Source organism: Triturus cristatus, chromosome 4_2 (genome assembly GCF_964204655.1).
Source record: "Triturus cristatus chromosome 4_2, aTriCri1.1, whole genome shotgun sequence".
NCBI lineage: Eukaryota > Metazoa > Chordata > Amphibia > Caudata > Salamandridae > Triturus > Triturus cristatus.
Window position 1 is genome coordinate 449,459,188 of NC_140586.1, and position 72,089 is coordinate 449,531,276.

The following is a 72,089-nucleotide window of genomic DNA, read 5'->3' on the forward strand; positions in this document are numbered from 1 at the left end:
TAAGCAAAAAAGCATAATAAAGCGGATTCGATAGGAGAACCGTTTATTACACGTGTATTTCACACAACAGAGCTCCTAGAAGATGTTGCAAAGAATGGAAAATTCCCCGGTATGTATTTCACACAAATATTGGCAATGAAAGCTTGGCATTACCCCTCGCCTAGAAAAAAAAAATCAGACCGTATTTTCTTGTACAGCATGGTGCTAACATTCTAAAATGTTAAATGTGTTAATTCAATAATTATATTGTGAAAAATACACAATGAAAATATTACTTACCTTGACCAAATAGCTCAGCCACGCATAAGAAATAATATCAAATCTAAAATTAATATACCACTTTCTGTTTTGCAACTTTTGGTCACGGTGCATGCCTGAGATATTTGAGAATTGAGCCATATGTTACGATAAAGTTATATGTACAGCATACATTTATTTGTTTGAAGACTTCTCTGAATCAAGGTTTCATGGAGTTGATTTTCATTTTAGTTCAACCTTCCACCTAGTCAAGGGAAAATCACTATGCTATTCAACATGGCGGCCCTCCCATGATAAACCACTGAGTTTTCGGACTTCCCTGAGGTAGGAACATTAGGACAATTTAGAAAAAGATCAAGTGGACATCAGTGTCACATAATGTGATTCTAGAAAAGGTATCCTGTGAGTCCCATAAAAGTTGCTGCCCAGTTCTGTTCATTTTTTCTTGGTACTGTTCTCAGAATTATACCCAATGTGTCACTTTGGGTTGACACAACCTAATTCTGGTCATCCCATGCACAATTTCTACAAAACAAAGTTTCCTCTTGGTAAGTATCTTTCTGCTAAGAACATTGGGGCAACATAATACTGCTAAAGATTTTTTATAGCCATGGACATAAATAGTATTCTTTTGTAGGCCTCTCTTTTTAGGTGTCAGCTACAGGCAGCTTCAGATGTCTGTTTTCAAGACCTATTTTCTTGGAGAGGTCTTTGGCTCAGCCAATTTATCGTGCTCAATTTCCTGAAATTAGAAGGACAGAAAGCTGAAACAGCCTTTCTGAGCCATCCTAAAGGTCTGAATTCAGGATTCTTGCCATGAGGTTCTCAGGATTCATGAAGGACACACTTTGCAGAAATTAATGTTCTCTGGGCATAAGATGCTTCTTCTAATTAAAAAGAGGCTATATCTTTCTCAGGTAGGTGTAAATAAGTCTCATCCACCTTCAAATTGGAGTACTGTAAAAGTTAAAGCTTTGTCATTGTGGTAGAGATTGTGCACAGGAAAAATGCAGGGATACGGCCAATGATTCTTCAGGTGAGGTCCCAAGCACCCACTGAGACAGTCTAAGTGTATTTGCCACAAGCTGCTCAATTGGTATCAAACTAATAATTCTTCATTAATCCATGCAGCAGAAATCTTTTAAGTAAATAGTAGGATCGCCTGTACAAGACATTTTAGCTTTTAAACATTTCCAGGCTCAGAAGGCAGGCTAAACACATCAATTCAAGCACCACAGCTGCCCAGAGACTCCACTAGGCCTGCATTTCAGTCCAGGTGGTTAGGGTTTTGTCTCCCCTAATATTATCATCAAATAAAGACTAAACATAAGACAAGATATGTGTTTTACCTACGTGAAGCAGAAATCAGTGTCCTCTATTGAGACTTAAATTGTGCAATAGTAGATCTTGCATGGTGTTATCAAAATGCTATACTCTAGAGATCAAGCTAGAATGACATGGCTGGGTACCAATGAGCTAATCTATAGATGTTGTAATGTTTTTTATAGTCATATTTTATTTTGGAATCATGTTATCAAAATGCAGCATGACCTATTTTTTGGCTAAGGAATTATAAATGGTCCTACAATGTCCAAACCAAGTAGGTTGATGTTTATCTTCCAGATTTGTTTCTCTCCTTGGACAAAAAATTCACATTTGAATTTGAAGATATGCCAATCCTCATTCCGAAGTAACTGGTGTTCTTGAAGTCAGTATGTCAAGCAACCTCCCCTGAAAACAAATGGCATGTGTTAGTGACCATTTAAGATGCTGATCCCAGATAGTTCAGTTTGTGTATGAATGCAGAATCCTATTTTCATTATTTACTTTTGAGAATTATTGTGGTTTTTTTTCAGTGTATTATCAGTTTCTGAAAAACAATAGTTATTAAAGTTCACACGTTTTGATTCCCTAAAAATGTGGTGAAGATGTGGCTGTTCCTGTATTTACAAATCATAATGAAGACTATTTTACAAACAGATTTTGCATTTGATGTCCATTTAGCATCATCATCAAATTCCAGAAACTTAGGGGGTCATTATGATGGTGGAAGGACCACCTCCACCGGGCCGGCGGTGTCAGTCCTTCCACCATCACCAAACGTATTACCCACCGCCAAATTAGGATGGCTGTGGGTACTGCGGCAGACACAAAGTCTGTCCGCTGCTTCACCGCCAAAGGCAATCACACTGATTGTCTGGCGGACGGTGACGGTCTCCTAAAATGGTGGGGGTGCCTAGCAGGCACCGTCCACTAAATCAGGATGTGGGTATTTAAAAGGCCTGTCTATGATGGTGATGCCGCCATGGAAAGGCTGGCGGGGATTGGGTTTGGGGGCCCGTTGCGAGCTGCACTGGGGGGTACCCATAGCACCCCCCTGCATTTCCATGCACCAAGTGGCAGGCACCGTGTGGTGCCTGCCATGTAGTGCAGGGAAATGCAGTGCAAGCACTTTTAACATTGCGTATGGTGCTGCAGCCAGCAGCACTGCCCGTAATGTTAATAGCCCTGGATGCGCCCGCCAGAATGGTGGACGCATCCTAATTGCAGTGGTTGGACCGCCGCATGTCTGGCGGGCGGTCCCAAACACCACTACGATGGCGGGCCCACCTAGTCTGCCCGCCATCGTAATCAGCCCCTTAATTCCAGAGAAATGATTTTATTCAACATTATACCAGAGAGAGCAATAATTATATGAAAAACAAGATTGAGTACCATGGTGAGAGAACCATAGTGATGCAAATTATAACCACAATTACCATTTAGTCAACAACTCTAATGTTATTTTACAGATGGGCACCATTATGCAAAGAAAGCCCAAATGCTGTTAAGAATGGCCAAGAAATGTCATTGACTGATCACTATCAAGGTATATTAGATACTTACAGATATTTGTAACTAAAAACACACCATGGAAGTACCCATGAATCACACCTGTAACTAACATAATTCACAATCTTATACACAGATACTGAAGAACACCCTCCCCACCAGCGGGTGCACAAACATACACATACACTAACTCACTCAACTTTCTTAGGACTATTTCTCTTTAATGGCAGTCCCAATCTGATACTAGAATATACATGGCTGAGTACCAATAAACTAATCCACAGATGTTTTTGTGGTTTTTATGGTCATATTTTATTTTGGATTAAATTTGGCATGATCTGATTTTGGGCAAAGAAATATCATTGGTCATACGCTGTCCAAATCAAGATGGTTGATATTTATCTTTCAGGTTTGTTTCTCTCCTTCAAAAATAAACTCACATTTGATTTAAAAGATATTCAAATCCTCATTTCAAAGTAACTGGTTTTCTTGAAGTAAGTATGCCAAACAACATTCCCTGAAAACAAATGGCATGTGTTAGTGCCTGTTAGATATGGAGGTCTCTAGTTGGCAGAGGTAGGTACCTTTGTTCAAATAGGGACCCTTGCTTCTAGTCAGGATAAGGGGGATATACTTCTAAAATAACCCTTCTCACTCCCTTGGTAGCTTGGCACGAGCAGACAGGCTTATCTCAGAGGCAGTGCATAAAGCATTTGTGAACACATACAGTAATACAGTGAAAACACTACAAATGGACACCACACCAGTTTAGAAAAATAAGTAATCTTTATCTAAACCAAACAAGACCAAAAAGACAAAAATCCACTATACAGTAATAAAAATATGACTTTCCAAACGTACAAACAGTTCAGTTCAAAGCAAATTGCAGATGCAACACAAAGTACCTTGGATACGTTGCGCACACAAACAAAAAGGGTCGCAGGGAAGGTGATGCATCTGTTATTTTACACTCAGGGAAGGTGATTTGTCTGTTCCTTGCTCTGGAGAAGGTGAAGTGCCGGTTCCTTACTGCTGCGCATGGAAAGTGATGCGTCGGTTCCTTACCGGAGAGGAGGTGATGCGTTGGTTTCTTACTGCGTGGAGAGGTGATGCAACAGTTTCTTACTGCCTCCCCTAACCATGCAGCAGGCCTGGCGCTTCAATGCTATGCGACGATCTGGGATGGTGCGTGGGTTCTTGCAGCTGCATAGCAGGGCTTGCCGTCCGAATTAGTGCGGCAATATCAGACTTCGGAGATCGGTGCACTCGATGAAGTGTGCAGCGATTTCTCGAGCCAGGGGGAGGTTTCGTCAGCGATGCATCGGAAACAGGTAACGGATGCTTCACGCTTCTCGTTGTTGCATTTGCTTTCCAGCTCCCATCAGCCAGAACAACTTCCAGAGGACCCAGAACAGCTATAGGCACCTCTTGGCAGGTCAGAACTCCAAGTAAGAACATTCAGGGGAGCTGGGGGTAAAGTCTTTGTGTTCCTGAGACTTCAGAACAGGAGGCAGGCTCTTCTTCAAGTCCTTGGAGTTCTTTCTCAAGCAGGGGACACAGCAAACAGCAAAGTCCTTTTCCCTTTCCTTGGCAGAAAGTAGCCACTGCAGGCCAACCACAGACAGAAAACTGCACAGGGGCAGTATTCTTCCTCAGTTTCTCCAGCTATTCTCCTTGGCAAATGTTCCTCTTGATTCCTAGAAGTGATCTAAAAGTCTGGGGTCTAGGGCCCTCTTTTTATACAGTAAAATATGTTGTTCTCTGTGGCAGAGAAGCTCTATGCTCAGTCAAAACCAGTTCTGTTGTCTCTGGTGCAGCTTCCTGCAAGGAGGTGGAGACAACATTTTGGAAGGCAGACCAGGCCCATTCAGGTGAAAGGAAATCTCCTCTCCCTATTCTAAATGCAATGCCTATTCAGCCCAGCCCTGATTCATTCTGACTCTTCGAAGCTACTGTGCATCCCCAGCCGCTGTCACTCAAAAAGCCAGACAATCAATACACATCCTAGCAGAGGCACACTGGCTAAGCAAGAAAATACCTACTTTCTAAAAGTGGTATTTTGAAACACAAAATATAAAAAATCACCCTCACTAAAAGATGCATTTTAACATTCTCAGTTACATACCCAGGCCCCCAGACCTCGTGTGAACGCCAAACCATGGCACTCTGACCAATCAGAATGCTGCATTGCAGCGTTGTAATAGGCTCGGGGGAACCTGGGTGCTCTTTTCCTTTCCGGAGACAACAGTGGGGAGAGTAGCGAGACACCGAGAGACGTGATGAGGAGCTATGTTTTTTTTTAACTTCAGTCACTCCCCCACCTCTCTCCACCACCCTCCCCCCAATCTGTGTCAGCTGCCACTGTTCATTACTAGCTGTCACCACTGATACATTTCTGTCTTTTTCTTCTTCCTTTACGAACACCTGTATGGGAGCAAAGTGTAATCTTCTAGAACATTTTTTATGTATTCTTTGCTGTTTTGTTTTTTATGTTTACTTCCAGCTTTTTTCTGTGGAGCTTTGACGGACTTGGCTTTTGAAGCTTTCATGGCCTCTTTACTAGAAATACGGTGCCCTTGTTCCCTGTCTCTGAGGAGAGAGGCACTAAGGCAGTTGGCTCTGAGAAAGAAGAGCAAATAGGTTTTTTCAGGAAGAAGGTCTCTCTAATATTATTGCTATTCTCCATCCCTATTTCACACCATGGTGCCCTGCTTGGGTTCCAAAGTCCCTGCAGGAGGACTTGAGCAACATATGATGGTTCTAAAAATTCAGAAACTGTGGCTTCAAAATGTTGACCTTGTCCTCTGATTCTTTACGAATCAAAAATTTAAGAATCACTTAAGAGAATCCAAGATGTGGTCAGAGTTATTTGCAGATTTTTCCATTAAGTATAGGATAGAAGACAAGATTATTTCCAAACATTGTAAGGACTTAGAATACTGAAAATAGTCCCTTGGTAAAGTACAGGATGTATGTAAATCAAGTTCATGTGTCACTGATGTTTTGAAGGCATCTGGACAGGATTCGGTCGGAATCTCATTGACTACAATGGGAGCCTGTGTTCCGAACGCGAGCAGAGGCTCCCGTTGACAAAAGGAGTGATTGGGGATAATCGTGCACCCTGTGGCAGTCACCCCTTGGTGTCTGCCACATTGTTCATTGTCTGAAAGAGGGGACCCATGGGTACCCCCACAGGCCTGATTCAGAAGGCCCCGGGTGAAGGGAAGCCTGCTACAAGCCCCCAAAGACCAAATCCGGTGGCCTTTTCGGTCCGGGCAAACCAAATTGGAAAGGCTGTCTGAATCGTTCATCATAATTGCTCGCTCGGAAACGAGTCCATAGAGCTGTAAGAATCGGCTCCAGAAAGGGTCCATCTCTCGAATGGCTTTTGGAAGCAATTTGGTCAGCGCTTAGTATTTCCAGGCATAGTACTTGGTCGTTCGGAATTGGGAACAAGTCGGTTGGAAACAAGGGCTCCGGATTGGTTTACGTAAAGCCAAATCCGATTCGGAGCCCTTTTAACCAAAATCAGAATTGACCCCTAAGTGTGGTGCTAAAGATGTTCATCATGTGTTTTTGCGAGTTAGAGGGGGTAATAGTCAGGACTTCAGAGCTTTGGGCTAATGCTGGCCTATTTATAGATTCAATATCGACATCCAGCAGTGTAAAATCAGCAGGAAGTGTATCCAACTCTTTTTATTCTCCCACAGGCACCTGGAGATTCTCTGAAGATGTGACCAGAGCGAGAGGTCCTTATTGATGGACAGTTTTAATTTTGAGACTGCAGCAGACTCAAGTAAACAGTCTGTATCTTAGAGTTGCACTGGGTTTCACAACTTTTTTTGCTACCTCCAGTAGTGTTACAATAGGTAATGACTGATGTATGGTGAGGACTATATTTGTAAACATTGCAATGGCTGCTGAGATAGCAGACTTCAGTCCCTGGAGACTCTGCCTAAGGTCCTACTGGTTCATGTCCACTTGAATACAGGAATTCACATTATTCAGGATAAACATCTGAAAAGGTGCCAAAGCATGTTTACTTCTAAAGCTGCGCCAGGCCGTGCACCTTTTATGCAACAGGTCCTCCCTTGTAATGTTGCTGTCAGTAACACTGCTCCAAACTGAGCAATTATAGGTGCCAGGCAAAGCTTATCGATCTGTGACTTAGATGCCCACAAGAGACTTCCAATTGTATATTTAAAAAAATCAAAGAGACAAACATCTTAAAGTACAATCTGTATTTTACAGACTGTTTTCCTTCTGGTCACACTCACCTTTCGGTCCCATCTGTGAATAGGTGTTTGGATGTTGCGGTGATAACATGTGAGGTGTGCTAGTTTGCACATTACCCCAGTCTCTGAAATATGTTCACTAAAACTGGAAACAACATCAGTTCCAATCCCATCTAGCGACCTTCACAGTAACAGCAGCTTCACTGCAGGGGTCATGGGACACACACACCAGAAGCATTACAAGAGTGCATGGGTCACTGTTCTGCAGCCTCCCAACTCACCTCAGTGTGTTAGGTGAAGGCTAGATGTTCCAGAAAAGAACGGCTATCCAAGGTGCCCATAAAGGCTACACTCTGGCAGAACAATGAAATAGACGATACAATTGCAGAATTAGTTGTCCTCTATTGCCATTTAGTAGCAATATGTCGGTGGTCTCAACCAAAAGAAATCGACAGCTGATTACCAGTGGGAATTGGTTGAAACGGATATCAGAATTCCTATATACGAATACATTTGGAAATTGAAAAGTGGCGTTCCCTGTATACCACATCCATGTTCAATAATATGTTCTTCCACAGCCTAGATGTTTCATTAAACCTTTAATCAATTACTGAATGAACACTACTAAACACACTGAAATAATCACACCCTGATTACACATTTGGAGGATTAGCACAAAAAACATGCAAAATATGAAAGTTGTTTTATTTTTCGCAATCACCCCAGAAACAATAGTGTAGAGACATTTATTTTAGGAGGGATTCAGCTGGACAGAACACCATCTCTAGCACAAAATAACAATTAAAATATTGCTGATAATGGAGAAAAATTGTACACAAACTTCTGCTACATAATCCAAGTCCATATATAAACACACAGGGGCATCTGTACAAGCCCCTATCGCCACAGGAACGTCACTTTTTGTGATGTTTCAGTGGCAATCAATCAATCAATCAAGACATTTGTAGAGCGCACTACCTACCCGTAGGGTCTCAAGGCGCTTTGGGGGGGGGGGGGGGGGTGCCGCTACTGCTCGAACAGCCAGGTCTTGAGCTTCTTCCTGAAGGAGAGGTGGTCTTGGGTCAGGCGCAGGTCGGCCGGGAGGGAGTTCCAGGTCTTGGCGGCCAGGTAGGAGAAGGACCTTCCTCCTGTGGTGGCTCTACGGATGCGTGGGACGGCGGCGAGGGCGTGGCTGGCAGATCGGAGGTGGCGTTTGGGAGCGTAGAAGTTGATGCGGTCGTTGAGGTAGCTCGGGCCTTGATCGTGGAGAGCTTTGTGAGCGTGGGTAAGGAGGCGGAAGGTGATTCTCTTGTTGACCGGGAGCCAGTGCAGGTCTCTTAGGTGTCCGGAGATGTGGCTGTGTCGTGGGACGTCGAGGATGAGTCTGGCTGAGGCGTTCTGGATGCGCTGGAGTCTCTTCTGGGTCTTGGCGGGGGTTCCGGCGTAGAGTGCGTTGCCGTAGTCCAGTCGGCTGGTGACGAGGGCCTGGGTGACGGTCTTCCTGGTCTCCGTGGGGATCCACCAGAAGATCTTCCGAAGCATGCGCAGGATGTTGAAGCACGACGCGGAGACGGCGTTGACTTGCCTGGTCATGGAGAGGGAGGAGTCCAGGATGAAGCCCAGGTTGCGTGCGTGGTTCGTCGGTTTGGGTGCGGTGCCCAGGGCTGGGGGCCACCAGGAGTCGTCCCAGGCGGAGGGCGAGGAGCCCAGGATGAGGACCTCCGTCTTATCTGAGTTCAGTTTCAGGCGGCTCGTCGTCATCCATTCGGCTACCTCTTTCATCCCTTCGTGCAGGTTGGCTCTGGCGGCGGCGGGGTCGTTGGTCAGGGAGAGGATCAGCTGGGTGTCGTCGGCGTAGGAGATTATGTTGAGGTTGTGTTGGCGTGCGATGGCCGCGAGGGGGCTCATGTAGACGTTGAAGAGAGTAGGGCTCAGCGAGGATCCTTGAGGGACGCCGCAGATGACTTCGGTGGCCTCTGATTTGTACGGTGGTAGGCGGACTCTCTGTGTTCTTCCGTCGAGGAAGGAGACGATCCATTCCAGTGCCTTCTCCTGGATTCCGACATTGCTGAGTCGCTGCACTAGGGTGCGGTGGCAGACCATGTCGAAAGCCGCGGAGAGGTCTAGGAGGATGAGGGCCGCTGTTTCTCCATTGTCCATCAGGGCTCGGATGTCGTCGGTGGCTGCGATGAGGGCGGTCTCGGTGCTGTGGTTGGCACGGAATCCGGACTGCGATGGGTCGAGGGATCCATTCGTCTCGAGGAAGGCGGCCAGCTGTTTGTTGACGGTCTTCTCGATGACTTTGGCTGGGAACGGGAGTAGAGAGATGGGGCGGTAATTCTTGAGTTCGGTGGGGTCTGCTGTAGGTTTCTTGAGTAGAGCGTTGAGTTCGGCGTGCTTCCAGCTCTCGGGGAAGGTGGCGGTGTCGAATGAGGTGTTGATGATGTCCCGCAGGTGGGGTGCGATGACAGCGTCGGCTTTGTTGAAGACGTGGTGAGGGCAGGGGTCGGTCGGAGATCCGGAGTGGACGGAGTTCATCATGCGGACGGTGTCTTCGGTGTTGACCGCGGTCCAGGCGCGGAGGGTGGTGGTGGGTGGCGTTACTGCGGTCGTGGGGTGCGTCGGTTGAGTGCTGAAGCTGTTGTGTATGTCCGCGATCTTGTTGTGGAAGTAGGAGGCGAGGGAGTTGCAGAGGTCTTGCGATGGGGTGATGTCGTTGTTTCCGGCATTGGGGTTGGAGAGCTCTTTCACGATGTTGAAGAGTTCCTTGCAGTTGTGTGCGTTGTTGTCCAGTCGGTTCTTGAAAGCCATTTTCTTGGCGGTGCGGATCAGTTGGTGGTGTTTCCGGGTGGCGAGCTTGAGGGTGGTCCTGTTGTCCGGCGTGGGTTCCTTTCTCCAGGTTTTCTCGAGGGCTCGGCAGTTCTTCTTGGAGCTCTTGAGTTCGTCGGTGAACCATGGGGCTCTCTTGCTGCTGGGTCTGCTGGGCGGGATCCTCAGAGGGGCGAGTTCGTCTGCGCAGTTGCTGATCCACTTCGTGAGGTTGTCGGCGGCCTGGCTGGGGTTCGCTGAGCTGGCGGGAGGGTGCTGGCTCAGGGTGGCGGCGAGCTGGTCGGCTGTGATCTTGTTCCAGCATCTTCGGGCAACCTGTTGCTGGTGGTGGTGGATCGTCGTTCTTCTGAAGGTGAAGTGGATGCATCTGTGGTCCGTCCAGTGGAGTTCTGCGGCGTGGCTGAAGGTGATGTCTTTGCTGGATGAGAAGATGGCGTCGAGTGTGTGTCCGGCGAGGTGGGTGGGGGTGGACACCAGCTGCTTGAGTCCAAGGTTGGCGAGGTTGTCGAGCAGGGTGCTGGTGTTGCAGTCGTTGTTGTTTTCCAGGTGGAAGTTGAAGTCCCCCAGGAGGATGTAGTCAGCGGAGGGGAGGGCGTGCGGGCTGACGAAGTCGGCGATGTCCTCGCTGAATTGAGTGCGTGGTCCCGGCGGTCGGTAGATCAGGGTGCCTCTGAGGGTGGTCTTCGGGTCGGTGTGGATCTGGAAATGCAGGTGTTCGGCGGAGGGTGAGGTGTTGTCGGTGCTGGTCGTGATGCGGATGGTGTTCTTGTGGATGATGGCGATGCCTCCTCCCACCTGGTTGGCGTTGCGGTCCCTCCGGGTGATCTTGTAGCCGTCTGGGATGGCGATGGCGATGTCGGGCGCTGAGGAGGCGTTCATCCAGGTCTCCGTGAGGAAGGCAACGTCAGGGGCTGTGGCGTCTAGGAGGTTCCAGAGTTCGATGGCGTGTCTGTGGACGGAGCGGGTGTTGAGCAGGATGCACTTGAGGTGGTTGCTGTTGGTGTACGGCTTGGCGGGTGCTGGTGTCGGGCAGGTCCGGATGCAGGTGAACCTGCAGGTGTTGCAGCTGAAGGGTCCGTGGACGCGTCGTGGGGTGGCTCTGCAGCATCCCGGGACTCGGCCGGTGTTGAGTGCGATGAGGGTGGCGGCGGTGTACGTCAGGCGGGTCGGGCGGGGTCCTCGTGGGCCAGGGGTCCTGGCACTGGGCGCGGTCCAGGCGCGGACGGGCGTAGACGGGCTTGCCTTTGGCGCGCCTTCGGCGCACAATCGGCGCGCCCGCTGCGCGTGACCGCTGCGCGTTCGCACGGTCGCCATATATGGCGAAGTGCGCGGCAATAGGGGCCTTGCCTTATGTACAAGGCAGCGTTAAGCCACTCAACGTGTCTTAACGCTGCCTTGTACATAAGGCACCACTTCACGCTATGTTTAGCGTGAAAGGGGCGTGCAGTGGGTGTTGCGGTGGCGTTCCACCGCAACATACATTGTATTCGACGCTGCCCAGTATGCACAAGGGTGGCGTACATAGGAGTCAGTGCCAAAATTAAGACCAGGAAAACCCTGGTCTTAATTTGGCGAAACGGGGAGAAATGTATTATTTCTCCACGTTTTTGCTTTCCCCTTTGTGAGCTGCCTTGTGCAGCACACATAGAAAAAGCAAAATGCCATAGTTTGTTTATGTACAGGAAGGTGTCCCTTCCTATACATAAAAAAGCTTTTTAAAAAAATGCCATTATGTAACTTTCATGTGTGCTGCATGAAGCAGCACACATGAAAGTTACAAAATGGCATTTTAGTATTGTTTATATGCAGGAAGGGACATCTTCCTACACATAACTAATCCACCCCTGCACACAGACAACCTTGCACTCTAGTTCAAGGGTGCCTACGTTGGTGCTAAGTTGATAAACTTAGCAGCAGCATCCCAGGGGGAAACAAATAGGCTGCACCACATTCTTGTAAATATGGTGCAGCCTTGCGTTTCCGAAGTGGCAGAGCGTGTCATTAAGCCCAGGAGGCTAATGACACGCTCCGCCACTTTATTGTACATATCCCTCATAGTGCTGACACACGCAGTATATGTGTGGTGTACATGTGTTTATTAATGTATATCCTCCAAGGCTGGACATGTCCGTTAACAAGTTACATGTGTGATAAAGTCGTTCCATGGGTGTTGCGTGGGAACACCCACAGCAACATCCATGGAACGCCTCTTCCAGGCAAAGTGCTGCGTGCGAAGGAGCCATATTTACAAGGAGAGGAAAAGTCACGCAGGGTGGCTTTTCATCTCCTTGTAAATATGGAAAAGTGAAATGCACCTCTAGCACGTCACAAAAAGTGACGCTCTGGTGGCACAGGGGGCTTGTAAATCTGCCCCAGTGACTTTTTGTATGATTGGCTTTCCAGAATGGGAGAGTCCGTCTTCTAAATTTGTCATTGCAGAGTAGGGGGCTTATTACAAGGCCCTTGCGACACCGGTGCGTCACTTTTTCCCATATTAAAAGTGACACACTGGCGGTGCAAGGGGCTTGTAAATAAGGCCCTAGGTATTTATTTCTGAGGTAGATAAATTGAGGCGGCGTGGGGTTATAGAGTGATGTGCCTTTTGGGCAATGCGTTCTCGTAGCTATATATTTCTTGCCTGAAGCAGTGAGAGCTAAGTGTGATTGGGACTGGAGAGATATGATCAAACTGTCCTGAAGCACTGGTCAGCCTGGCTGCCCTGAGCAATGCAGCATGAGAGCTGGTAGGTGGAGTTTTAACAGTTGCTACTAGTAGGGAGCTTCCATGGTCAAGCCTGGATAGCACAAGGGTTTGCTCCTCTGGGGCTCCTTACCAACAGCAGCGCAGATTAAGATGATCACGTGGTCCAAAGCCCCAATGATGATATCGTTTGTGCTATTTTTGTTTTGCGTATTTATATAGCGCGAACTCGACCCGAAGGTATTGGGGCGCTTTACATGAGCACCGTATTTACATTACACATTCAGGCACGGGGAGATTAAGTGATTTGCCCAGAATCACAGGCTGTGGACGCGACCTCGAGGCTCGAACTCTGGTTTCCAGCACCAAAGTCGGCAGTTTAAGCCGACGGACAACATCCTCTCCCCTGTGGGCCCCAACGCTCGCTCTCGTCCTGCTCCATCAGTGCACAGGCGTTCCCGCCAGGCTGGGCAGTTCAGGATCCAGCGGGATGTCCTGTACATGACTGAAGATGGACACTGTGCTTAATTTCCATACCTCATTAGCTGACGTGCATCCATACTGAGCATGGAAGAGGTTCCCACTTATGTGCTGAAGTTTTTGATTGACAGATGTTTTGAAATTCGCTGTAAATAATGGTTTGCAGCTGCTTTTAGTATCTGAACTAGAGAATATTGCCAGCCTGCAAAGATTCGTAGCTGTTTCTAGTCTTTGGGCAATGATTGGTTATAGGCGAAAAGCCCGCTATAATGGTCGCGTCTTTCCGGTCAGCGTTTGGCTGGCTGCGTCGAGTCTGCTGTTTATTTTTTATTTATTTTTTTATAAACGGTTGGTGATTCCTCTGTGGCCTTAATATGCAAAGAGGCCCATTTGCAAATCGTTGTGATGGCTCAGAGCGGAGCTCTAGGAAAGCCCGGGCATTACAGAAACCTGCATTAGTCCGGCAGGAGCTTTGGCTCTGCGTTTGCTAAGGCGCGCTCATCGCCGATATTTCCATGGTGCTTATCTCCTGCTTCCTATTTCTCCACTTTACTTTTATTGCCTTTTAGCAATAACGTTTCCCAATATCACAGACAGAAGGAATATGGGATATGTGCATTTTATTTGGATCAAAGCCCAGAACGTTTTATTGTTATAGATCCTACTAAAAGCTCTGCAGGACCCAGGACTCACTCGAACACAATACTTGTATTTGCAGACGCAGGAGCAAAAGCAACTCGCACCAAGGATGACTTATTGTTGCCCTTTTTGTGGTACACTCCTGGGTATGGACAGTCAGGGCTGGTCCTAGAACTTCTGGGGCCCGGCGAGAGGGAAGATGTGAAGCCCCCTGTAATATGCATGAGACATCACAAGAAGTGACATCATAGAAAGTGACATCGCAGGACTATTGATCTTATTTGGCATCACTGAAGAGACCTAGTGTGGATATCAGTAACATGAACAAAAAGATAAATATATAAATGAAATAAGTCCATATGTTTTAAAACTGTATTAAAAGGATTACAATTGTCACATTGGTTGGAAAAGCTAGGTGCAGGTCTCACAAAAATGGATATTTTTTACTCCATGTTAACTGATTGTTTCCTGTTGAGGTAATGAGGGGCAGGATCATTCAAAATATAAAATTAAACAAGAAAAAACCCCTCACATCATGGATATTGTTGCAAATTTCAAAAGGCTCTGTTAGTTTTCTATGCCATTATTGTGCGACCTTAGGATGACATTGATACTTAATAATTTAACTTAACCTAAACCCTTTCACCAGTATCCCACAGGCACATGCTAAGACCCGTAGGAGAATCTTTTTTGTGTGTGGTTCTTTACTCGCCAGCATTATGTGAAGTGTAAAAACACAACACATATAATACAAAAATATAAGACACCATTGCAAACAAATAAAGATTGTACTTAAATAAAAAAAGACTTAGAACAACCAAGACCACTACTAAATCATACATTGACTTGAAGGTATGCAGCAGGTTCAAGGGGTTTTCAAATCAACCTTTTTGATTTGGTGTTAGAACTATAGGAAGTGGAAGTGGCTGGTTTTAGCGCTGGTGGAGTCCTGTGTGACAATGTTTATTGGTGCCCCCCAATGACTCCCTCTGTTACAAATTCCCTCACTGCCATCCTTTAACAGTGCCCCTTAAGTCTCCATAACCACATTCTCGCTCAGATGCATTTAATTTGATTTAAAAGCGCCACTGATACTAGTGTAGGGCCTCAGAGCACTTTATACCACACCCATTACACAGAGACAATCAATCATGCGTGTGTAAATCACTTGATAGGAAATGTTACATAAGACAAGACTACAATGTGTAGGAGTCACATGACAACCATACTAGTAGGCAGTATAGTTTAATAGTGATTGGTCTGGAGAAACACAACCTCAGAATTTAGAATGTAATACCATGGTTGGTGGTTCCCTTTAATAACCAGAAATGATTTCTATCTAAAAGAACCCATTTTGCAACATTAAGATAATCAAAGATGGGGGGAAAAAAACATAATGCTTTATTTTATACCTTGCAGTTTGCATGCAGCTCTAAAATGACTGTTAAAAGCTTACTGTTCTATGTTAGGATTGTGACTTATACACTGCAAGTAACAAAAGGATCTCACTGACAGAATTAGTAACCTACTGACCTATTATACATTATGTGCACTTTGTGATCTGCATAGTACATGTCCTTTGCAGCAGGTACATTAACCCTTTGTGCTACGTTTTCATGAGTTAAAACTTCCACTTCACAAAACTCAATCTCTCTCTAGGAAGAACATTGATCACTGGAGTTATCATGGCATTTTTATTGTTGCCGAAAATTGCTGGAGGCCAGGAAGGAGACAGCAGGTGCTTTTAAAAACATAATATTCTTGCAAACATAATACCTTAAGTCGATTTCAGCACTCGGTGCGATCTCACCGGTCGTACCGCCCTAGAGCCGGCCCTTCTCAAAGGTCCTGGGACCTCAGTGACAGAGTCACTGTTGCTCTAAGGTTTGCTGCTTTGTAGGTCTGCCCACAAGACTGGAGGTGAACTTCCGTAGGGATTGTAGTGGACAGGCCTTCAAGGTTAACCCACAGTTGCAAGCACTAGGGTCCACCTGCTGGAGCTGAGGCACCAGGGCTTCTAAAGTCTTGTGGCTCCTTCTAAGGCCTAGCACGGGAATGTGCTCCATCGAGAGAGTGGTCTGGTGAACTCGTCATGAGGCTGAACCTGGTTCCCCAGTACCATATTCGTCATCTCTGATGATAGTGCCGCATCCTACTGAGAGAAACTCGCACTGCCTTCAACTACTACGCAATTGTGCCCCGCTATAAACACCTGGATGCGACTCAGTTCAAATTACGCACTAGAAAGGTGTAATATGCTGCCCCAAAAAAAAAAAGGTAACAACATCCTGGAAAAAGCAAACATTCCAGGGAATGCAAGATTAAGTAGCACATGTGAAATGCTAGAAGGAACAACATGGTTACTTTAACGCTTTTGCACTTATTATTCAGGAATCAGTAAGTGCTTTTGACATGACTACAGAGCTAAGAAGGGACCAGTTTCAATGTCCATTACTTATATCCTTACAAAACATGAGCTGTATGGTTGAAAAAGACCACATCGGTGAACACAGAGCCACTGTATGCATTTTATTTTCCAATCCACCCATCAACCATGTATTGCAGTGCATCAAGGAATGGTACACTTCCCCACCCGGGGAAAACAATGTTGTTAAAAGAAATACGAGTAGACAAAAGTAGCGCTTCACTGGCAAACTCTGTAAAGTGGCGCTAATGTGTTTTAGTTGTGAATAAAATCAATCTGGCCACTTTGTGACCCACTCTTACTTTATTTAGTTATTTTTCACATTTTGAATCATTTATTTCTCTGCGTCCCGAGGCTGCACTTTGGAATGGAAAAATGGGCAAAAAAGAAATTTCCAATAAAAGTGTTTTTCTTTTTTGGATACATTTCACAGAGGAAGAAATAAAGGAAAGTCAAGGAAAGAGGGAGTAGTGGCTGCAAGGCCCAGGGAAGGGTGCCCCCACATCTGCTACTTGCAGCTTGCTCCAGTGCTTCGACGAGGTCCAGGGAAGGGGGCCTCCTCCCCTGGGCCTCGAAGCAGTAATGTGGCCTTTAGCAAAACACTGCCCTACCACCGGCAGTTCTATGTATGTTTTAAATGCACATTCACATAAAAAAATCTTTGCTATGGGTTATGCAAAGTTTAACAAAAGCCAGTTGATCTGGCTGCTCCCTGCACCCCTCACCCACTTCTCCTTACCTGTGTCCAGCTGGTCCTGGAAACAAAGGGGCCTTCTGTCACCTAGTAACAAAATGCAGAAAGGGCACCTAGGATGGACGGTACTTAACAGAGGCGCTGCCCCGCCCCTGTCTGTGCCGGCCCTATTCTGTTTGTTCCTTCCCCCACCCCTGCATCCCCAGGAATGCCACCACGCCCTGACCAGCAAGGTCAAGGCATCTCACATTTGTAATGCGATTGTATGAAACAGGGGGCCCTGGAGGAGCAGGTGGGCTAACTGTGGCCTTTCACAGTGAGGCGGGGCCCCCTGATTTTTAGCCGAGCGCGAGGCCCTGGGCAGCTGCTCACACTGCCCATGACTAGCGTCGGCCCTGTCTACAGTACACTAGAGATATTCAACAACACAAGAGCAGGCACTGAGGTAAACCACTTTCCGCATCTTCCAAGATGGCCGAAATGACAACTTGTCACGTCAAAGTTCATGAGTGGAGTCAAGACAGGGAAGTGACCATCAGGTAGCAGAAAAGGGCAAGTCAGCTATGTCCTTTTCAAATCTCCAAAGAAACATGAAACTGTTTTTGGGGAATTTGTTTTGAGTTTTTTGGGTGAACAGTATCAATCTATTTATAGGAACAACACAAAACACTCTAACTTATTCACCAATTCATTAGCAATCATAGGGGCTTATTAACAAGCGCCTTGCACCACTTTTCTGTCATTTTTAACATGGTAAAAGTGACGTACGGGTAGCGCTAGGGGCTTGTAAATATGCCCCATAGTGTTTGGGAGATTCTCTACTGAAATTTGCATTACCATAGAAGGGCAGCAATGACCACTGTTTAACAAAAGAAGCTTTTGCAAAGACAATGAGATTGACTGCTTTATGGCATGCAGTGCGGCCTTGTGAATGTCCCCAAAGTCAAATCAATTTTTCTAAAGTGCAGGCAAAATAAACTGAAAAATAGTTGCTGCAGAAACAAAGGATGGCTTAATTTTTCCAGAGCATCTGATTTTATCTTTGTCAATGTTTGCTCTTCAGTGCTGCCTAGCCACTCAACTCCCATTTGAAGATGCAAAATAGTCCATTATTTTTTAAAGTGCAAGCGGAAGTACACACTCAAACATCCAGTAGAACATCGTTGAAAATTGAAATACTCCTACGGATTAATCCAAGATGTGATTGAGAATGTTTGTAGCTAATAGGTTAATGCTCTGAAGCAAAAAAAAAAAAAAACAGATGAAGGAGCACTACTAAAAACCCCAACGTAATTTAAGGCTAAAATATGTTCACCATGAATGGTACAAGCATCATACATATCAAACATAACAAGCGATGAAATACTGATTACAGGGCATGACCTACACTGTATAATTTAACTGTTTAATTAATTAGAGAAAACAGAGTTTAGGGAAAGTCCTACAGTTCTTATAAAACAGAGTCATTTGTTTAATATTGGGATAACAGGTCGTTTGCATTAGTTAAAATGGAACTTAATTTAATCTTCCATAGTGATTGATTAATAACTGTTCCTATCAATATTATTAACTAGCTGTCACTAGATGTCTGTAAAATCTGTTCAGTTGCAAACAATTTAGGTTAGGGCCAAGCTGTGCTTGTTTGGATGACATCTCTGTCAGTGCCCACGCACATGGCCTCTAGAGTGTGAGTCTTCTACCCTAAACCCCAATTTCAATAGTCGGCAGAGACAGCCTGAATTCAGCTGCTGTGCAGTGAATAAAAGGCTCTTCTTGGGCTCTAACCAATGCTTACGGCTCAGCTGGCAATTAGGGTTAACTAATTTGCAATTTCACTGGCAAAACTCAGCAAAGCTCTGAGCAATTTGGAAGGAACGGCTTCCCTTTGAGGAGAAAGCAACCACAGAGATCAATAATCAGTCATGCATAGCGTTAGCCAGTTGTGTGTTTGGCACAGGCAGTATGTACCAAGGACCTGATTAAAAAAAAGTACTGGTCTTCCACCTTTTGATTTCTATAGATTTTCACATTTTGATGGACTCACAGATATCACCAGGAGTATAGCTTAGAAATGTTGTGTGTGGAATATTTGCAGTTCTATCTCTGCTCTCTTTTAATACATCTTGTAGACGTCAATCCAGCCCACATTGCTAATTATCAGGAAGTGTGCAATTATGCAGTCAACCATTTTCTTTTTTTCTGTATTGAAAACATTTTCTCATGTGGCAAAACGGCTTCCCACAATTGGGGATGTGTGTGATTAACCCTTTACTTTTACCACACAGAGGCACTTTATTGACGGCGATGCCCGGGCATTCCATTCCCCACAATCCCTAAGCAGCCTGAGATGCTACCATCACTGAATCCGCGCCAGGAGGCGCATTTAAGGCAGCTCGGGCTACCGCAGCGTGGGAGCCCTTACTTTTATTGCACAGAGGCAGTTTATTGACAGTGACGCCCGGGGACTACATTACCCACAATCCCTATGCGACCTGAGACACCACCGTCCCTGGGTCCATGCCAGGAGGCGCATTCAAGGCAGCTCGGACTCCCGTGGCACGAGAGCCCTTTACTTTTACTGCACAGAGGCACTTTATTGACGGCGAAGCCCCTTAGACTCTATTCCCCACAATCCCTAAGCAGCCTGAGCCGCCACCATCACTGGGTCCGCGCCAGGAGGCGCATTTGAAGCAGCTCGTGCTCCCGTGGCATGGGAGCCCTTTACTTTTACCACACAGAGGCACTTTATTGACGGTGACGCCCGGGGACTCCATTCCCCACAATCCCTAAGTGACCTGAGACACCACCGTCACTGAGTCCGTGCAAGGAGGCGCATTTAAGGCAGCTTGGGCTACCGCGGCGTGGGAGCCCTAAATTTTACCCCACAAAGGCACTTTATTGACGGCAACACCCGGGGACTCCATTCCCCACAATCCCTAAGTGGCCGGAGCCACCACTGTCACTGGGTCCGCGCCAGGAATCACATTTAAGGCAGCTCGGTGGGAGCCCTTTACTTTTACCGCACAGAGGCACTTTATTGACGGTGACGCCCGGGGACTCCATTCCCCACAATCCCTAAGCGACCTGAGACACCACCGTCACTGAGTCCGTGCCAGGAGGTGCATTTAAGGCAGCTTGGGTTACCGCGGCGTGGGAGCCCTAAATTTTACCCCACAAAGGCACTTCATTGATGGTGGCACCTGGGGACTCCATTCCTCACAATCCCTAACCAGCCCAAGCCTCCACCGTCACTGGGTCCATGCCAGGAGGCGCATTTAAGGCAGCTTGGGCTCCCACAGCATGGAACATGTGTGGGCGTGCGTGGGATGTGCACGGGCGGATCCGTGCCGTGCCTGAATGAAGCCCAGTCCAAGGGCAGGCCCGACTGGGCCCATTCGCGACCCCATGAGGCTGGGCCCTGTCTCTTGAATTTGGTGATACAGCCTCGTCCCCTGGTTGGCTACTTGTTACTACAGGTAAGAGGATGGGAAATTAACTATGCCACCGGCTAAGGACCATACACTAACTTCTACCATCACTAGCTTCCTCCCTACTGCCATGGGGGCCATTAGTAGCGAGATTAAATGTGTGGAGGAGAGACCGGGGGCTTCAAAGCAGGCTCTACACACAAGCTCACTGGCAGAATCAGTCAGTCCATCACAGAGTCAGCAACCCAGGGTTTCTAACTGGCTGAATAGTAAAGATTTATTCAGGAACATCAATAATGTTGAACAAGTATCATGGGTGGGCACACAACCTAAAATGGATCTAGGTGATTGTGTTGTTGTTAACTTTAAAAACAGGTCATTGATTCACTCCCTTATGGATAGGCTCTTTTGGAGTATCAAAGCAGTCTGCATCTTGTCTACTAGATGGTGGCTGTCACTTTTATCATAATCCATGTGGTAACATCTTTAATTTGCTGCTTTACATTTTTTCTCTTTTTCTTACAATAGACCTCATTCAACCATTAGGCCCAGATCATGTCTCTTTTATGGGCAGAGGTCAAGACAATCTCATTGACTTCATTGCCCTTTCTGAATATTTTAAACCCAACTCTGTGGCTTTTTCTATCCTCCGGGTTTGCTTCAGTGACCACTTTCCACTGGCCATTTATTTGGAGACCCAAACTGGCTATTTTTCTGGGAAAACTAATTTACATCCTATAACTCATAATACAAATAAAGGCCCCATGCACAAGTGGTCTACTGTTGATCCAGATTCCGTCCCTCAACGGATTCTGATCACCAATATGAGACAAATTTTGAAGGGTCTGGAATGTAGTATAAATCCCCCATCCATGTTAAAGGCTTTTGCCGTAATAACTGAGACTATTAATGCTGTTTTACGATGTGACAATAGACCAAGAACCCGGAAGCAACGTAAATGGTTCAACAGTGACTGTTCACAATCTCATAATAATCTTGTAAAGGCACTGAAAACAAAACGCGGGATAATTTAGTGGTAAAACATCTCCGAAATAAATATAAACGGACTTTAGAAAAACACAAACTGGACATAAGAAAAGAGTCCTGGGAACAACTGCATGAAGCATGTCAAAATAAAGACTCTTCTGGAAAACTGTTAACCCTCATTTTTTCCATAGTTCCCACAACAGTATAATTGATGTCACAATTATGCCTGATGTGTGGGTACAACACTTTTCCAGTCTTTATAGTGCTAATAGTAAGTACTGTCCCATCTTAAATTCTGGGACCTCAGAGCTGGCTTACCCTGCACTCGATGAAGTGTGAGAAACAATTGATTTTTTCAACAAAATTTGAAGTTTGCAGTGGATTCTGGGTAAGGAAATATTGGGGGACCCACACAAGCCATACCTTGTTTTCAGAAATGTGTGGGTTTGGTAGGTTTCCCTAGATGGCCGCCAAACCCGGGGCCAAAAACCCAGGTGACCCCCTTGTTTGTTTTGTGATCGGTCATTTTGATGTCTCCTCAAAACATTTTGGGCCCTTGCCTGTTACGGGTACTTGACCCACCCACACAAGTGAGGTACCATTTTTATAGGGAGACCTGGGGGAATGCTGTGTAGAAGGAGATTTGTCGATCCACGCAGATTCCAGAACTTTCCCACACAGAATTTGAGAAAAAAGTGATTTTTTCAGCTAAATTTGAGGTTTGCAGGGGATTCTGGGTAGGGAAATGTTGGGGTACTCACGCAAGCCATACCATGCTAGACTCCCCCAGGTGTCTAGCTTTCAGAAATGTGTGGGTATGGTAGGTTTCTCTAGATAGCCGCCAAGCCTGGGGCCAACAAGTCAAGGGACCCATTTGTACAAATCAAAAACCTTTTAAGGGGTACACTGATTCACCTGGTCCTTAAACCAACAAAGAAGAGATTGGCACAGAAGCTGGAATAGTAAAACACAAGTTTATTAACCTCACATGAGGGAGACTGACCTCACATGAGGGAGACTGCGTCAATACGGTACCCTCAGGCCACTGTAATGAGACAGTCTAAGGAGTGCAGAGAACATGGGTCTTATATATACATTTGTTGCATAGTCAGCATGAGACCAAGGGGAGGTACCGGCACATACAAGAATAGTTATTGACTAATATGGGTATACAAAAATTGCTTGCTCAACAAAGTGGGAGGGGAGACATTTCTCCTTACATCAGTAAAAACAGCCTGACAGTTATATACTAAGAGCAGGTGCATTCTGGCAGCTACAGGTCTTTCTGAGCATGTGCAAGGCTCTGGCTCAGTGCTGAAGGAGTTAACTATATCACATCACACAAGCAGAATACAAGGGCAGTCAACCGTGAAGAGGAAGAAAGCACATGGCAAGCACATGGCTAACTCAAATGGCTGCCAAAAACAAAATGGCTTCAGCTGATGCTAACAGCTATTGCAGCTAGTTTCCACTGATGACCGTTTTAGCATTAGCTGAAGACATCCGTTATGAATTAATAGAAGCATGGAAGTTATCTTGCACATCTATCCTCATAATCCATTAATATTCTGATCCATTGCTAGGTAGGCCTTTACATTCTAAACATTTAATTGAACAATTATATATAAGGTATAAGCAGGAGAAAATAATGACTATTATTACAAACAGAACTATCAATATTTTCCAACCCCAAGCAGAAAGCAAATCCCCAAACCATCTAGTCCAATTCTATGCAAAAAACATTTTCAATAGACCTTTCCAGTGTTCCTTTTATGAGGGCTAGAGTATCAATTAATATATTCAGGAAGTGGGCAAAGAAGAATTTATCAACTGTTCAACAAAACGTTTCTCTTGCAGAATAAACATTCCTAATGCAAATATTAAAGCAATTAGACATTTTGTTACAAAAACAATCTTCACTCCAGGGGACCAGGAGGACCACACGGGGCCATGGGATTCGGGAGAAGGAGCCGCAAAGGGCTGCTCCTCCTCAAAATGGGACGACCAAATGGGTACATTGCTAACAAAATGTCCTTTTGGAATTGAAGCCGCTGTACAACCAGCCAGAGGGGAGTCTTCTCCCTGTGTCTGTCTGAGCCTCACAGGCAGGCTCCTATTGTTAATCCAACAGTGGAGCTGCACTACTTGCACCTCAAGAAAACATTCACGGCCCAGTTTTAAAGGAAAAGTTTCTTCTTTCAGGAAAGGGCAATCACCCTCCTGGGCAAATGCCCTCAACGATCCTGTCCAGTGTCTCAGGCAGTGCACCAGTTTTCTTCACTTTAATATAACAGGCACCAAAGCACAGCACCTGTACCCTGAACTCAAGTACTTCCCTAACTCCTGTGTTGCTCCGCTGACACACTGCTCTTTTGTTGGGGTCACAGATTGTACCCAGTATGCCCAGGTATCTCTTGATCAACAAACAGAGGTCCAGACTTGCATTCACTTGGAGATAGGACTCAAAGGCTTGATGCTGGGATATCTGAAGCAACCCTTGTTTCAAAGGGGGTCACCTCAAGCAAAAGCCTCCTTGCCGTCCTTGTCGGTCTGTGAGTCTCTCAGTTGGGCATCAAAACCTGAATTCAGAATTTCTCCATTCAGATTTGTGACCCTGTCTTTGCCCAAGACAGTGGCAGGGGTATACGCTTTACGTCCCAGTGCTTCCGGCCTTCTACCTTCACTGTGGTCCTAGTTGCCACCAATGCCGGTGCTGGATCCCTTCACCTTGGCTTCAAGCTGGACTGGCGCTGACTCCTCAGGCTGGATCTGATGTCTGAGCCCCTCTGGCAATGGTTGTAAGGCAGCAAATATCTATTAGTGGACAGAACAAAAAATCTTTAGACAAGGCATGCAAATAATCTATCAACAGAGAGGATAGTCTCAGAATACTTTCTTAGTCTTGGAGCGCCCAATACATTAGCAAGGCACCCAAGAACCACTTCATCTATCTGAGAGTAAAAAACACCCTGGACCTATTAGCGAGTATAAGAGGAACTTTTTGGTGAACTGACAAGAGTAAAATGTTACACTATTTGAAGCAGCCAAGGAAGTCTGTGTTCATTTACTAAATTCTGAGTAAAAAAAGAAAAACAATACAGATATATTGTAAATCCTTACATTTGTGTATTCCTATATTATTCATCTGCAGGACCTCAAGAAAAAGGAAATTTTATAACAAGCATTCTTTTGTGCTTCTAGTCTTAACAAGCTTGTGTTTCATAAGTCATAACCTTTCACTACTTGTACAGGACTCCAGACACTTCTAAAATTATTTTTCTTACGTAAAAACACCTACATTTTATGCTTAGGACCATGCTCTCATGTTATAGGTGAAAATCTAAAACTGCTATTTAACAGGGATTCGTATTACATAAATAACAAAAAAAAACTTCAACATAGTGAGTACATACATTTCTCCAGAACATGTTGTAGCAAACTCCTATAAAACAATATTATGCTTCACAAATGTTTGCTGAGGATCACATGGGTGTCTTTCCTGACATTATGAACCTCCTGCATTCTACTTTTCACGATCTGGACTATGCAATATCATTTTCAAAGAAAAAAAAAAACATTCACCAGTTCTAATAAGGGCTGTCAGCTTATTTACACAGACTAGTAATGTCTTTGTAAAACTGTATGTAGCATGAGAATAACATAAACAATTATGGTGTTATCACCTGAGAATTTTAGAACATAAAATACCCACATATGGTTCCCCTTTAAAGGTCAAATAAGGGAACGGCAACCTAGACAACTCATCCTTTCATAATTTCATCAGACATGGCATATTTATTTATTCATTTTTTTAATGCTAACCATTTTTTCAAAACAGTTTTATTAAATAGCTAATTAAATGTCTCATGGCCATTCCTAGACAGCTTGGACAAGCTCAAGAGAGAGTGAGAAAAAGAGAGAGAGAGCACATAAATCAAGAAAAATTAGAATGTGTTACTTAATTTTGCTTACCCTTAATTTGCCCAGGAGCTAATCTCCCTAATCTCCTCCCCATGCGACAGTAGGTAACCTGAAACAGGTAACCTTCTGTCGACACTGTCTACCCCTATTTTTGGCAGATGGGCACAAACAAACTTGTAGGAGGTAAATAGCACATTGAGCTAGCTGGAAAACATTAATAACCAACTACCAATTCCTTTAGCAATTGTGCTAGTGTAACATGAGGGCGTATTAATGCAAACTAAATCCCATTGCCTCCTTATCTCAGCTCTTGCACAGTAATCTTTAAACTAAAAGCATTAGTGCTATATACATGGCAGAGCTACTCTCTGCATATGGCCTACAGACGCTGCTATCCCTCGATAATGTTATTCAATAGAATAAACCCCACCTGCATATCTCCTACACTTGCATTATTGCACAAGAAAACAGTGATATCCCCATGTTTTCCTAACAGAATATGCAATATTTCCTTTCGCCAATGTTACCTAAAACAGATCTGTGGTGTCCAATCTTGTTCCAGGAAGGCTTAATCAGGGCCAGAAGTATATTGAGACAACTAAGTAAATTCTTCTATTTCTTAAATGTAGTTACAAGCTTACATAGTGTAATGAGAAATCACATACTGTCACAGTGGCTCCCTGCGTGGAAATTTCACGTTCAGTAGGGCTGGTCAGTTCTAAATGCAGACCTTGGCCTCTGACCCTTAAACCTGTTGTCCCCTGTCAGTAAGGCTATTCCATGCAATTTATCCAATTCAAAGCAACTCTGAAGAATGACAGCTGAAAGGCAGTAATGTTCCGTACCTGTGTGCTAACAATTTTAAAGGTAGGATAATAACTTCTGCTGGTTTTTTTATACTCATTTTCATTTGTGTGCAGTGTGTGGTGTGCTTTCTGGCAGTTAATATGTCAGCTGCTTGTTCTATACTTGCATGTGTGCATTACTGAAGCCTGAGATCAGTTTGAAAACAGCCCTGAGTGGCAGAACTGCTTTTAAAAAGTAAATTTTGCCCAAACTCGACTTTGGTGGTAGGGGCACTCACAAATGGATAACCTACAATGTTTTTGCATATTAGGGACCCCCAGGGTCTCTCCTAGATATCCCAGGGGTGGAGGATCAAAAATGTATAAGGTACACTCTTATAAAATGAGTTTTTATACGCCTGGGTAAAGTGAAATTTCCCATTGCACTCCCCATATTGTGGTTAAGTGCTGCTTAAATTTAACTTTGATGCTAGGAGCTGATATATATATATATATTTTTGTATTTTTTTTATTTATTTGCCACATGGAAAAAAACCAAAGCAAGAATCAAGTCAGCACCAGCCCCCCGTCTCCCTCCCCCCCAAACCCCTAGCAAAATACACAGAATTAGGCACTTGATGTTAAACACAAAACCAAACAAAAAGCAAACCAATGATCGCGATTTACAAAACAAATTACAAGACGACCAGTAAAGAGCATACCTTTCCAGAAACCCTGCTTCTGTACCTGATTTAGCCACATAGGGAGAGGGTCCCATATAATTAAGCCCTTTCTTTTTCCCCGTATGCCTTTCTTTGCATAGATGGCTTTCTCAAGATGGCATGTCGAGACCAATCGGGCCAACCAGTAGGAAAACAGTGGGAGATTTATATCAATCCAAGCAGAAGCTTAACAAATACGATAAACTGTCATAGCAACAAAAATAAATGCTCCACCCCTTTTCCGACTAACCTTGTCTTGAATGCCCATTAGGATAGTCGTAGTGGTTAAATCAATATCAGTAGAGAGAACTTTCCCAAGAAAATCCTGTATTTTAGCGAGGAGAGAAATAAGCTTTGGTCATGTGGCAACCATGTGTATTGAGTCTGCCCCGTACTCCGAGCATCTAGGACACGTCGCTCCTTTCACGGACCCCCATTTTGCAACCCGACTCAGAGTGATATACAAGAAAAAAGCAGTTTTGAAAAATTGCGCTTGTAATTTAGTTGATAACAAATCATCTTGGGTAGATCTTAAAGCGAAGTAAAAGACATTATGGGGAATCTCCAGTTTGGAATGCCACTTGCCGGCTATCTTAAAAAGATCATCGAGCATTCGGCTATTCAAAGCTGAATACATTGTTCCTATCCTAGGTAATACAGGGGCTTTTAGCTTGTCAAAAAGATCTATCTGCACAAATCCTATAGTACCCCCGGCCTTTCGGATCAAGAAGTCTCTCATAGCGGTGTACTTAAAGATGTCTTGGTCTCGTAGGTTGAATTGGGTTTTTAGGTTGATAAAGGATTTAATTCCTTCAATCGTAATCAGATCGCCTAATTTTTTGATTCCCACATTGTGCCACTCCTGTAAATAAAACTAAAAAAATGGGAGAATAATTGTTCAAACGGCCTAGTCCGTACATCTTGCGAATGTTAGAGAACACCTTGAATACGCCGCCCAAGTTCTTGAACCTGACCCATTTGTAATAGCCGAAAGTCACTTGACGCCATAGGCATCCGCGAGCCTCCTCTCCAAGCAGCAGTAAAAGGGAGACGGAAGCCCTGTGTTTGGAATTGAAGAATCTTCGAAAAGTAAATCCAGGCTATACTGCAAAACTGAGGCCCAATAATATAGTCTGATGTTAGGGAGTGCCCATCCACCCCTCTCCCTGGGTAGGGAAAGTGTCTTAAAGGCTTGTCTTGGCTGAGAATAGACCCATTAGAATGTGTTCCAATTTTAAAAGCATAGTCCTATTGAACTCTAAGGGGATGGCCCTGAAGAAGTAAAGTAGCTTCGGGAAATTAGTCATCCTAATGACATTGCATCGTCCCACTATAGTCAAATGCAAGTTGTTAATCCGATTGAGCGCCCTCTTGGTGTCAGCTGCAAGTGGGATTAGATTTTCAGCAACGATCAAATCGGTGTTTGCAGCAATGGTCACTCCCAAGTATTTGGCTGTAGGAACTGCCCAACTATCTACTCAGTTGATGTTGTCATTTAAAATAATTTGGGTTTTATTTTTGTTGAGAGCATACCCAGAGTTTTTTCCAAACTCATGAGCCTCCTGTTCCAATGCCAAAATAGTGCTTTCGGGATCTGGGGTGGTAATAGCCAGATCATCGGCATAGGCCATAAATTTAGTATCCTACCCAAATCTACTAACTGGCTTAATTGCATGATTATTTTCTATTTTTTTGATCAATGGGTCGATGTAAAGAGCAAAGAGCAATGGAGAGCAAGGACACCCTTGCCGAGTACCCCGTGAGATTGGAAATTGTTCTGTTAATTTACCATTTATTAATACCCTGGCTGTAGGTTTGAGAAAAAGAGATTGGATTGCCTGAATTATCTTCGGCATCGTATAATAGGGATCTTTTAAAGCACCACGCTGGGACTTCTCTACATTTTCTCGGATGTTCAGGATAAGCGGGTTATGATCTGACACGAAGCGTGGGGCAATATCAATGGCGCAGTCTCGAAGTAAAGAGGATGAGACCAGGAAATAGTCTAGTCTAGCTAAAGAACAATGTGGGGTGGAGAAATAGGTGTATCCCGGGAGTGTAGATTTTAAATTAGCCCATACATCTCTAACCCCATGGGTTTGCATTAAGTTTAAAACAGCTGGAAATACTTGAGGCTTCCTACCAACATATTTCCATTGGTCGCTAGCTTTCCAATTACAGGGTAAGTTAATATTAAGATCAACACAAATGATGATAGGGAGGGGCCATTGGGCGAGCTCGGTTGAAATCCAGTTAAAAAGCTCTGGGTCATCCGTATTGGCCCCATAGATGGGGCACATGGTGAACGAAGAATTTGGAGATGAACTACATTCAGCTATGACCCATCTGCCTAAGGGATCAGACTTCACTCGGATAGCTTTTAAAGGATATCTATTTTCTACCATAACCCCAACACCTTTCATCTTAGCACCTTGTGTTGTCCCCCCGATCACCCTATAGCCAATGTATTTAATAGATGTATTTGGGTTCCCTCAATGTGTGTCTCCTGAAGGCTGACGATGTCAGCCCCCAGTAAACGCAAGCCGAGGGCAACTTTCTGTCTCTTTAGTGTATCATTCAACCCACAGATGTTCACATATACAATGCTAAGTGTGCTAAATGTATTCATTTACATTTTTTTCCCTGTTCACCTTGCCATAGGGCCGTATTCAACAGGAATTGAAAAATAATTTTCAATGAGATCTCTAATAAATATCTCATTTCGTTAAGCCTGTAAAATTAACTTAAGATTTCTGTTACCCTGATGGCCCCATTTTGAGTACTAATTTTCATTTTTTCCCTATTTTTCCCATTTTACATCTCCCAACTGATTCGAAACCTTCAAAATTAAGTGTAAACTTGCTGTGACAATCACCGATACAGTAGTGATATACAAGAAAAAAGCAGTTTTGAAAAATTGCGCTTGTAATTTAGTTGATAACAAATCATCTTGGGTAGATCTTAAAGCGAAGTAAAAGACATTATGGGGAATCTCCAGTTTGGAATGCCACTTGCCGGCTATCTTAAAAAGATCATCGAGCATTCGGCTATTCAAAGCTGAATACATTGTTCCTATCCTAGGTAATACAGGGGCTTTTAGCTTGTCAAAAAGATCTATCTGCACAAATCCTATAGTACCCCCGGCCTTTCGGATCAAGAAGTCTCTCATAGCGGTGTACTTAAAGATGTCTTGGTCTCGTAGGTTGAATTGGGTTTTTAGGTTGATAAAGGATTTAATTCCTTCAATCGTAATCAGATCGCCTAATTTTTTGATTCCCACATTGTGCCACTCCTGTAAATAAAACTAAAAAAATGGGAGAATAATTGTTCAAACGGCCTAGTCCGTACATCTTGCGAATGTTAGAGAACACCTTGAATACGCCGCCCAAGTTCTTGAACCTGACCCATTTGTAATAGCCGAAAGTCACTTGACGCCATAGGCATCCGCGAGCCTCCTCTCCAAGCAGCAGTAAAAGGGAGACGGAAGCCCTGTGTTTGGAATTGAAGAATCTTCGAAAAGTAAATCCAGGCTATACTGCAAAACTGAGGCCCAATAATATAGTCTGATGTTAGGGAGTGCCCATCCACCCCTCTCCCTGGGTAGGGAAAGTGTCTTAAAGGCTTGTCTTGGCTGAGAATAGACCCATTAGAATGTGTTCCAATTTTAAAAGCATAGTCCTATTGAACTCTAAGGGGATGGCCCTGAAGAAGTAAAGTAGCTTCGGGAAATTAGTCATCCTAATGACATTGCATCGTCCCACTATAGTCAAATGCAAGTTGTTAATCCGATTGAGCGCCCTCTTGGTGTCAGCTGCAAGTGGGATTAGATTTTCAGCAACGATCAAATCGGTGTTTGCAGCAATGGTCACTCCCAAGTATTTGGCTGTAGGAACTGCCCAACTATCTACTCAGTTGATGTTGTCATTTAAAATAATTTGGGTTTTATTTTTGTTGAGAGCATACCCAGAGTTTTTTCCAAACTCATGAGCCTCCTGTTCCAATGCCAAAATAGTGCTTTCGGGATCTGGGGTGGTAATAGCCAGATCATCGGCATAGGCCATAAATTTAGTATCCTACCCAAATCTACTAACTGGCTTAATTGCATGATTATTTTCTATTTTTTTGATCAATGGGTCGATGTAAAGAGCAAAGAGCAATGGAGAGCAAGGACACCCTTGCCGAGTACCCCGTGAGATTGGAAATTGTTCTGTTAATTTACCATTTATTAATACCCTGGCTGTAGGTTTGAGAAAAAGAGATTGGATTGCCTGAATTATCTTCGGCATCGTATAATAGGGATCTTTTAAAGCACCACGCTGGGACTTCTCTACATTTTCTCGGATGTTCAGGATAAGCGGGTTATGATCTGACACGAAGCGTGGGGCAATATCAATGGCGCAGTCTCGAAGTAAAGAGGATGAGACCAGGAAATAGTCTAGTCTAGCTAAAGAACAATGTGGGGTGGAGAAATAGGTGTATCCCGGGAGTGTAGATTTTAAATTAGCCCATACATCTCTAACCCCATGGGTTTGCATTAAGTTTAAAACAGCTGGAAATACTTGAGGCTTCCTACCAACATATTTCCATTGGTCGCTAGCTTTCCAATTACAGGGTAAGTTAATATTAAGATCAACACAAATGATGATAGGGAGGGGCCATTGGGCGAGCTCGGTTGAAATCCAGTTAAAAAGCTCTGGGTCATCCGTATTGGCCCCATAGATGGGGCACATGGTGAACGAAGAATTTGGAGATGAACTACATTCAGCTATGACCCATCTGCCTAAGGGATCAGACTTCACTCGGATAGCTTTTAAAGGATATCTATTTTCTACCATAACCCCAACACCTTTCATCTTAGCACCTTGTGTTGTCCCCCCGATCACCCTATAGCCAATGTATTTAATAGATGTATTTGGGTTCCCTCAATGTGTGTCTCCTGAAGGCTGACGATGTCAGCCCCCAGTAAACGCAAGCCGAGGGCAACTTTCTGTCTCTTTAGTGTATCATTCAACCCACAGATGTTCACATATACAATGCTAAGTGTGCTAAATGTATTCATTTACATTTTTTTCCCTGTTCACCTTGCCATAGGGCCGTATTCAACAGGAATTGAAAAATAATTTTCAATGAGATCTCTAATAAATATCTCATTTCGTTAAGCCTGTAAAATTAACTTAAGATTTCTGTTACCCTGATGGCCCCATTTTGAGTACTAATTTTCATTTTTTCCCTATTTTTCCCATTTTACATCTCCCAACTGATTCGAAACCTTCAAAATTAAGTGTAAACTTGCTGTGACAATCACCGATACAGTAGTGATAAATGCCCTTAATCACTCCGTCGCTGTGAGATCTCCCACCCACCCCACCCATCCCCTCCCCCCTACATTCGAGCAATCAGGGGGACCCTGAATGATGGTAGTCAGAATGGGTCCCAGCCTCTGAGTTTCGTTGTTAAAACAAACATAAAGACAATAAGGCTGTGCCAATTTAAACAAAAGGAAAAAAAACATTAAAAAAGCGTTATGCAGCATTGCTGAAAACAGCTCCAAAGCAAACCTTGGACCTTCCCCTCGTATGATTAAAAGAGGAAAACAATATGATACAAGGCTGATCAATACTAATCTAAAGACATTTCCATAACCAGAGAAAAGGTGCAGATGGGGAGCAAGATGGAGTCAGCGTGAGCCCTTGTCACTCAGCTGCTCTCGCTGTTCGATCGGCTGTGGCTGTGCAGGTCATCGCAGGATGCGTGGGAAGAGCCGGCCCATATTGTTCTGCTTCGCTATTCAGCTCCAGCTCGACTAGGCCAGTCCGGGCTTTGCTTGTGAGCGCAGGGTGTTCAGTCTTTCCAGGCGCGCTCGGGAGGCTGACGGACTGCCGTTTTCCTGGACGCTTTCCTGGACGTGTTTTGCCTTCTGCGGTTTCTGCTGCTCCAACACTTTCCCTTGACCTGTTGATACGGTGGAGGAAAAAGGGAAAGATTAGCGCGAATCAGACCATGGCGACCAGGGGTTCCAAATCCAGCAGAGGCGGTAAGGCAAGAGTGGCTCAAACTAACCCTGCCTGCGGGGACGCCGGAATTTCTGACAACCCCTCTAAAGGGAAACAGGAGGTCCATAAGAAGCCTGTGGGAAAAGGGGGGGGCACCTTGAAGGAGTGCACCGGACAACAGCTCTCTGTAGCAAAACAAATTTCTGGAGCTAAGGCTGGTCTCACTCCAGATCTTGCTTCCCCAAGTATATCAGAGGGTGTGCTTAAACCGCCCATGGTTGGCACTGACAATTACATTTGTAACTTGGAAGCTAATACTGGCCCTTTACCCCCGTGGACCCCGGAACCGCCTGGCAAAAATATTTATTCGGTTGCTGATGGCTCTGGCTTTACCACAGAGGGGGGTAGCTCTGACTGTAGATAAGACAATAGCTCTGGATCTCACAAAGATACTGGAACTGTGCAGCGCCAAAAAAAGAATAAGAAGCAAAACTAAAAGACGCAGCCAGCTAAAGTGGGACTATTTCGATTCACAGATGTCCTACCCCCTTGATGAGGACGTCTTCAGACGGCATCCTGGGAGAACTCAAAACCTGTACTAGACAGATGCCTATGTAACAACCGAGCCTTCCTTAGCCTCTATCCTGGCCTCAATTAAGGAATTTCAGGAGGAGGTCCGCTCAGAAAATTGCTTGGATAGTGGGGCTGCGAAAAAACTACAGGGGGGCATGAGAAAGTTGAACAAAATTTGCATCGACGTGAGTGATCGTGTCACTATGGTGAAAGGCTGCACGGAGAGCCTGGAAACCAAAGTCCTTACTGTTAAAGAACTAAGCTCTTCTAATGCTGCATGTCTGACAGACTTAATCGCTAAGATGGAAGAGCGAGAAACTCGACAGCGTAGGAACAACCTGCGCCTACTTGGCATACCAGAAGGAGTTGAGGGTGACGACCCCAGACGATACATAGTCAAACTCCTCCAGGAGTCTTTTCCTGATCAATCTTCTTGGAGCTGGGATCGTGAGGTTCAACGGGCGAACCGTTTCCCGTTTAACTTAAAACATAGACGGGACGGCAGCAGCTTCTCTGGAGGAAAACCAAGGGCGTTCCTGGTGTTTTTTGGGAACTTTCTTCTGAGGCAGCTGGTTTATGACCAAGCTTGCCCGAACTCACAAAAGGGTGCTAACGGAGTCATGTTTTTCGCGAAACCTAACTTTTTTGCCACTCTACTGTGGAACGGAGGTGGCGGTTGCGCCAATTAATTTCCCAAGAGTTAGTGGAAATGTATACGGAGCTTATATTGTTCACAGTATTATTATTAGACATTGCAAAGATCAAAAACGATTTTCAATAAAAAAATTTTTTTAATAATCATCACCTACCCTTTTGATGTTTCCACACATGAAAAGCAAGCCTCATTCCTTTCCTTTTGCCTTTAAATGCATTTATTTATAACACTAAGCACAGAAGCTTTACTGAAACATAAAATAATTTGCGCCACTTTTTAAAGGGCAGTAATTATTTTACCATCAGATTCACAAATGTACTTATGTAAAAAGCTACAATAAAGAAAGTCCTACATTCTTTCTGGTGCTGGAATTTTGAGCACGGTTCAGTCTATTTAAAACTCAGGCCTTTCAAGCCAGTCAAAATCTATCGTTTTTGTAATGTGGTACAAAAGAGGCGCTTTTATTTTACAGCAACTAATTACTCAAATAATGTTAATGCCTTTTAATATCTAATACAATATATCTAAGGAGAATGCTGTAACATTTTGTATTTTAGTCCTAGTTATTGCAAAGCACACAATTTCGTTTTTTCTTCCGTTCTATGAGGCCTATTTTATTCTTATTGAGTGTGAATTCTAATTTATCTATAACATTGTGGCAATTGTCACACATCTATAGTTTCTTACATTTTCACTTTAATGGTAGCGTGCAGCTATTTAGCATATGTTACATAATTCATTTCTTTTTAAAATGTAATTCTTTCAATGACATTTGCATAACAGAATGACAACAACAAACCAAATTGAGTTCATTCCAGACATTTTCAAGAAGGGGGTCATACACTCAGAACACACCACACTGCTTGTTGCAGCAAGCCATTTTCACACCAAAAACATAGGAGCTTATTTACAAGGCCATTGCACCACTTTTGCGTCATTCTTAACATGGGAAAAGTGACGCAAAAGTGGTGCAAGGGGCTTGTAAATCTGCCCCATAGTTACTACTTCTTTACTGAAAAAAGTACTTCACAGGTATGTCAGTCCACAACCACATACAACAACAAAAACAATTAACCCACAAATCAACACTTAGGACAAAACAAGAGACAGCCCACAGACTGTACTCAAACCAAAACATTTGTAAATACCAATTATAAGTCATATTTACAAAAAGAGCTCTCAAAAAGTAGTCCAAAAGACTGCGCCAAAACAGCCCAAAGACTGTTCCATGTTCAAGAAGCCAAATACACCAAATTACCAGTTTGGCTGACAGAACACTCAAATGCGCTCCATGTCACCATTTACTAATTTTACTAAGTGCGCAGATCAGGATCCGTTTAATATGTATATATATTGTTCCATGTTGTACTAGTCAGCATGGAAGAAATACCTTTTTTAATATGCTTAAACCTATTTAGGTATCCCTTCTAGGAGAATCAGCTGAGTACTTCCTAAATCCATATTGGTACCACCAAGACAGCAACACTTTCTATGAAGTGTGTTAAAAACAGGCATGGCAAGAATATTGTAGCATATACAATATTATTCAGCAAGGGTCACTTAACTCAATGTGTGCCGTTCAAGTTTTCAAAATTTAGAGAAAAATCTCCTCATTACCTGCCTTCATTTGCTGCAGCAAACAAACAAACAAACAAACCAAAATCTTGGCCAAGCTAATTTCAAAAGTGTTGCCACAGCAACCTTACCAAAACAAAGTCTCCAGCTTCCTCTGCCAAGTTCTGAGTGACCTAACGGTCGTTTTACAATACCCACGCCAAAGAAGTTCTCAGTCAGGAGCAGCAAACACTTGGAGGGTCAGATCAGGAAAACCAGAAATACATTGGGCTGCAAAGACAAAGAATCTCCGTGCGCAGGGTACCTCCTCAGTGGATTCCTGTCCTGTCCTCCTCAGTAGATTCCTGTCTTCCGTCAAGACCACTCCCTTGAATAGCCACTTCTCCGATGAGGTCTACGTCGGGTGCCAATTTGTAGAAATCAAAAACCTTTTCATGGGTTCACTGATGCACCTGGTCCTTAAACCAACAAAGAAGAGATTGGCACGAAGCTGAAATAGTAAAACACAAGTTTATTAACCTCACATGAGGGAGACTGACCTCACATGAGAGAGACTGCGTCAATACGGTACCCTCAGGCCACTGTAATGAGACAGTCTAATGAGTACAGAGAACATGGGTCTTCTATATACATTTGTTGCATAGTCAGCATAAGACCAAAGGGGGGCACTGGCACATACAAGAATAGTTATTGACTAATATGGGTATACAAAAATTGGTTGATCAACAAAGTGGGAGGGGAGACATTTCTCCTTACATCAGTAAAAACAGCCTGGCAGTTATACACTATGAGCAGGTGCATTCTGGCAGCTACAGGTCTTTCTGAGCATGTGCAAGGCTCTGGCTCAGTGCTGAAGGAGTTAACTATATCACATGACACAAGCAGAATACAAGGGCAGTCAACAGTGAAGAGGGAGAAAGCACATGGCTAACTAAAATGGCTGCCAAAAACAAAATGGCTTCAGCTGATGCTAACAGCTATTGCAGCTAGTTTCCACACCTCTTGCAAAACCAGGTTGTTTTGTCATAGGTAATTTTGATGTCACCCCAATAGGTTTTGGGCCCTTTCCTGCTACGGGTACTTGACCCACCCACACAAGTGAGGTACGATTTATATCAGAAGATTTTGGGAAATACAGTTTGGGTGGAATTTTGTGGATCCACACAGATTCCAGAGCTTTCCAGCACAGAAATGTGAGGAAAATGTTTTATTGACAAATTATGAGGTTTGCAAGGGATTCTGGGTAACAGAACCTGGTGAGAGCCAGACAAGTCACCCCATCCTGATTTTCCCTGGGTATCTAGTTTTCAAAAATGTATAGGTTTGCTAGGTTTCCCTAGGTGCCGGCAGAGTTAGGGTTCAAAATCTACAGCTAGGCACTTTGCAAAAAAAGGGTGAGATTTTCACCGTGAAAATGTGATGTGTCCATGTTGTGGAAGACTTAGGGTAACATAGAATTATAGAGCAACTGTTATTTCCTATTGACTTTCGATCCAGTTCTGCCTTTCTAATGAAAGACAATGTGCAAAAAAGAAGTCTTTTTGAAAAATGACCTATAATTCTTATGCTGGTATGGGTACTCACAATTTCGGTAATGTGCAAATATCTACTGTTTCTAAACTCTATATTTTGTTCCAATTTCAGAAGTACATAGGTGTCTTTAATACCGATATACTGGGTACATAATAAAAAAACATTGCAAGACGCTGCTCAGTTATTGGCTCTGGTTTCGTCGGGTTCTTGGTGTACCTACAAGTCCTATATATCCCCACAAGCAGAAAGGTCCAGCAGATGTAACAGTATATTGCTTTCAAACAGATTTCATAATTAGAAGAAGTTACAGGTGAAAACGTTGACACAAAAGGCTGTTTTTTTCAACTAATTCTCATTTTTTCCTCTATTTAACTGTTAGTTTCTATAAAGAAACCTGGAAGGATCTACACAAATGACCCCTTGCTGAATTCAGAATTTTGTCTACTTTTCTAAAATGTATAGCCTTCAAGGATCCATTATTGCTTTCATACCCATTTCTACCATTAACTGGAAGGAGGTTGAAATCACAAAAAATAGCAAAAATAGGGTAAGTCCCAGAAAAATGCGAAAACTGTGTAAAAAAAGTTTGGTTTTCTGACAAAAGTCTGCTTTTCCCGAAAAGCTGGGAAGATGATGATTTCAGCACCACAACCCCTTTGTTGATACCATTTGCAGGAAGAAAAAAAAAACACTTTCATCTGTAGCCCTTTTTCCCATTTTCCCCCCAAAAAATGTAGCTGTATTTTGGCTAAATTCTGGGTCCCCTCCAGGAGGATCCACAAACCCTGGATACCTTTAGCATTCCCATGATGTTGGAAGAAAAGGATGCAAATTTGGCGTGGATACCTTATGTGGTCAAAAAGTTACAGGGGCCTAAGCGCTAACTACCCCAAATAGCCAAAAAAAGGCTTAGCTCATGGTGGGGGGGGGAGGCCTAGCAGCAAAGGGGTTAAAAAAGGTTTGTTTATGTACAGGCATGGCAATTTGCTTTTTCCATGTGTGCTAGTGTTCCTGGTCTTAATTTTGGCACTGCCTCCTATTTACGCTGCCCTTGTGAATAGGGGGCAGCATCAAAATCAAAGGATGTTGCGGTGGAATGCCCACCGCAACACCCACGGCACGCCCCTTTTATGCAATATACAGCGGGAAAGGGTGCCTTTTCCGCAAGGCAGCTTTAAGCCAAGTTAAGTGGCTTTACACTGCCTTGTGAATAAGGCGAGGCCCGTACCGCCATCACAACGTCACTGAAAGTAGCATTGTAGTGGCGAGAAGGGCTTGTGAATATGCCCCTTAGTTTTAGGGAAGGAACAGGGCGTTGGAGTCCATTGCAATGTCAAGTGATCACCCACAGAAGTTTATGTATTTTGGTTTTTCATAAATATCTTGTGGGTCCTTCAGTCCCTGGAAAAGCAGCCAAATATACTCCTGTGAAAATAACACTTTGGACCTTATGTAAGTATTGGTGTATGAGGAATATTTATCCAAAACTGATGGATACGTCATCCGTCAAATGGTTTCTGACAGTAGGAGTCTCTGCTCACTCATTCATTGAAAACGTATAGCCAATAGTTCGACCGCCATAGGGCACCTCCACTTTAGATCTACAGAATGAGCACCCTAATTAGAACATATGCTTTTTTCCAGTTGTTGACGGTCAAGTAAACCATGTTTATAGTGAACTGAAAGAATAAAAAAAATGTCTCTGGCACAAAGGAAAAAAATTCCTGTGTGTCAGTGAAGTTTGCTATTTTATTTATTTTTTCTGTACGAAACCCTCAGTTTGGAGGGTTGTTTCTGAAAAGCAAAACATGCCATAAAATGGTGGTAACCAGTATCACATTTTCACTGTGTCAGCTTGAGCGCCTTAGGTGGCAATTCTCCACAACAGCAGTACAGTGGAGAACTTAGACTATGATGGGCGATTTACCATCGGGCTGGAAAAGAAGGCGCCTCCCGTAAATAGCTTGGCGTACAATCTAAAATTTTCAAAATGAGGATCTAAGTGCACTTCGATGGTAGATAAGGGAAGCAAACAACTCCAATATGTTATATATGATGGAGGAGATCTTCCACCTGAAGGATATTAAATGTACCTAAGAATCTGCAGATGTATGCATCATTAACTTGTGTAAATTGGCTATCTAGTGAAAACAATGTTTATGGATACGATTTGCATAGATGGATCACTCCTGGAAATATTCAACTGTTGTAAAACTCAAGAAGTAATCCTGATATTTTTTGTAAATCCGCTAAAATATTTTATAAAGGTAGCAGTTGCCATGTAAGAGTATATTTTTGACATTGTGCAGCATGCCTTTCTGATGAATTTAATTCCATACACATAATGAAAGTACTGTACACTTTTTTTTCAGATTTTTCAACCAGACAATACTCAAGCAGCTGTGGCAAAAATCCAAGAGATATTATTAACTGGACTTAAACCCGCTAGCTGTACATACATACATTACATTAATACAATAATGAAAAATGTGCTCTGTGTTCATTATTTGGCTTCTGTTTGAAATATATCAGAAATAGAAGAAGCACAATACAGAGTATTTCTACAAGCTGAGCCTTTTGTTAGTTTATACGAATGAAATCCAAGGCTGATGTCCCTTACAGGGGCGGCTGGTGGATTTTGAAACTGGTGGGGCGAAAAATTAGTACCTGTAATGATCGCGGATGTTCTGCAGGAGCGTCCGGAACTTTGGAGAAAAGTCCACAGTCGTCCCCCACGTTCCTCCGACTCTATCAAACTCTAGAGTATGAAGGACCCGCTGGGGAAAACAGGGAAACAAAACAAGGATAGGTGGGGAAAACAGGCAGGTCTTGACGGATGATTCTGGCAGGCGAAAATAGCAGGAAGGTGATGGTTCTCGACAGGAAGGAATGATAGGGCCCTTCAGCTGTAACACAAAGGTAGATATATGAATATTAATACAGCACTACCCTAGAGCTTTCTTCACTTCATTCCCCCAGACACCTACCGGGGTTAATGCCAGCCTCCTGGATTATGGCCTGCAGGAATAAGTAGGAATAACTCTGCACGACCCACTTATGATCGATCCCAGAGGAGAACTCAGTTTCACTATGTATAAGTCAGCTTACAGACTGTGAACAACAAAGTCAGGAATCATGAATGATGGAAGGATACAATTCCCCATATGCCTATATGATGTGTAGGAAGAACAAGTACCGTGATTCTTATGTAGGAAGGTGGCAAACCTAATCCACTGCTCAATGGTCCTTGCAATAATCACCCTCGGATGCCTGATGCGTGTTCAAGAGAACATAGGGTAGGGACAAGTAGTGGATGCGCCACGGAGGCCACTGATACTTGAACTGGGGTAAGAACACAAAGTATGACTCCAACCAAAACACAAGACTTGGAGTCGCCTTAACAGCAGGCGTAAGCACAACACAATACAAGCCTGAATCTGGAATTAACAGGCTGACATAAAACACGACACAACTCAAGCCTGAAATGCAGGATTTGGAATTAGCAGGCTTACATACAACACAACACAACTCTAGCCAGAGAGGTTGATTCTGGAGAGAGATATCCAAAGGAGCAGTGCAGGCGATGGGAACTCACTAACCGTCTGCCAACCTCAATCTCCGAGGTAAGTAGAGACGAGTGATGGGCGACTCCCGCACTGCTTAATAACAATTAGACCTTACTTGGCAAGGCGCACCACGCTCGGCCGCACAGATGGAAGGAGCGCCAACACGCTCGGCCGCTCGGATGGAAGGAGTGCCTCTACGCTTCACCAGGGGGAACAGCAATAACAACCCCGGAGCCGGGACTCGTCTGCTTCGACTCGTCCGCGGCTTCGCACTGGAAAACAGGAAGTACGTGTAACCGGAAGTCAGGCAACAACAATCAAGACGGAACTGGGGCTCAGTGCTAGAACGCGAAGCGGCGTTTTGCACGCCCTTCGCCGTTTAAATACACACCGCACACAGGGGCCGGACCGCGGGGCATGACAGTACCCTTGTACAATGCGCGAGCGAGCGTAGCGAGCGAGCCCGAACAGAAAAAGGGGGGTGCGGGGGGGTTTACCCCCGCAAGAAAATTTTGCAAAAAATGTATTCAAATGGTGGGTTTTACACCACATATTTACTGTAAATTTTTGCAAAAACGGGATCCAAATATAGCATTTTAAAGCACAAGTGTGAGGAAAACATTACAAACATATAAAAAATGTGCCCAATCCGCTCGCAAAACGACCCCCAAGCCAAGCACACACAGCCAATGGGAAGAGGCCCTCTAAGTGTTTTCTACCTGTAACACATCTCTTCCTCTTTATTGTATTGGTTAATGAAGTCATCAAGGCTCACACCATTGGTAAGACCGTACATTGCAAATACTTTGAAAATTAGATGGCGAAAGAGATCCATCCCAGGAATGCAGTTCATCCTTGATTTTTTTAAGATTAGCCAGACAAACAGAAATTATATTTCAGCAAACTGTGTTTATTTAGCAAAATATAGCATTTATATACTATAAATGTACACTGACAGAAAGTCCACATAACAGAAATTGAGGTGCAAAACATACAAACCTGACAACAAGATTTTGGGTGGAAAGCAAAGATATACTGAAAAAGACAGATATGGTTTATAGTGTTTCAAAATTTACAATAGAGAAAAAGGAGTTAACACAATAAGTTTAATTTTTAAATTGAAACATAAATAATAAAACACATAAATGTAGAGCATTACAAGAAAAAGAATTGAAATCAGTGAAGAAAGTAATTTGCATTTAGGGCCTCATTTATGAGGTTTTGCTGTAGGGCAGAACAGTAGGCCATCCTGCTGCCCTGCCCTACAGCAAAAGAAAAGGGCACAAATGTACCGTATCTATCAGCAGATACGGAGCATTCCTGTCCTTTCCCCATGCACCGGCACACAATAAGCTGCTGTGCACCAATGTAGGCACTGCTGCACCATGGGGCACTGGTGCCTGCATTGCGGGCAATTACAAGAGGCGTTTTCCTCTTTCCCTGTGTTCTGCAGAAGGTAATATGCATAGAAAAAGAAAAATGAGGCGAAATAAAGAGATATCTCCGCGTTGTACCTCTGGAAGTTTTTGGTGCTGCTTCAGATTACCGATTTCTCGTAAATCTGGGGCAGTGTCAAAAAGCCATGGATGTTGCTGGGAACGCCCCCAGCAACACGCATTGCACGCAGAAAACTGAGTTAAAGGGGAACATATTTACGAGGCAGCATTAAGCCAAAAAAAGTGGCTTAGTGCTGCCTCGTAAATAAAAATCTTGCACCACGGAACATCACAAAAAGAGACATTGCGGCAGCGCAAGGGGCCTCATAAATGTACAAAAGAAAAGTGAAGTATAAAATGTAAACTTTAATTTGGCATTAACAATTAAATAAAACCACACCAAGTGGTTAACATGGTTAAGAAAATATTGTATACTGTTGCTGTGATGGGCGCTGCCTGTGTTTTTAAAGTGCTTAGAAGCCCTCACTGTTATTGGCTGGGAAAGAATGGGTCATTACAGAGCTGTCGACTGTGGTACTGGCAAAACAGGGTTCGAGTACCAGCGTTGCCTCAGCACCCTGTGACTCTGGGCAGATCACTTCACCTCCCCGTGTCCACGATATGAAAGTGATCTTGTGTAACGGAGTTTCAAAGAGCAGTTATTTGATATGGCATCACCAGAGTGAGACGGGAGTCTTGCATAATATAATTCCCAAACATACATAGTTGGCGCACTCCAGACACTGCATTAATGATTTGCTGGTGTGCTTTTTGTCTTTAATTGCAGTTCTTCTCTTTCTGGCCTCCCACTTTTCTGAACGAACTTCTATAGGGCTTCTGCGCCAAAAAGATACTACACTTTACAGATTGCAATTTGCAAGAAGTATATTACACTGGACAGAAAATTCATTCATACAATGATTTACAAATCACAGATAGAGTGCAGTGGCAAGACACTCTCACGCTGTGTGCAACGAGGCGCCGCGCTGCCCTCTCGTGTGGGGAATGGATCGATTGTGCATAAAATCCTGCAGGAGAACAAGAAGGCTATGGCTTGAGGGCAGCACCGGGACTCGGAGCCACGGAAATGGAATGTGTGGCGGTGCCGTGTTTCTTTTTCTTTCCTTTCCGAGTTTCCAATCCATTTGTGCCTGGCCCTGCCCCTGCACCTATGAGTCCGACCTGCGTGTGTACACAGTTACACACTAAAGCGCCACCAAGGCAAGGCCTCTCTGAAGCCACCCCCACCACCACAGAATTAAGTCACCCTGCCTGCAGTGTCGGCTGGGCCCCCAGGCGATGGTCAGAGTAAAGTAATAAATCGGATTCGGCTCCCTGCGCACACAGTGATAACAACCTTAAACAGTGCCCCTTAAGAGGTTGTTGAGGAGAACAAGAAGGCTATGGCTGACTCTGAGGGCTGCACCGGGACTCGGAGCCACGTAAATGGAATGCGTGGTGTCTGACCTGCGTGTGTAATGTGTACACAGTTACACACTAAAGCGCCGCCAAGGGAAGGCCTCTCTGAAGCCACCCCCACCACCACAGAATGAAAGTCACCCTGACCCTGCCTGCCGGCCGGGCCCCCAGGCAGTGAAGTGATAAATTATCGGATTCGGCTCCGAGTCCCAGCCCTGCTCTTATCACACAGGTGGGGGTTGCTTCTGCCCCTGTTCAAGCTATCCCATTAATGGTCGCCCCTTAGTCCGTGCTCTCACCCCACTGCCGAGGCAGTTCCTGGGGTTGCCGGAACTCTATTGCCCTGCGCCTCTGTCCCCTCCCCCATGCGGGGCAGTTTTACCGGCCTTGTGGTACCTGCTGTAGAGAATCAGGCTGGGCTCTTCTGCAGCTCCCTCATGCAGAGACGAGACAAGCATGCATGTCAAATCACCAAAATGTCAGGGGGAGCAGAAGCGACATCACAAGCCCTTTGACCTTCAATTTTACTCACATACACATGCTTACACATACACACATTATTCACTATTAGTGTAATAAACAGTTTGAGAGAAAACAAAGAGAGCGGAGCCCCATCAATATCCATAAGGACGAGCTGACACTGTGTTCCTGGCACTGATTTTGCCACCTCTGAGGTCCAGGGTCGCAAAGACAGTGCCAGGGGTCATAAGGGGCGATTCAGGGGTTGCAGCTGCAACCACTGAAGATACCTTAATGAGGTCCATACAGAAAGGTTGCACGCCTGCTGATGATAAACTAAATACAGTGTATTTACATACAATCACACACATTAACACATGCACTGGGCAACCAGTTAAGATTTCTCAAAGCGTGGAGCCACAATACGAGCAGTTCAGTCTAATGCGACAAGCAGGGGGCTGTAGTGCTGCAGGAAGTTGGGCAACACCATGCTGTGCGCTGCGCAGGAGGGAAATCTGGTACACCCCCACATGCGTAAGGCGGTAGTGTCTGGAGTATGTGCCAAGTGAGATAGTAAATAGCCCAGCTGCAGAAAGTTGGGCAACACCATGCTGTGCGCTGCGCAGGAGGGAAATCTGGTACACACCCACCCACATGCGTAAGGCAGTAGTCGTGTCTGGAGTATGTGCCAAGTGAGATAGTAAATAGCCCAGGGACTCGGGCGTGGCCAGAGTTGAAACCACCACCTTCGCACCTGTGTGCGTAGTCTTTATTGCAAGGCCAGGGTCTGGCTGCCACTACACTACTGGGAGCACTCTAAAAAGGGGTGTGATTTCTCACACCAAGATCTTGTGAGAGTTTGGGAGGCGGCCATCTTGTAGTCAGGTCATCATTTCCAATTAGCCCCCGTTCAATCATTATTCTATATCTAATATGTATAGTTTAAGAGTACTTGGTGTGGAGAAGCACAAACTCAGAGTCGAAAAAGAAACAGCATAGTTGGGAGTTTTCTTTAAAAATAAGAATCGATTTCTAGCCAAATTAACCCTTTTTGCAACATTAATCAACGTTCTAATAATGTATACTTTGCAGTGTGTATGCAGTTCTAGGATGAAAGTTAATAGCTCACTATTCTATATTTGGAGTATAAGTTATAAATAAATTGCAAGTAACAAAAGGATTTCTCTTTTGAAAGCAGTAACCTGCTGATCTGTTTACATCATACGCTCTCTGTAATCTACTTGGTACACGTTCTTTGCAGCAGGCACATTAACCCCCTGCACTAACCTCACCTTAGTCAAAACCTCAACTTTACAAAACACTGATCTCTCCCCAGGACGATAATTAATCACAGGAGTTTTCTTGACATTTATGTGAGGCCTGGTAATTGCCAGGGGAAAGAAACGCTGCAGCAGGTGCTTCAAAAGCATAATACACTTTCAAACACTGCTGCCCCAGGAAGCCAGCACCCCGTGCGGTGGCACCGGTTGCACCGCCCTAAAGCCGGCCCTGCTGGGACATGTTTAACATTAATGCCAGTAACATTCACACCTGACGCTTTTCTAAATAGAGCGAGATTTCCGAACTTGTCACGTGTCTCGTGCCATCTATTCGTGACCTGCACCCTGGACACGAGTGCCTTTTACAATCCACCCAAGCTCGGGTGCAATGCACCCATCGAACAGGTTCCTATAGCACTGCAGCCTGAAGAAGGCCTCGGAGGGTCCCTGTCGTGGGGTCTGAGAGCCAGTGCAGCTCAGTGGGTTGTGCCCTGTCCCCGGAAGGTGTCACTCACCATCTCTCAGCACTCACATGCACTGTATTACTGGTACTTGATTTGCACTTGAGATTGCACCTTCAGTCATTCAATCAGTGAAACGCCAGATAAATGTTGTTACGGGTTGACTCTGCATAATTTAAGCTGTCTGCAGTTTGTTCAGCACTCCGAGGCAAAGGGGATATGTGTTTGATCAGTCAATAAGACTGCAGAAAGATGATCTTGCAAAATAGTGATTGCTCATTTACAGTCATGCAGCGGTGGGAGAGGCCTTCCAGACACTCGTTCAGATTCTGCTAGCTGTTAACTACTAGTTCTCAGAATATGCACTATGCTATAGAGCTAAAACCGTGCCATATTTTTCCTAAAAAAAAAAAAGCAACACTGCAAATCTCTATTTTAAAGCTCCCTTTTGACTATGAAGAGCATTAAAAACATATGCTGCTCTGCAACGAATTCAGGTGCATGCAGAACACAGGGTACAGTGACTTCCAAAATGTCAAAAACATGAGCAGGTTTCAGTCGTGTGTCACATTAATAATATGTTAAAATATTGGTAAGCCCAAACAAACTCGGTTTAAAAAAAAAAATCCTCCTCCTTCTCCTCCAATGCTGCTGTTGTTTGGAGAAATGCAGGCGTCACCCGTCATTCTTTTGTGCCCACGAAAATACGCTTTCCATTTGTATTTTGGCAAGTACTTTTTTTGTCAAACTTGCATATTTTATATGAAGCAATTCCGAATATTGAAATATCAGGATGAACCACAGGGTCCGGAATCTCATCTGCGGCAGCCCAGGGGGTGGTTTGCGCGTCATTTGGGTGTTGTGTGAGAACAGTGCTGCAGCCTCGACATATCAGCTTGCGCAGGGTTGTTGTCTGCAGTCCACGAGAAACACACCCCACCAGTGTATCTTCTATTGGTTGTGACCGGCGATGCCACACATGTCTGCCTCACATCACTCACTGACTGTGAATGAGACACAATCAGCACCAGCAGCAGATCTTAAGGTCTGGCAGAGTTTTCCAGGCGAGAGCAGGTGACTTTAGTACAATAACATAACATGAAACAGGTTTTATGACGAGGCCTTCGCAAACGCTCATTTCCATCAAACAGATTTCTGTAATGTTACTAAAAAGGCCACGTATATCATGCATGCAGTGTGACTTCGCACTTGAATAGCTACTTATCTGTTTTTTTCCAGGTGCATCCTCGTCACTTCCTGCATACTTTTTGATTCAAGTATTCTTACCTGCCACACCGAGTACTCAGAACCTCTAAAACAAAGCAGGCTCTGGGGCCGAGATTACCAGCAGTGCACGGGTACAACTGGTTTCACATGTGGTAATGCCAGCATGGGTAAAAACCCTTACTACAATTCTTCAGTACAAAACACACACTAGTACTGCGTACCTGTCAACTGGCCCACACTGGCCAGGTGTCACATTTTCAGTGAGATTGGCCCTCCTAGAAAGCTAAACGCCTCTAGATTTATGCAACCACATTGCAAGTCGGTATCACCTCTTTGAAAATGTTTTTCTCCGTCCTCTTTGAGGGATTATACATTTTACGCATCAACCCCCATCGGGTACCCTTCCTAATCCGAGAGACAATAGGTTGCAAACTTTGAAAGTTCCAAATACATTTTCGCAAGGCGCTACCTGAAAAGAAAACAGTAGCTAGACAGCACAGGACAGCTAGATTTTCTAGTTTATTTATCAAGGTGTGCATAATATTCTAGTGAGTTATGCGCATTGGAGCCGACACCTTTTACATCCTTTGACATGATTAAAGAAACGAACAAATGAAACAAGTAAACATCTATGACATGTCACAAGCTCGAGACAGGCGATGACGTCTCAGCCCGTTCAACGTCAGCTTCTGAGGTTGATAAAATGGCTATGGCTACCATTGTAGCATGTGCCATATGAGTCACACCTCGGCGCCACTGATGTATTTCAATAAAGACATTATTTATCACCCGCAAAAAAGCCAAAGGCAGACTTTGAAGTGCACAGAGCAGGGCAAGATGACAATCCTCGGAGCAGAAAGCACCGCCGCCGACACACTGACGAGCGCAAGCTGCTATGCTAATAGGTCCCTCAGCACATACATGTGCCTACCCAGTACATACATATGCCCAGGTGTGGCTGCCAAAGGGTCCGCGCGACGGGCGTAACTTACTGGAACGTTGCCGCCCGTCATTCTAGAACTAGAACCCTGGCCTCTGGGGCGTCCTCTCAGGAAGCCAGTGCAGTGCCTGTAACTTGCCTCGCTCTCGCCAACTGCTCTCTGCCAGTTTTCACCGACCACCTTACTGCCCATGATTTATATGCTCCCCCTCCCTTCTGTGTCTCTCACCGAGTCTGACTCCTGGCCTGTCTTTGCATTCAGGACAGAGGCATTGAAACACGAGCAGTGAATTGAATTCACTGCTAGTGTTTCAACGCCGCAGCCTCTGTCTAATTGACATATGAAAACACAACACTATTATCTTGCCTATTTTACCCTCGCTGCTCGCTGCTCGCTGATAAAAAACAACCCTAAACAGTGCCTAAATAGGTTATTATGGGTGGTGCCGGCGGCCGGCATTTACTTACCCGTGTGTTCCGATTTCCGAACTTCCGACTCGGTGATGAATGATGCAGATGACCGGCGCCGTGCCACCTCGACGTTGTTCAATGAGGCCTGGTGCACCAGTTCACTCTCACAGCGTGGCAATAGTTATGAGAGCACACGCACGCACAAGCCACGACGACGAAGCAAGCCAAAAACCAGAAAATACTGGATTTTTTGGCTTTGGACTCCTCCCCCAGACCCCAGCAAACCAATCACTTGAAAGCAACAACAATAGTTGCTGGGTCTGGTGGAGGAGGCAAAGGCCACTGCCACACCCCCACAAACTCTAAGCTTGCCAGGCAGCCCCGCCCCCAGCCATTGTAATGAATGGAGGGTCTCCAACTCCTCCCTGGGCCAAGGGGAAAACGCCCAAAATCGAAATGCTATTCTGCAAATGAGAAACAGGCTGCACCCACCAGTGTGTCGTCACTGCCCTGCTTTCTGGCTCCAGGTCGAAGAAATCTTCGCCCAGCCAAAAGCATGTGCAGAGCAAAGGCCATACCCCCCCACCCCCCTAAAGAAAACACCAAATTTACACATGTTTGTTCACTGAGCACTAGCAGCCAGCACAATTTATTCCTAGCTGCTCAGTGTTTTTCATCAAGCATTTTTTTTGTCCCCCAGGGTGGGAGGGCGACGCCCATCTCGCCCCTATGCACCAGCCTCCCCTGGTCCCTTAGAAATTTGTGTAGCTACAGGTTACTGAGCATACCATTTTTCATTGAACTTTCGTGTCACCAAGTTGCTAATGCAATATAGAGAGAGTTGCATGAGATTTGATAATAAAAGTGGACTTTTTAGATCAAGAGAATAATTAAAAGGTTTGTTCAAATGTTTTGCAGGTATTGCAGCATATTTATGAGAACTCTGGTACAATGTAATCAGAAAGTTCTTGTAATTAATTTACTCTGCAATGCACAAACATTCGACATTGAGTTAAACAAGTTGTCTTCAAAAGATTAATTTATGTCTGTCTAATAGATTTTTCTCCGATTGTAAATTCCAAAGGTTAGAAATTGTGTTTCATATCAAAGAAAATTAAAACATGTTTGCAGAAAGCCCAATTTCCATACTGAGTACTGACTAGAACTAGAGCATACTATCTCCCTAACTTTGAAGGATAGATCAGCCTTGTTATTTGTCACGTTTTAAATATATACAGGTAAGTCATGAAGAAAATGCAACTGTCACAAATAAGTGTAGTTATTACAAAAATAATGGAATGAACAAAAATGACATCAACGATAATTCCATAAATGAAGTTTAAAACAAACCTGTTTGAAACTAGTGCCTCATTCAGAAATAACAGTGTAGTCATGGCCTCAGAATGTGCAAAGCTGGTATTACGCAAAGGGTGTCAAAATAAATTAATGTATCTCTACTTTTTAGAAATGCATATAAATCCAATTTAATGTTACACAATTACCTATAAATACAAAATAAATAGAAGTTTATTTTATAGTATTTTAATAAACATGTTTAGATAAAATAAACGTACTTTATATTTTATTAATTCACATTCATTCTATCCATAACCTTTAGTGTTTTCCAATACATATTAAATAAATAGAATATTTTATTTCCGGTGGGTTTTACTTTTTTGAAGAAATAGTTTAAAAATGTGTTTTTAAAATTTTTCAAATATTTAAAATTTAAATTGTAAATGTATTTTTATATCACCTACGAACCCTGACGAGGCATTGAAGTGCTTTTTTGATGAGTAGCATGCTACTCAGGAACCCTAGATTAGTAGTTAGTAAGTTTAGTAGGTTATTAGAATTTGGTTATTTTTAAGTTTTTCTTGTGCATAAGTTGTGTTAGGTTTTGGTCCTTGATTTCTTGTATGTTTAGTAGAGTTTGGAGTAGGGATACGATGTTAGGAATGGATTTGAAAAGGAGAGCTTGGGGCAGGGATAGAATAATAGGACTGTATTTGAAAAGGAGAAGTAGAAAGTTTCTTTTGTGAGTAGTGGCAGTGTGTCAGTTGGATGGCATTGCTGAAAAGGAGGAGTGAAAGTTTGAGCAGGATGTTTGGGAGTTCATAGTAGTCAGAAAGGTTTGGGATGACTCAGAGGGAGGAGGAATGGGATGGACGCAAGGGACTTTTATTTTTTATATCAAAATTAAATAATTTTTACTTAAATATGTATAAATATATATATATCGCGCTGAAGGCTCCGTCTTGTTCTCTTCACTCTTGGTCGGGTGCTCTCAAAGCGGTGACAGACACCGCGTGTTTAAATCAAGCTCGTGGTACCAAAACAAAATACCAGCACTCACGGGAACAGTGTCCTCAGTTTATTGAAGGACAAACCTCACGACAAAACGCGTTTCGGCTGCCGCCTTTGTCAATTGTGATCGGCGTGCGCGTTTGGTATACATAAATACTTTACACATGTCATTGAAATGAACATAGGACTTCCATCAGTCCTAGAATGGCAGCCATTATTAAACATGCAAAGTCTACCGTTTGCTTAACATATACTGTTGTTTTCAAACTGAAACATCCCGCCCTGAATGGGCTTTCTCAACAAGTTGAAACACAGAAACAAACTTATAAGTATAGTATAGTATAGAACAATCACATATATATTTTATTGTCTGGGATGGTGACGAGGAGGCAGCTCTGGCTTTCATCGAGTGCCTGAATCAAAACTCCAGCAATATTGTTCTTACGGGGAATGTCAGCAGTACAAGGGCAGAATATCTGGATGTCAGAATTGACATCCTTGACAACCAATTACACACCACTCTCTTTAGAAAGGCAACAGCTGGCAACAGCATCTTGCATGCGTTGAGCAGCCACCCAGAGACACTTAAATGGAGCATCCCTTTTGGCGAGCTCATGAGGGCCAAAAGAAACTGCAACTCAGAGGAAGCCTATGCACAAGTGAGTGAGGGGATGTTTGAACGTTTCAGAGAGAGAGGCTATTCCAATTGGGTACTTAACAGAGCTAGAGACAGGGCCAGCGGGATTTCTAGAACTTCAACACTGACCAACGAACAGACACTGACATCTCAGGATGATGACGATACCACGCGCATCATCATGACATATAACACCAATTCAGACAACATCAAACGTATCCTGACCAAAAATTGGGATGTTCTTACTACCGATAACATCATTGGCACCAGCATTCCCAAGAGACCCAGTATCACATACAGGAAGGGGAAGAACATCAGGGACATGCTGGTACGCAGCGATATTACCATGTACCCTGACAGACACACACACGGGTTGCAGGGATTTTTTCCCTGCGGCCATTGCAAGGCATGCAAACAAAGTACATTCCTCAATACGATTACATACAATGGAGTGTACAAAAAGATAGAACAATTTCTCACTTGCAGCACCACATTTGCCATCTATGTGATTGCATGTCCTTGCAACAAATGGTACATAGGGAGCACTACCCTCCAGGCCAAAAAACGGGTACTGGAACACAGCAGGGCCATAACGCATATGGACGAAAAATATCCTGTTGCACGGCACTACAGGGACCATCATTTCTCTGATGCCACATTACTCAGATACTTTATTCTTGAACAAATCCCCAGCATTCCCAGGGGAGGCGACAGGGTACTGAGGTTGAGACAAAGGGAATCCAAATACATTGTTGACTTTCAAAGCAAAAACCCTGGTGGTCTCAATCAGGACGAAGAATTGGCCATACATCTTAGAGAATGATGTATTTGGACTATGTGTCAATATGTTTATGTATGATGTACATATGGTTGGATTATGTCTTGTCGCTGCAACTAGTGTGCACTTTCTTCCCTTCTTCCTACGTTAGAACTTGCACTAGAATTGTGTTTGATGCAGACCCTTTTGCATCTGTTTTTAATTATGTATTCTTATTTTCTTTTCAGGAGGAGAGGAAGGGGCCCCAACACTGACACTCACTCTGCACGGGCAGCCTACCCTCTCTCCCCTCCATCTCACTGAGGTCATCACCAGTTCTGGACACATGGGCGTGTGAAAAGACTTTGGTCCATCTCTGGGTCAACACGGTTAGCCCCACTTGGGGAACACATACTATTCTCCCTCTGTCGCTATGTGTTATATACTGCTATGCTCGTCCTGACATCCCGCATACACTGGCTACATTCTGTGCCTTGCAAATTTATCTCTCCACTTGGAGTCACATAGGGTGAACTGAACATTAGGCACTTGCCAGGTTCCACAATATAATGCAGTTTGGATATTAATTACTTGTTTATCATCAATGTTGTTTATTTGTTGACAATGCAACAGCAGGACAACTTGGGAATGAACATTTCCATGTTTTGTTGGTATTTGACCACTCTAAGATGGCCGCCACAGTAGGACACTGATTACCATGTACTTGGTCCTTTGTTTGTTTTGACAGCCCTTCACTCTTTTAAGTTCATTGCCACCGCAGCACTGTTATTCACGTGATCAAGGCTTGTATAGTCGAAACGCGTTGTGAATAAACACCCGTTTCTCCGCTATCTGTGTCGATCTACTTTGTTCCTGAGAGCGCACGATATCTGACATTTGGACATATCTTATTTCCGGCGTGCTCCGCCGGCGTGTGCGCCAGCTCCCTTGGGTCCCAGCAATTCAGAAGGAGCGCTGTTTTGGAGTTATATATATATATATATATTACCTACTGGCGGTCGCCAGTAGGTAGTTATAGTTAGGACCACGTTTCCATAGGAAATCCGCAACATTCTATTTTGAATAACTTTGGCGCCGGTTGACGAATCCTCGCGAATTTTTCAAAATAGGTGGAGCGCTACGCTCCGCTCCTACCCTGAAAGTCTCGGGGGGATTCGTCAAGCGGGGGCTGAGATAAAAGGGGGGTCCCAAAACGCGTTTTTCCCATGCATTTTTCCATAGGACCTTTAGACACAGCTACAGTCCGAACGGCTGAACAGAATTACTTGAAATTTGGCAGAGAGGTAGTCCTCAGGTCAAGGAAGTGCCTTTTGTAGGTTTGGTGTAAATCTGTTCAGTAGATTCTGAGAAAATAGCCTTTAAATCAATATATATATCTGAGCCAGCGTACGGTGCGCTTACGGTGCGCTTACCGTACGCGTACGGTGGCGTGCGCGAGCGCAATTCTGATTGGTTGTTAGATCTTAGTAAACATTCGAATCGGTCGAAACCAGGAAGCGGCGGCCGCCATTTCGTGTGTTTCATTCAGAAAAAAAAGAGTGATATCTTGAAAAGGGGGCAAGGGAGAGAGTTACAGACCCCCTAACATTTGTAAGGGGGTCAAAGAAGGACAGAAAAGTACAAAGAAAACATTTATTGATTTTAAAAAAAATCGCGGGGTACGCGTACGGTAAGCTCAACGTACGCGTACGGTAGAAAAAAAATAAAATAAAATAAATGAAATGCAGATTTAAGAGTTTAGATATTAGGGGGCTCTAAAAAGAGCCGTTGTGTTTATGAAGTGATTTTTAGTGGTACCTACAAGTAAGTACCGATGCAGAGTCTAAGGTTCAAGAGGAAGACTCTGTTCCCTTCATCAGTGAAGTGCACACCATCTCCTCTATAAATGTCTTGCATGTCGTAACGCAAGTTGTTGTGGTAAATGGAACCCATACCATAGTCACGGAGGAAAGCAGAAACAGATTTGTTGACGTGCTTTCTTGCTTTGTCAATCTGCGGACAGAAATGATTGGACCAGTTCCATTTTTGCCTTTGGCATATGTTAGAAAACACAAAGGCAGTTTTAGGGAAAAGTGAAAACAGTTGTGCAAAGGTGTCCTTCATAAGCATTTCCAGACCTACCCCAGTCAAAGTGCCTAGGTCATTGCCACCACAGTGCACTATTATGAGGTCAGGGTGTTGGATTTGCATGAAGGATTTCACCAATGGCATCAATTGGTGCCACTTTAACCCTCTCTGACCAATCCATTTAATGTCTACATTTGGCAAAGCAAGGTCTCTCACCATATCTGTTTTCTCTGCATACTTTTCACTCCAGAAGACATAGCTGTGCCCTACAATCCACATTGTGAACATCTTCAAAGGAGAACTGGATGCACTCAGGAGGTGTAATTCAGTAGAATGGTAAAAAGAAATGAAAGACAGTTTGGAAATGGGGGCATACATATTTTTTTTATAAAAAAAAGAACTGATTGGCTGTTTCATACCATTCTACAATAAAAACTAGGCTGTATGTGTAAATTAATAGAAGCATGTTTTGTATTGGTACAGAAAAATGTGTTACCAAAGAACAGTACTATGGATTTGCTGTTAGGTTTGAAAAGTCAAGCACTCTTGCTCTTTGGAAATGAAACATTGTGTGGTGAACTTCTGACCTAACTCAACAAAGCAGTGTTCCATGAGCTGTTGCTATGGTGGCAGGCAGAAGTCAAGTTGGGGGAAGGGTACTTTTGGAAAAGGGTTGGTTTTCAACCAATAGAAATGTGTGATTACATTTGAAAAAAAGGGGGAAGCACTGAGATTTGAAATTAACATGTATATGTGTGGAAAAAGAGAGGGAAAGTTTGCCATTATCTGGTTCTGCTGAGAGGAGAGAGGTGTAAAGAACAGAGATCCTGGCTCTGATAATCTGCTGTTTGAGTGCCACATTTCTTTCACAACTAACTAATTTTAAAGGTGAGTTTAGAGTTTGAGAGGGGATGTATATGGTAAATTAAGAAATGAAAAATAGAAATGGAATTCCCTTTGTTGAAGTTGTGTTTATCATTTTCTGTTTTGGGAGAAATTTAAATGTGAGGAACATGTAAAATAATATGGACTGTGTTTTCACGATAAATTAAGGTGTACTGGTATAAATAAGGAATACTTTTAGGGTTTGAGGTTGCACTCAGTAATGCAAATACATTCAGCATTACTAAGGCTGGTTGCCCTTGCTGGAGTGTAGTCAGTCACCCAGGTTACACATGTTGCTGGTCTCAGAAAGCTGTTTGGTATTGCTCTGGTGATTTTACATTTGCATTAGATGGAAAGGGGGAGGTATTTTTGTATGCAGAAGCAGACTCTTAGCACACAGCCAGCTGCTTACCCTGTGGAATCATGCACAGTATTCACAACCGAGTGGGGTTTGAGGTTTCAGTCAGTAATGCAAATACATTCAGCATCACTAAGGCTGGTTGCCCTTGCTGGAGTGTACTCAGTCACCCAGGTTACACATGGTGCTGGTCTGAAAAAGCAGTTTGGACATGTGCTTTTTTAAGAATCTAAAAAGTTGGTTTAAAATGTGTCAGTCTGTAAAAGTGTTTATCACTTGCCAAAAAAAGAGTAGTAAGTGTGCTTTCAAATTGGCAAAGAAATTTCGTTTTGTGACTAATATGAAAACATGACTCTGTGTGCAAAAAGGAATTACAGGCAGAGATTTATTGCGTATTGCTCTGGTGATTTCACAGTTGCATTAGATGGAAAGGGGGAGCCATTTATTGGTGCAGAAGCAGACTCTTAGCACACACCCAGCTGCTTACCCTGTGGAATCATGCACAGTATTCACAAGCGAGTGGGGTTTGAGGTTTCAGTCAGTAATGCAAATACATTCAGCATCACTAAGGCTGGTTGCCCTTGCTGGAGTGTAGTCAGTCACCCAGGTTACACATGGTGCTGGTCTGAAAAAGCAGTTTGGACATGTGCTTTTTTAAGAATCTGAAAAGTGGATTCAAAATGTGTCAGTCTGTAAAAGTGTTTATCACTTGCCAAAAAAAAGAGTAGTAAGTGTGCTTTCAAATTGGCAAAGAAATTTCGTTTTGTGACTAATATGAAAACATGACTCTGTGTGCAAAAAGGAATTACAGGCAGAGATTTATTGCGTATTGCTCTGGTGATTTCACAGTTGCATTAGATGGAAAGGGGGAGCCATTTTTTGGTGCAGAAGCAGACTCTTACCACACACCCAGCTGCTTACCCTGTGGAATCATGCACAGTATTCACAAGCGAGTGGGGTTTGAGGTTTCAGTCAGTAATGCAAAAACATTCAGCATCACTAAGGCTGGTTGCCCTTGCTGGAGTGTAGTCAGTCACCCAGGTTACACATGGTGCTGGTCTGAAAAAGCAGTTTGGACATGTGCTTCTTTAAGAATCTGAAAAGTGGATTCAAAATGTGTCAGTCTGTAAAAGTGTTTATCACTTGCCAAAAAAAAGAGTAGTAAGTGTGCTTTCAAATTGGCAAAGAAATTTCGTTTTGTGACTAATATGAAAACATGACTCTGTGTGCAAAAAGGAATTACAGGCAGAGATTTATTGCGTATTGCTCTGGTGATTTCACAGTTGCATTAGATGGAAAGGGGGAGCCATTTTTTGGTGCAGAAGCAGACTCTTAGCACACACCCAGCTGCTTACCCTGTGGAATCATGCACAGTATTCACAAGCGAGTGGGGTTTGAGGTTTCAGTCAGTAATGCAAATACATTCAGCATCACTAAGGCTGGTTGCCCTTGCTGGAGTGTAGTCAGTCACCCAGGTTACACATGGTGCTGGTCTGAAAAAGCAGTTTGGACATGTGCTTTTTTAAGAATCTGAAAAGTGGATTCATAATGTGTCAGTCTGTAAAAGTGTTTATCACTTGCCAAAAAAAAGAGTAGTAAGTGTGCTTTCAAATTGGCAAAGAAATTTCGTTTTGTGACTAATATGAAAACATGACTCTGTGTGCAAAAAGGAATTACAGGCAGAGATTTATTGCGTATTGCTCTGGTGATTTCACAGTTGCATTAGATGGAAAGGGGGAGCCATTTTTTGGTGATGAAGCAGACTCTTAGCACACATCCAGCTGCTTACCCTGTGGAATCATGCACAGTATTCACAAGCGAGTGGGGTTTGAGGTTTCAGTCAGTAATGCAAAAACATTCAGCATCACTAAGGCTGGTTGCCCTTGCTGGAGTGTAGTCAGTCACCCAGGTTACACATGGTGCTGGTCTGAAAAAGCAGTTTGGACATGTGCTTTTTTAAGAATCTAAAAAGTGGATTCAAAATGTGTCAGTCTGTAAAAGTGTTTATCACTTGCCAAAAAAAAGAGTAGTAAGTGTGCTTTCAAATTGGCAAAGAAATTTCGTTTTGTGACTAATATGAAAACATGACTCTGTGTGCAAAGAGGAATTACAGGCAGAGATTTATTGCGTATTGCTCTGGTGATTTCACAGTTGCATTAGATGGAAAGGGGGAGCCATTTTTTGGTGCAGAAGCAGACTCTTAGCACACACCCAGCTGCTTACCCTGTGGAATCATGCACAGTATTCACAAGCGAGTGGGGTTTGAGGTTTCAGTCAGTAATGCAAATACATTCAGCATCACTAAGGCTGGTTGCCCTTGCTGGAGTGTAGTCAGTCACCCAGGTTACACATGGTGCTGGTCTGAAAAAGCAGTTTGGACATGTGCTTTTTTAAGAATCTGAAAAGTTGGTTTAAAATGTGTCAGTCTGTAAAAGTGTTTATCACTTGCCAAAAAAAAGAGTAGTAAGTGTGCTTTCAAATTGGCAAAGAAATTTCGTTTTGTGACTAATATGAAAACATGACTCTGTGTGCAAAGAGGAATTACAGGCAGAGATTTATTGCGTATTGCTCTGGTGATTTCACAGTTGCATTATATGGAAAGGGGGAGCCATTTTTGTGTGCAGAAGCACACTCTTAGCACACACCCAGCTGCTTACCCTGTGGAATCATGCACAGTATTCACAAGCGAGTGGGGTTTGAGGTTTCAGTCAGTAATGCAAAAACATTCAGCATCACTAAGGCTGGTTGCCCTTGCTGGAGTGTAGTCAGTCACCCAGGTTACACATGGTGCTGGTCTGAAAAAGCAGTTTGGACATGTGCTTTTTTAAGAATCTGAAAAGTGGATTCATAATGTGTCAGTCTGTAAAAGTACTTTTCACTTGCCTAAAAAGTAGTAGAAAGTATGCTTTGCAATTGGCAAAGAAATTTCGTTTTCTGTCTAATTTCAAAGCATGACTTTGTGTGCACACAGGAATTATTTTTAGATATTTAATTTGTGAAGGTGTTATTGTGATTTTCATTTATAGGAAAGGGGTTTATAGTATTTTAAGATTTCTAAAGAACATAAAAAATGTAGTAATATATTTAAATAAAATAAAGGAATTTTTTTTTAGTTTTTTTCAGGTATTGCTGAAGAGCAGTGAACAAAATTTAAGATGCCTACAAAATCCAGAGTAAAGAAAGACCACAAAAAAAACCTATATTTGAAGACAACTGGAGGACCTAAGTTAGTTGGAGATGCTCATGTTGGGAAAAAGACAAAATCTTCTGGTAAGCAGACAAAAGATTTTTTAAAGAACATATTCAAAAAAAGGAAAAATGTACAAAATGTCTGTACTGGAAAGAATGTTTTCAATAGAAAAGGAGAGGAAAAAATTGAGAATTTAGTTAATGCAAATATACCTTCTGCAACTAAAAAGATTAACTTAAACAGAAAAACAGCGTTTAAAGAGATACGTAGAAAAATGTTTCAGAGAAGAGTTATGTCCAATTTGATAAAGGATGTGAAGAAATATAAGCAAAAGGCTAAATTTTACAAGAGAAAAAAAGAAATTGAAGCCATTGCAGCAAAGGCATTAGAATTAAAAAGGAAACTATTCATTTTAATTTTGAATAGGATGCGTACATTAGATAAAATGGTTAATGTACTGAAATCACAAAGCAAAAGGAAAAGAGTAGTGAACAGAACAAACTTTTGTAAAGTGTTTTTAGGAAAATGGATGCATAGTTCAAGTAGTGAACCTTTTTTTAATGAAGAGAGCTATTTTCAAAGTAATAGTTTGCTGCATGCAGTTGACACCAGAGGTCGTGCTTACGAAGTGAAAAATGGTTGCATAATGGAGAAGGAGATAATGGTTCCAAGAGATGAGGTACAAGTGATGGCGGATGAGGCTATGGGGAGACGTCCTAAAGCCCCAGTGTACACTTGGAATTGTAGTAGTATTTGCACTGTGCGTCAGGAATCTATTGATAAATTTCGTGAGTTTCTAAGAGAATATAGTAAAAAAAAGTGTAAAACAGAAGATTAAGGTGCTTCAAAGTCTGGATCCATGCAGAGTGAGAGAGAATACTGGTTTGCAGGGTCATTCTCTGGCTTGTCTATCTAGAAAAGTGTGTATTAGTGTTTTCCATCATTTTAGAATGCTGGCTGTTCATCATACTGAAATGAGAAAGTTTGTGAGACGGTTGTATTTTGCTAAAAGTCCAGCAATAAAGTTAGATGAATTGAATAGGGCTCTGTTCCGTGGGTCAGTATCAGATGTAGAGAAGGTTGTCGATGAAATTCAGTTTTGTTACTTTGGTCCTGAACAAAACAGTGCAGAAAAGGACACAGTAAATGAGGAAGAAGTGGAAGAGAATGTACAACCATTTGTAAGTAAGACATTTAATGATCACATAACAAAATTTGAAAAAATCTCTAATGAAAGACCAAATATTACTTGTATTTGTTGCCGCAGAACTCATTATAGAAAACAAACCAGGTATGTTGATCTCTATAGAAAAAGTTAAAATGAAGATAATTATAAGTGGAAGGATTTTGCCACATATATATTTCTTGAAAATTGTTTTGAATTGGGTGAAGTTCAGCGTATTTGTAAATACTGTTACAACAAATTAGAAGAAAATAGAATGCCGACCAGAGCTGTACATAATAATTTAGAATTGGATGTTATTCCTGCCGAACTTTCTGAATTAAATACTTATGAGTCTATACTTATTCAATGTGTTCATCCGTTCCAGACCATAGTACGTATGGAGCCCAAAACTGGTAAATTACCTCCTTCAGATTTACTGAGAGGTTTAAAAGGTAGAGTGGTATATTTGCCCTTGGATTTGAAAAAAAATATGGAAACTATTGATGCAGATACTTTGGAAACTGAACCATTAGTTATTCTGGTTAATGGTGTACCTACAAAGAATAAGAAGATTTGGCAGGAGCTGGTAGATGTACGGAAAGTACAAAGAGCAAATTTGTATTTGAAAAGGAATAACAAATGGTATGAATCAATTTATATAGAAGAAGAAGAAGAAGAAGATTTACAAGAAGACACAGAAACACCAACTGGACAAATTGAAAAAGTGGACAAGTCAAAGGAAGAAGAAATTTATGAACATTTTAGCATACATCCTCTTCATTCAAAAGAAGTTATGGGAGACAATATTGATCTGTTTCAGATGAAGAAAGCAAAAGGAACTCCCGTGAGTGTATGGGAGGAGAGCTTGGAAGCTCGATGTTTTCCCCAGCTGTTTCCTAAAGGAAAAGGAGGACGATACGATGAACGTCCAGAACAGATTCCAGCTTATGAGTATCGGACTACAAGACTATATGCAGAAGATCCAAGATTTCGACAAAGTATTCCATATTTGTTCCATCTTTTATTTGAAAGCGACTTGTCTGCATTATCATATGCAGTAAATCACATTTTAAAAAGTGGAGTACATTTACAAAATGTGTCTGCTAAGGATTTTATGGAGAAAGTTCAGCACCGAGATGATCATTTGGAAACACAACTGATCAATCTGATGGCTTGTCAGCGTGGGACTAATGAATATTGGTACCGACGCCATGGTGAATTAAAATGCATGTTACGGAATTTAGGAACACCAACATGGTTCGTTACCCTAAGCTGTGCTGAGTACGCTTGGGATGATTTACTGGATTTTCTACGAGAGGCAAATTCAAACATTAAAAACATCGAATACAAGACAGCAGGAGAACTGTGCTCATTGGATCCGGTTAATGTTTGCAGATATTTCAATCATAGATTTGAGGCTATGATGTCCTTCATCTGCAATAAAAAAAAATCCACCTCTAGGAGAAGTAGTGGATTTCTTTTGGAGAAAAGAGTACCAGGCAAGAGGTGCTCCTCATATTCATATGCTGTTGTGGATCAAGGATGCCCCAAAGTTTGGAACAGATGCTGATGAAGCAGTGTTATCTTACATTGAAGAATATGCAACATGTGCTATACCAAAAAGCACAGAAGAGAAAAAGTTAAAGGAGCAAGTTTTACGTTTCCAAAGTCATCGGTGTGGAAAATACTGTCGACGGAAATACAAGAGCAAAGATAAATACTACACTAAATGTCGATTTGGATTTCCTAGACCTGTTCTTTCAAATGGAAGAGTAAACAGTTTTATGTCATCTGTGAGACATACTATCACAAGAAAATCACCTAAAAATACCTACAACCTTAAAAGAAAAGAAGAATCAAAAAATATAAATGACTACAACCCAGTCATTTTATCCATGTGGAATGCTAACATGGATATACAGTATGTAGCTGACAATTCCATTGCTGTTGCTTGATATGTAACGTCTTACATTACGAAATCAGAAAAAACAGAATTGAAGGAAATGTGGGAAGAGATTTCTCACGAGAAGACTGTCAGTAAGAAGCTGTACAGTTTCAGTTTAAAGATGTTATCGCATCGAGAAATTGGATCCTACGAATGTTCAGATAGGTTATCTTCTGCAAGTCTCTACTCGAAATCAAGAAGAATAATTTGGGCAAGTTTAGGCCTTGCAGCAATGAGAAATCGGGTACTGAAATCTGTTGGAGAAATTGAATATTTGGCCGAGAATGACCCAGAAAGTACAGATATTTTGAAATCAAACATGTTGGACACATATTACCCAAAGAGAAGTCATCATCTGGAGAACATGTGTCTTTATGAAGTGCTGCAGAACTACATTTATTCACGGAAAGCCGCAGAAGACATCAACAATGGAAAATATAAAGTCATTGGTGAGGAAGGATGTTTGGTGAAGCAAACAAAAGGAAGTTTGATAAATCACAGGAAGCTGAGTTGCGACAGTACTGACAAAAAGGAATTTTACTACTTGGCTCTTTTACAGCTGTTTAAACCATGGCGTACAGAGGATGAACTACTGGGAGAATTTCAAAGCTATGAAGATTCTTTTAATGCTTGCAAAGACAGCATACAATGCAGTACATTCTCAACTTATCTGCAAATGTTAAATGAAGAAATTGAACAGGAAACTACAATTGCAGCAGAAGTAGCTAGAGACAGTTCTCAGGACAGCCAAAGTTCAGGAACACTCAGTCAAGATCCCCTAGGACAACCAATCGTTGAAAATGAAGCATCAATAGCCATGAATGAAGTGGAAACGGCTATGAATCAAGCTCAAGAAGAATTTATAGACTTACAAAATTTGGAAAGACAACTGAACGAAGAGCAGCAACAAATTTATGAAGAGATCAGAAACAAAATTGATCACGGATTTCTACATGAAAAAAAAGAGTGCTCATGCACATCATTTCATCCAATCAGGATGTATGTAAGTGGACAAGCTGGAACTGGAAAAAGTTTCTTAATAAAAGTCATCAGAAGCTACCTACAGCAAAAAACGGATTCTACTTTGTCTTGTGTGGTTACTGCTCCAACTGGGTTAGCAGCATATAACATAAAAGGAATCACCTTACATCGTTTGCTAATGTTACCAGTGGAGCATGAGAACAAAATACAATACAACAAGCTAACTGGAGAAGCATGCTTGGAAGTTTCAAGAGTATTGAAGAAGATGCAAGTTCTCATTATTGATGAGGTGACCATGGTATCAAACTTAATGCTTGCCTTTGTGCATTTAAGAATGCAGCAAATTCTAAGGACAGACTATGACGTGTTATTTGGTGGAAAACATGTCATAGTTTTTGGGGATCTTCTACAGCTTACTCCAGTTAAAGGACAACCAGTGTTTAATACTGTGACACATGAAGACACAAAGAAGTCATTGGGAAGCATCGGTAATGCAAATATTTGGTCCTTCTTTGAGTACAAGGAACTCACTACCAATATGAGACAAGCAAACGATGAAGAATATGGAAGTATTCTGAAAGATATCAGAATTGGACTACTCACTGAAGCTGGCACAAAAGCATTACAGAGTCGGTTGCTACATAATTTATTTCCAAAGGAAGAAATAGTTGCAGAGAAGATATACAAGAACATTGCAGAAAAGAAAAGTGTCATCTGCTTAATGCCAACTCTACGTGAATGCTCAATATTCAATGAGGAGCTTTTGAAATTGGAAAAGGAAGATATCAGGAAATTGGAAGCAGTGGACAAAATTGAGGATGGAAGAATTACTATCACATTAACAAGCACACTGAAAAATAAATTGGATTCACTAGAGAAGAACATTTCCAAAACAGCTGGATTAGAAAAAAATCTATATGTTTGCATGAACTGTAGAGTATTTTTAAGGAGAAATTTGGATGTTGAAAAAGGTTTAGTTAATGGAGCTATGGGAAGAGTTGTGGGTTTTATTAATTATCAGAAAAAAGATGGAATTGAATGTTTAAAAATAAAATTTGATCAGATAGAAGAAGTTAAAGATATTTGTCGTTGTTCAGTTCGTTTCATGCTTGTGAAAGACTTATATGTACGTAGGAAGCAGTTTCCGTTTTCTCTAGCATATGCTGTAACTATTCACAAGTCTCAAGGATTGACTGTAGATTGTGCATTTGTGAACATTGGTTCAACTGTGTTCAAAGAAGGTATGGCATATGTTGCTTTGTCACGAGTGAAAACATTATCAGGTTTATTCATGATAGACTTTGATGACTCAAAAGTTAGTGCTGATACAAATTGTGTAAAGGAGTATAATAGATTAAGAAGAAGCTATGCTCCTCATTTAGGTCAGTATCCTGTGTTGGAGAAACGTGTAGTTTCTCGTAAAAGGAGAAATGAGAATATCTGTAATGAAGATGTAGAGAGGAGGAAAAAAAGAGGAGTGATGTAATTGCAAGCAAAAAGAAAAAGGAAAATGAAGAACAGGTTGTAGGATGTCATTTTGAAAATAGCTCTGGTGTCAACTGCTACGCTAATGTAGTGCTGAATGTTGCATTTTATCTGGAAAGTGTGCAAGAGCAGATAATAGTAAATCAGGGAAAAAGATTCTGTTCTGAGTTGAGTCTCCTTTTTCAAAAGCTGAGTAATGATAAAACTCAAATAGAAAGTGCTACTGAAATTAGAAAACTTTTAGATGTATGTTCAGGACGAACACAGTTTTCTCAAAATGTACAGCAAGACGCACAGGAATTCTTGATGTTTTTTCTTCAGGTACTGGAAGAAGAAGGGGTTCCCATTGAAAATGTATTTGGTCTCTCTTATAAATGGGAACATAGTTGTGAAAACTGTTATAATATATGTGGCTCTAATGTTGATTCTGAAAGGTTTATTTATTTAACATTACCAGAAAGTAAAACAGTCACTTTTGCTAAATTAGTTAAAGAGGCTAATCATAGCATGGAATGCAGTGAGTGTCAATCTGACATGTTTTCAACGTTAATTCTAAAAGAATACGGACAGTATGTAATTTTAATGATGCAACGCTGTAAAGCTGATGGTTCAAAATTAGATACTTTAATAAAGAAGTTTACAGGACAGCAATTATCAATTTCAGGAAAAACTTTTGTAACAGTTGCAATAATTTTCCATGAAGGACCTACTGTTACTTCTGGACATTACACAGTTTATCTTAAATGTGAAAAAGGCTGGACACTGTGTAATGATTCCCAATTGATTTTCAAGCAACGTTTGCCTTTTGATTTAGCAAATTCCTATCTAATCTTCCTGAAACCAACATTTTAGAGAGACTTGGCAAGATCTGTACAAAACAATTTTACCATTTTATTGGATTACCATTGGAATTTTCAAAAAAAATGATTTTACAAATTATCATTTGGCCTAATGGAAAGGTAACCAATTGTAATGTGGACTTTTTCAATTTTTAATGAAACTTTGGAAAAACAAAAATTTAGAAAAAATCGGTAACATCTGCACAATTTAAATTTTGGAATGTTATTGGATTGCCATTGGAAATGTATTCCAAAAAGATTTTTAAAATTACTATTTGGCCATGCGGAAAGGTAAACAATTCTATTGTGGACTTATTTAATTATTAATTAATCTTTCGGAAACCAAAATGTTACAGACAATCGGTGAGATCTGTACAATTTAAACTTTAGATTTTTATTGGATTACCATTGGAAATTTAATCAAAAAAGAATTTTAAAATTACTATTTGGCCTAAAGGAAATGGAATCAGATGTATTGTGGAGTTATTTGAGATATATTTTTGTGATTATACTTCTGAAACAAAAATGTCAGACGGTATTTTAAAGAAATAAGTATTGATATTAGATGATATTTTGTAAGAATATTATGCATTTCTATAAAGTTATGTTTATGCAAAAAGAGATTGTGGGCTTTTTTAAAACAATATTTGAGATTGTTAATTTTTTTTTTGCCCGCTGTTAAATGATGAATGCAATTGCTTTCACAATTTATAGTGAAATGCAATATATTCTGAAAACAGCAAAAAAAAGGCAAATTTCTTTTTTTGAAAAATATGTAAATATGTGTACTGTATTATAAAATGTTTTATTAAATATTAATACTTTTTTCTTTTTTTTCAGCTTGAGATAGAAAATTTTCGAAAACTAGAACCATTTTTAAAGCAATTAAAATTAAATTTAAATTAATAAATTTTTTTTTGAGTGGGTATGGTAAGTCAAAAATTTCATGGTCCCTTTTTTCCACTTCTCCACAATCACATTTTCAGTTTTTCATTGTAGTCTCTCAAGGACCTTGTAATGTGATAATTGATTTTTAGTGTTTTTTTTAAAAAAAAAAAATAATAATTACGCGTACCGTACGCGTACGGTAAAAAAAAAATCAAAAAAAGTTTTAAAAACATATATAAAAAATAGATGAAAGGTAAGGTTGGCTCTTACAAGAGCCGTTGTGTTCATGCAGGGACAGAGGAAAGAAAGAATGGGAATATTAGTCGGTACGACAAATGTGCTGATCTATTTTATTGTTCACTAGGGAAACACTGGTCTCCCTATGACAAATTAGATCATGACAAGTGGCGCACCGTATTTCAACCCTCAAAAAACGATGGTTTGTTTCCAGAGGAGAAGAAAAAGGAGATGCTCCCGCCACAGATGAAGGGCTCACCTGACCTGCAGAAGAAGGACTCGGCCCTGCAGATGATGGACCAGGCTGAGCTGCTGTGGATGTGCTTGGTTGACTTACTGAAGGGTTACCTTCAGTATGTCGAGCATGTGTCCTTCTGTGTACATCTTTAAGGTGTCTCAACATGGTGTGATTCCCGAAGGAATACTTCTTGTTGGGATTCCCTCTTGAAAGTACACGGCCACACAGCTTACAAGTCACTAAGTGTGCATTTACCTTTTTCTTGCCCTCTGAAAAAGTAAAATACTCCCGTATGAAAGAGGTCTTTTCTTTCCTCCTTCTCTGCCTCAAGGTAGTGCTGCTAGCCTCACTCTCAGAAGAGCTCTGCTGTTCTGCCATCGTATCACAAAGACAACCCAGCTCGTTCTCCTAAGGGATCACAAGCAGAAATGAGGGGAATGGGTGTGGTGTAGGAGAGTTCTAGAACTGAAAGTAGTTTCAACAAATCAAAAGTTGTGTTTCATGATCACATGACCCACCGTGCGCGTACGTTACGCTTACGGTGCGCTTACGGTGCGCTTACGGCAAAAGTACGCATGCGCGTAAAAAAGACACGCGCTCGCGCGCATGCGCATAACAGTCACTCCCCAACACTTCCGCGTAACTATACGCAAACAGCGTAGATAAATTACGGACATTGCGTAAACCGTACGCTTACCGTAAGCTTACCGTACGCGCACTAAAAAAAAAAAAATATATATATATATATTTTCAAAGTTATACTAATATATCTTACCTGTTTGGTAAAAAAAAAAAAGAGAAAACTTGAAATATTGCAGATTTTTTAGAAAAAAAACATAGTGTTTTAAGAGAATAAAAAGTTTTAAAAAAAACTTGTTTTTTTTAAAAAAAAAACGCATTTAATATAAGAATTTATGAAAAAAAAATCATAAAAAATCAATAAAAAAAAATATGGGAATCACATATGTTATAGCTAAGAATTAGCATTTAAAAAACCACACAAATTCACTGAAAAAACCGTGGGTTTCACACACGTTATAGTTAGAAATTAGCATTTAAAAAACCTTGCAAATTCACTGAAAAAAACATAGGTTTCACACATGTTATAGTTAGGAATTAGCATTTAAAAAACCTTGCAAATTCAGTGAAAAACCATAGGTTTCACACACGTTATAGTTAGGAATTAGCATTTAAAAAACCTTGCAAATTCAGTGAAAAAACCATAGGTTTCACACACGTTATAGTTAGCTGGACATTTCACTCGTAAAAAACCAATGAAATTTCCCCGTTATAGTTAGTTAAGCTAACTATAACTCGCGCGCCCGCAATGCACTGCTGATGACGTCACATATTACATCACTCATGACATGGTCAGTGACATCACTCATGACATCACTGATGACATCTCAAATGACATCACTGATGACATCACTGATGACATCATCCATGTGATAGAGTGGCAGACCTCCTCTCACCCTAATATAACCTTTGATACACACATTCAAAAATAGAGACTGAAATTTTCAAAAAAATGGACATACCAATACCAATTACAACAACATCTTCAATAATTCTAAGATCCACATAAACATCCACTTATTCACCAACAGTCCTGTACAGTCACTCATTCGTGTACTCACACATCATATGTACTCATACACCTAAACATCCTGTGACACAATGCCACTCATCCATAGAGTTACTCACACACATAGTTACTCATGCTAATAAAGAATCAAGCATCCATTTACTTGCATATACAGTTATACACACACCACCACACTTACTTCTACGGAAACTTACACATACTTAGTCTTTTAAACAATCACTTATTGAAACACATACTTATTCATACAGGAACTCTTTCAATCTCTCACTCTCACATACACTCACTTATATACACCAATAGTCACATATACTAGTTTAAAACATATGTAGTTACTCATAGAGACACTATTGAGACAGCCATTCACTCACTAACACACCCATACACACACTCTTCCACCCATACAGTCCTGCACAAATGCTGTCTTCAACACATACAAACAGTGAGTCACTCATTCATGCACTTATGCACTACGTAATACCCCCCACTGAACCATACAGACACTCAGACACTCATACTGATACTCAAAAAACCAACTAATAACCTATATAGACACTCATGTTGCTGCTCACCAACCCATGCAGCCACTTATACACAAAGTGAGAGACTGATACAGGTATTTACACATTTAAACATTACTCACTTAGCCATGTATTCAATAAGATACACTTAATCAGTCAGTAATACAATCAATTTTTCAAAAACAAATCATCCATTTAGACACTTATATACTCATTTATTCTTCCATCGACCTTGAGATATATAAAACATATTTAATTTTCAGAAAAACACACATTCACTGGATGATGTCATCAGTGATGTCATCAGTGATGTCATTTGAGATGTCATCAGTGATGTCATGAGTGATGTTACTGACCATGTCATGAGTGATGTAATATGTGACGTCATCAGCAGTGCATTGCGGGCGCGCGAGTTATAGTTAGCTTAACTAACTATAACGGGGAAATTTCATTGTTTTTTTACGAGTGAAATGTCCAGCTAACTATAACGTGTGTGAAACCTATGGTTTTTTCACTGAATTATATATATATATATATATATATATATATATATATATATTCACTGAAAAAACCACAGGTTTCAGGGATGTTATAGTTAGGCTGACATTGCACTCATACAAAACCAGAGAAGTTCAGCCGTTATAGTTAGCTGAGCTAACTATAACTCATGACCCTGCAATGCACTGCTGATGACGTCACATATTACATCACTCACGACATAGTAATTGACATCACTGATGACATTTCACTGTGGTTTTTTCAGTGAATATATATATACATACATGTTTATATATATAAAAACAACACATGTATATATATAATATATTCACTGAAAAAACCATAGGTTTCAGGGAAAGTTATAGTTAGTTGGACATTTCACTCGTATAAAACCATAGAAATTCCCCCGTTATAGTTAGTTCAGCTAACTATAACTCGCGTCCCCGCATTGCACTGCCATGTCATGAGTGATGTAATATGTGACGTCATCAGCAGTGCATTGCGGGGGCGCAAATTATATTTAGCTGAACTAACTATAATGGGAGAATTTCTATGGTTTTATACGAGTGAAATGTCCAACTAACTATAACTTTCCCTGAAACCTATGTTTTTTTCAGTGAATTTCAAAGGTTTTTTAAATGCTAATTTTTAATTAACAAAGTAGTTATACCTATGTTTTTATACAGAATTTGAAGATTTATTAAAACTGTTAATTTGTAAATATATTATTTATTAAACAATATTATACACTTTCCTGAAAATTGTTTAAACATTTAAAATAAAAAAAACTGAAATATACTGTCTTTTTTATTTTTATTTTTTAATTTTAATATATTTATATAACATTTTGGAGTCGCGCACCCTAAGCGTACCTAACGTGACGGGTGTGCTTATGACAGCCGCCATATTGGAAAAGTTGTGACGGATCCGCGTATGGTGTGCCACGGGTGCGTGTTTTCCAGTTACGTGATATACGTATAATATTACGTGTTGTGCGCGATAGGTATGCGACTGATGCGCGACTCCTGCTCCCACTAATTCGTGACACATGCGCATTAGAGTACGCGACGCTTGCGTGGTGGCAGGCCTCGCGTGACGTCATATGTGGGGCGTGCTGGGTGCGCGACTCCCACAAAAATGTTTATGTTCTAAAATGATATGTATGTGTCTTTAATATACATATAAGGGCTAGAGATTATCTATGGTATTCATAAAAATGATACATTTCTATTTGTAATAAAGTTATATTACTTTTAAATATATTTTCGCGAAGTCATGTAGGGTGCGTGCTTCGTGAGCGCAGGGTGCGCGGAATCCATGTGACCTAAAAAAAAAAGATTTGATTGGTTCATAACATTTCCCACTGTAACTATTGAAGGATCCCACCCATTTCAATCATTCTTATTGGAGCCTGTTTAGAGAGACATCTCTTTTCCTTCAAGAACCCTTTTTGCTTGGTTTTTTTTGGTGTTTTTTAAAAGAAATACAAAAAAATGGCTTCTGGACAGCAGCAGCAGGAGGAGGAAGTTGCTTCTGAAGAAGAATTTTTGGAAGAGGCACCACGTCCACAGAGGCCGGTCTCTGTTGTATGGAAATTCTTCACATATCCACCATGACAGAAGAAAGTGAATACAACAAAGGTCACTTGCAACATTTGTGACAGAGTCCTGTCTAGAGGTAGTGACAAGAAGTATTCTTGTGGTACTGCCTCAATGTATAAACATCTAAGGGCCATACATGCTCTGAATCTGGCTCGGGAGGAATCAAGGCGAGCAGCTATTAACCCCTCATCTGCTGCAGCATCTACATCTGGAGCGCCCTCAGCAACACATGCACCGGACATTAGGCCAAAATTTGCATTTCTTGAACAACATTGTGTGAAGTGCAAGAAACTAATATGCTTCAGTGAGCAGTCAGTAAATGCAGTTTGTGCTGCGCAATGTAATCATCATTGTTAATTTTTTTTGTTATTGGAATGATACATAATTCCCAAAGCTTTCTGTTTTATTCGTTCTTTTTTTTGTTAATTTTTGGAAAAAACACCAAAAAAATACAAAACTGTTAAAAAAAATATATATATAAAAGAAAAAAAAAGTTCTTATCAGAACTACCTTATCTGGTTAAAGAAAGAACTATAATTGCATGGTAATTTGTGAAAGTTTGGTTGAATATATGTCTAGAGCATGATTGAGTGAAAGAATGCATCAGTAGTGTATGGTGAATGTATAAGTGCAGATCTATAAGGAAGTACTGCAGCATGACACTGCAAGCTCTTTAGCTGCACCGCGCTGCTGCACTTCCGAAGCACAGGGATGTGACATATTTACATAAATATGTCGCAACTCTGTGCTTCTTCCTGCACTGGCGCACAAACAGCTGCCAAGTGCTACTGCAGGCACCCTTACATCATGGTGCAAGAATGTTTGTTTCGTGGAGAGATTGTTTTTGTGTAGGAAGGGACATCTTCCTGCACAAAAATAATCACTAAAGGCATTTTTGTCTTTCAATGTGTGCTGTAGAATGCAACATGCATTGAATGACGAAAAAACGAGGTGTACTTGTATTAGTAGCTAAGCCACTCTATAAATACATTACTAGTAACTGGAATGATTACAGTGCCGCAAGTACAATACATGGTCAATTTATGAATACTGAGGTATTGGCGGAGTGATAGGATAAGAAGATACTGTTGGTATTGACAGAGTAAAAGGATATGTATGGTGGTGGATAAGTGATGGATAATTATATGGAATAGAAATGAGTATACCTAGACTGTATAGTTAGAGTGCTGGTAGTTAACAGTAGGGTAAGTTTATAAGTTGTTGTATGTTGGCACAGAGATTAAAGAAAGATATGGTTCTGTCTAGTCTGATTGGGGCAGTACTTGAATACTACCTGGCTTATAGCAAGGGTAAATCAGTAATCTGCTGGAGGTTAGAGGCCTGCATAGATTGTGCACATTTGATTGTAGCACTGCGTGTATTAATACCTGAGTCATTCT

At 42.2% G+C, this 72,089-nt stretch overlaps 1 long non-coding RNA gene across 1 annotated transcript; it reads right to left on the minus strand.

Annotated features, from left to right (window-relative positions):
- Positions 1-22,505: 22,505 nt before the first annotated feature.
- On the minus strand, positions 22,506-48,632 carry LOC146834549 (uncharacterized). The gene is made up of 4 exons (XR_014960305.1): positions 48,521-48,632; positions 36,036-36,221; positions 32,579-32,887; positions 22,506-24,321 (listed from the first exon to the last, which is right to left on the minus strand). It is a non-coding gene; the product is annotated as an uncharacterized LOC146834549 (long non-coding RNA).
- Between the last annotated feature and the right edge of the window lie 23,457 nt (positions 48,633-72,089).